This window comes from Osmia lignaria, unplaced genomic scaffold (genome assembly GCF_051020975.1).
Source record: "Osmia lignaria lignaria isolate PbOS001 unplaced genomic scaffold, iyOsmLign1 scaffold0005, whole genome shotgun sequence".
NCBI classification, from domain to species: Eukaryota; Metazoa; Arthropoda; class Insecta; order Hymenoptera; family Megachilidae; genus Osmia; species Osmia lignaria.
The window spans coordinates 22,726,678-22,798,766 of NW_027478162.1; positions in this window are offsets into that span (position 1 = coordinate 22,726,678).

Here is a 72,089-nt window from a genome sequence, read left to right on the forward strand (position 1 = left end):
ATAGCTCGCTTCGTTTCCGAGATATTTGCAGATTTATCTCAAGGGAAGGGGCCTGACGGACATATTTCGAGATATTTCTTCTTCTTGTTGTTCTTCTTCTGCACAGCTAAGCTGGAAGTGGCATTTGCAGCGCGCAATAGTGCAGAGTTATCTCAAAGAAAGGGGCCACGGTGTTTCTGTATCTCTATTATGTTGGTGCGGCTTCGGAACTTTTAAATATCTTGATATATCTCGAGAACTACGCATCTGATCAAAAAATATCGTAGAACATAAAAGGTAGGAAACCTAATTTTCTACAAAAAAGGTCGCTTAACATTTTGCCGTAGCTCGCTTCGTTTCCGAGATATTTGCAGATTTATCTCAAGGGAAGGGGCCTGGCGGACATATTTCGAAATATTTCTTATTCTTGTTGTTCTTCTTCTGCACAGCTAAGCTGGAAGTGGCATTTGCAGCTCGCAATAGTGCAGAGTTATCTCAAAGAAAGGGGCCATGTTGTTTCTGTACCTCTATTATGTTGGTGCAGCTTCGGAGCTTTTAAATATCTTGATATATCTCGAGAACTACGCATCTGATCAAAAAATATCATAGAACATAAAAAGTAGGAAACTTAATTCTCTACAAAAAAGGTCTCTTAACGCTTTGCAATAGCTCGCTTCGTTTCCGAGATATTTGCAGATTTATCTCAAGGGAAGGGTCCTGACGGACATATTTCGAGATATTTCTTCTTCTTGTTGTTCTTCTTCTGCACAGCTAAACTGGAAGTGGCATTTCCAGCTCGCAATAGTGCAGAGTTATCCCAAAGAAAGGGGCCACGGTGTTTCCGTATCTCTATTATGTTGGTGCGGCTTCGGAACTTTTAAATATCTCGATATATCTCGAGAACTACGCATCTGATCAAAAAATATCGTAGAACATAAAAAGTAGGAAACTTAATTCTCTACAAATAAGGTCTCTTAACATTTTGCCATAGCTCGCTTGGTTTCCGAGATAGTTGCAGATTTATCTCAAGGGAAGGGGCCTGACGGACATATTTCCAGATATTTCTTCTTCTTGTTGTTCTTCTTCTGCACAGCTAAGCTGGAAGTGGCATTTGCAGCTCGCAATAGTGCAGAGTTATCTCAAAGAAAGGGGCCACGGTGTTTCTGTATCTCTATTATGTTGGTGCGGCTTCGGAACTTTTAAATATCTTGATATATCTCGAGAACTACGCATCTGATCAAAAAATATCATAGAACATAAAAAGTAGGAAACCTAATTTTCTACAAAAAAGGTCGCTTAACATTTTGCCGTAGCTCGCTTCGTTTCCGAGATATTTGCAGATTTATCTCAAGGGAAGGGGCCTGACGGACATATTTCGAGATATTTCTTCTTCTTGTTGTTCTTCTTCTGCACAGCTAAGCTGGAAGTGGCATTTGCAGCTCGCAGTAGTGCAGAGTTATCTCAAAGAAAGGGGCCACGGTGTTTCTGTATCTCTATTATGTTGGTGCGGCTTCGGAACTTTTAAATATCTTGATATATCTCGAGAACTACGCATCTGATCAAAAAATATCATAGAACATAAAAAGTAGGAAACCTAATTTTCTACAAAAAAGGTCTCTTAACATTTTGCCGTAGCTCGCTTCGTTTCCGAGATATTTGCAGATTTATCTCAAGGGAAGGGGCCTGACGGACATATTTCGAGATATTTCTTATTCTTGTTGTTCTTCTTCTGCACAGCTAAGCTGGAAGTGGCATTTGCAGCTCGCAATAGTGCAGAGTTATCTCAAAGAAAGGGGCCACGGTGTTTCTGTATCTCTATTATGTTGGTGCGGCTTCGGAACTTTTAAATATCTTGATATATCTCGAGAACTACGCGTCTGATCAAAAAATATCATAGAACATAAAAAGTGGGAAACTTAATTCTCTACAAAAAGGGTCTCTTAACATTTTGCCATAGCTCGCTTCGTTTCCGAGATATTTGCAGATTTATCTCAAGGGAAGGGGCCTGACGGACATATTTCGAGATATTTCTTCTTCTTGTTGTTCTTCTTCTGCACAGCTAAGCTGGAAGTGGCATTTCCGGCTCGCACTAGTGCACAGTTACCTCAAAGAAAGGGGCCACGGTGTTTCTGTATCTCTATTATGTTGGTGCGGCTTCGGAACTTTTAAATATCTTGATATATCTCTAGAACTACGCATCTGATCAAAAAATATCATAGAAGATAAAAAGTAGGAAACTTAATTCTCTACAAAAAAGGTCTCTCAACATTTTCCCATAGCTCGCTTCGTTTCCGAGATATTTGCAGATTTATCTCAAGGGAAGGGGCCTGACGGACATATTTCGAGATATTTCTTCTTCTCGTTGTTCTTCTTCTGCACAGCTAAGCTGTAAGTGGCATTTGCGGCTCGCGCTAGTACAGAGTTATCTCAAAGAAAGGGGCCACGGTGTTTCTGTATCTCTATTATGTTGGTGCGGCTTCGGAACTTTTAAATATCTTGATATATCTCGAGAACTACGCATCTGATCAAAAAATATCATAGAACATAAAAAGTAGGAAACTTAATTCTCTACAAAAAAGATCTCTTAACATTTTGCCATAGCTCGCTTCGTTTCCGAGATATTTGCAGATTTATCTCAAGGGAACGGGCCTGACGGACATATTTCGAGATATTTCTTCTTCTCGTTGTTCTTCTTCTGCACAGCTAAGCTGTAAGTGGCATTTGCGGCTCGCGCTAGTGCAGAGTTATCTCAAAGAAAGGGGCCACGGTGTTTCTGTATCTCTATTATGTTGGTGCGGCTTCGGAACTTTTAAATATCTTGATATATCTCGAGAACTACGCATCTGATCAAAAAATATCATAGAACATAAAAAGTAGGAAACTTAATTCTCTACAAAAAAGATCTCTCAACATTTTGCCATAGCTCGCTTCGTTTCCGAGATATTTGCAGATTTATCTCAAGGGAAGGGGCCTGACGGACATATTTCGAGATATTTCTTCTTCTCGTTGTTCTTCTTCTGCACAGCTAAGCTGTAAGTGGCATTTGCGGCTCGCGCTAGTGCAGAGTTATCTCAAAGAAAGGGGCCACGGTGTTTCTGTATCTCTATTATGTTGGTGCGGCTTCGGAACTTTTAAATATCTTGATATATCTCGAGAACTACGCATCTGATCAAAAAATATGATAGAACATAAAAAGTAGGAAACTTAATTCTCTACAAAAAGGGTCTCTTAACATTTTGCCATAGCTCGCTTCGTTTCCGAGATACTTGCAGATTTATCTCAAGGGAAGGGGCCTGACGGACATATTTCGAGATATTTCTTCTTCTTGTTGTTCTTCTTCTGCACAGCTAAGCTGGAAGTGGCATTTCCGGCTCGCACTAGTGCACAGTTATCTCAAAGAAAGGGGCCACGGTGTTTCTGTATCTCTATTATGTTGGTGCGGCTTCGGAAGTTTTAAATATCTTGATATATCTCTAGAACTACGCATCTGATCAAAAAATATCATAGAAGATAAAAAGTAGGAAACTTAATTCTCTACAAAAAAGGTCTCTCAACATTTTCCCATAGCTGGCATCGTTTCCGAGATATTTGCAGATTTATCTCAAGGGAAGGGGCCTGACGGATATATTCCGAGATATTTCTTCTTCTTGTTGTTCCTCTTCTGCACAGCTAAGCTGGAAGTGGCATTTGCAGCTCGCAATAGTGCAGAGTTATCTCAAAGAAAGGGGCCACGGTGTTTCTGTATCTCTATTATGTTGGTGCGGCTTCGGAACTTTTAAATATCTTGATATATCTCGAGAACTACGCATCCGATCAAAATATATCATACAACATAAAAAGTAGGAAACTTAATTCTCTACAAAAAAGGTCTCTTAACATTTTGCCATAGCTCGCTTCATTTCCGAGATATTTGCAGATTTATCTCGAGGGAAGGGGCCTGACGGACATATTTCGAGATATTTCTTCTTCTTGTTGTTCTTCTTCTGCACAGCTAAGCTGGAAGCGGCATTTGCGGCTCGCACTAGTGCAGAGTTATATCAAAGAAAGGGGCCACGGTGTTTCTGTATCTCTATTATGTTGGTGCGGCTTCGGATCTTTTAAATATCTCGATATATCTCGAAAACTACGCATCTGATCAAAAAATATCATAGAACATAAATTGTAGGAAACATAATTCTCTACAAAAAAGGTCTCTTAACATTTTGCCATAGCTCGCTTCGTTTCCGAGAGATTTGCAGATATATCTCAAGGGAAGGGGCCTGACGGACATATTTCGAGATATTTGTTCTTCTTGTTGTTCTTCTTCTGCACAGCTAAGCTGGAAGTGGCATTTGCAGCTCGCAATAGTGCAGAGTTATCTCAAAGAAAGGGGCCACGGTGTTTCTGTATCTCTATTATGTTGGTGCGGCTTCGGAACTTTTAAATATCTTGATATATCTCGAGAACTACGCGTCTGATCAAAAAATATCATAGAACATAAAAAGTGGGAAACTTAATTCTCTACAAAAAGGGTCTCTTAACATTTTGCCATAGCTCGCTTCGTTTCCGAGATATTTGCAGATGTATCTCAAGGGAAGGGGCCTGACGGACATATTTCGAGATATTTCTTCTTCTTGTTGTTCTTCTTCTGCACAGCTAAGCTGGAAGTGGCATTTCCGGCTCGCACTAGTGCACAGTTATCTCAAAGAAAGGGGCCACGGTGTTTCTGTATCTCTATTATGTTGGTGCGGCTTCGGAACTTTTAAATATCTTGATATATCTCTAGAACTACGCATCTGATCAAAAAATATCATAGAAGATAAAAAGTAGGAAACTTAATTCTCTACAAAAAAGGTCTCTCAACATTTTCCCATAGCTGGCATCGTTTCCGAGATATTTGCAGATTTATCTCAAGGGAAGGGGCCTGACGGACATATTCCGAGATATTTCTTCTTCTTGTTGTTCCTCTTCTGCACAGCTAAGCTGGAAGTGGCATTTGCAGCTCGCAATAGTGCAGAGTTATCTCAAAGAAAGGGGCCACGGTGTTTCTGTATCTCTATTATGTCTGTGCGGCTTCGGAACTTTTAAATATCTTGATATATCTCGAGAACTACGCATCTGATCAAAAAATATCATAGAACATAAATTGTAGGAAACTTAATTCTCTACAAAAAAGGTCTCTTAACATTTTGCCATAGCTCGCTTCGTTTCCGAGATATTTGCAGATTTATCTCAAGGGAAGGGGCCTGACGGACATATTTCGAGATATTTCTTCTTCTCGTTGTTCTTCTTCTGCACAGCTAAGCTGTAAGTGGCATCTGCGGCTCGCGCTAGTACAGAGTTATCTCAAAGAAAGGGGCCACGGTGTTTCTGTATCTCTATTATGTCTGTGCGGCTTCGGAACTTTTAAATATCTTGATATATCTCGAGAACTACGCATCTGATCAAAAAATATCATAGAACATAAATTGTAGGAAACTTAATTCTCTACAAAAAAGGTCTCTTAACATTCTGCCATAGCTCGCTTCGTTTCCGAGATATTTGCAGATTTATCTCAAGGGAAGGGGCCTGACGGACATATTTCGAGATATTTCTTCTTCTCGTTGTTCTTCTTCTGCACAGCTAAGCTATAAGTGGCATTTGCGGCTCGCGCTAGTACAGAGTTATCTCAAAGAAAGGGGCCACGGTGTTTCTGTATCTCTATTATGTTGGTGCGGCTTCGGAACTTTTAAATATCTTGATATATCTCGAGAACTACGCATCTGATCAAAAAATATCATAGAACATAAAAAGTAGGAAACTTAATTCTCTACAAAAAAGATCTCTTAACATTTTGCCATAGCTCGCTTCGTTTCCGAGCTATTTGCAGATTTATCTCAAGGGAACGGGCCTGACGGACATATTTCGAGATATTTCTTCTTCTCGTTGTTCTTCTTCTGCACAGCTAAGCTGTAAGTGGCATTTGCGGCTCGCGCTAGTGCAGAGTTATCTCAAAGAAAGGGGCCACGGTGTTTCTGTATCTCTATTATGTTGGTGCGGCTTCGGAACTTTTAAATATCTTGATATATCTCGAGAACTACGCATCTGATCAAAAAATATCATAGAACATAAAAAGTAGGAAACTTAATTCTCTACAAAAAAGATCTCTTAACATTTTGCCATAGCTCGCTTCGTTTCCGAGATATTTGCAGATTTATCTCAAGGGAAGGGGCCTGACGGACATATTTCGAGATATTTCTTCTTCTCGTTGTTCTTCTTCTGCACAGCTAAGCTGTAAGTGGCATTTGCGGCTCGCGCTAGTGCAGAGTTATCTCAAAGAAAGGGGCCACGGTGTTTCTGTATCTCTATTATGTTGGTGCGGCTTCGGAACTTTTAAATATCTTGATATATCTCGAGAACTACGCATCTGATCAAAAAATATGATAGAACATAAAAAGTAGGAAACTTAATTCTCTACAAAAAGGGTCTCTCAACATTTTGCCATAGCTCGCTTCGTTTCCGAGATATTTGCAGATTTATCTCAAGGGAAGGGGCCTGACGGACATATTTCGAGATATTTCTTCTTCTTGTTGTTCTTCTTCTGCACAGCTAAGCTGGAAGTGGCATTTCCGGCTCGCACTAGTGCACAGTTATCTCAAAGAAAGGGGCCACGGTGTTTCTGTATCTCTATTATGTTGGTGCGGCTTCGGAACTTTTAAATATCTTGATATATCTCTAGAACTACGCATCTGATCAAAAAATATCATAGAAGATAAAAAGTAGGAAACTTAATTCTCTACAAAAAAGGTCTCTCAACATTTTCCCATAGCTGGCATCGTTTCCGAGATATTTGCAGATTTATCTCAAGGGAAGGGGCCTGACGGATATATTCCGAGATATTTCTTCTTCTTGTTGTTCCTCTTCTGCACAGCTAAGCTGGAAGTGGCATTTGCAGCTCGCAATAGTGCAGAGTTATCTCAAAGAAAGGGGCCACGGTGTTTCTGTATCTCTATTATGTTGGTGCGGCTTCGGAACTTTTAAATATCTTGATATATCTCGAGAACTACGCATCTGATCAAAAAATATCATAGAACATAAAAAGTAGGAAACTTAATTCTCTACAAAAAAGATCTCTTAACATTTTGCCATAGCTCGCTTCGTTTCCGAGATATTTGCAGATTTATCTCAAGGGAACGGGCCTGACGGACATATTTCGAGATATTTCTTCTTCTCGTTGTTCTTCTTCTGCACAGCTAAGCTGTAAGTGGCATTTGCGGCTCGCGCTAGTGCAGAGTTATCTCAAAGAACGGGGCCACGGTGTTTCTGTATCTCTATTATGTTGGTGCGGCTTCGGAACCTTTAAATATCTTGATATATCTCGAGAACTACGCATCTGATCAAAAAATATCATAGAACATAAAAAGTAGGAAACTTAATTCTCTACAAAAAAGGTCTCTTAACATTTTGCCATAGCTCGCTTCGTTTCCGAGATATTTGCAGATTTATCTCAAGGAAAGGGGCCTAACGGACATATTTCGAGATATTTCTTCTTCTTGTTGTTCTTCTTCTGCACAGCTAAACTGGAAGTGGCATTTCCAGCTCGCAATAGTGCAGAGTTATCTCAAAGAAAGGAGCCACGGTGTTTCTGTATCTCTATTATGTTGGTGCGGCTTCGGAACTTTTAAATATCTTGATATATCTCGAGAACTACGCATCTGATCAAAAAATATCATAGAACATAAAATGTAGGAAACTTAATTCTCTACAAAAAAGGTCTCTTAACATTTTGCCGTAGCTCGCTTCGTTTCCGAGAGATTTGTAGATATATCTCAAGGGAAGGGGCCTGACGGACATATTTCGAGATATTTGTTCTTCTTGTTGTTCCTCTTCTGCACAGCTAAGCTGGAAGTGGCATTTGCAGCTCGCAATAGTGCAGAGTTATCTCAAAGAAAGGGGCCACGGTGTTTCTGTATCTCTATTATGTTGGTGCGGCTTCGGAACTTCTAAATATCTTGATATATCTCGAGAACTACGCGTCTGATCAAAAAATATCATAGAACATAAAAAGTGGGAAACTTAATTCTCTACAAAAAGGGTCTCTTAACATTTTGCCATAGCTCGCTTCGTTTCCGAGATATTTGCAGATGTATCTCAAGGGAAGGGGCCTGACGGACATATTTCGAGATATTTCTTCTTCTTGTTGTTCTTCTTCTGCACAGCTAAGCTGGAAGTGGCATTTGCAGCTCGCAATAGTGCAGAGTTATCTCAAAGAAAGGGGCCACGGTGTTTCTGTATCTCTATTATGTTGGTGCGGCTTCGGAACTTTTAAATATCTTGATATATCTCGAGAACTACGCATCCGATCAAAATATATCATACAACATAAAAAGTAGGAAACTTAATTCTCTACAAAAAAGGTCTCTTAACATTTTGCCATAGCTCGCTTCATTTCCGAGATATTTGCAGATTTATCTCGAGGGAAGGGGCCTGACGGACATATTTCGAGATATTTGTTCTTCTTGTTGTCCTTCTTCTGCACAGCTAAGCTGGAAGTGGCATTTGCAGCTCGCAATAGTGCAGAGCTATCTCAAAGAAAGGGGCCACGGTGTTTCTGTATCTCTATTATGTTGGTGCGGCTTCGGAACTTCTAAATATCTTGATATATCTCGAGAACTACGCGTCTGATCAAAAAATATCATAGAACATAAAAAGTGGGAAACTTAATTCTCTACAAAAAGGGTCTCTTAACATTTTGCCATAGCTCGCTTCGTTTCCGAGATATTTGCAGATGTATCTCAAGGGAAGGGGCTTGACGGACATATTTCGAGATATTTCTTCTTCTTGTTGTTCTTCTTCTGCACAGCTAAGCTGGAAGTGGCATTTCCGGCTCGCACTAGTGCACAGTTATCTCAAAGAAAGGGGCCACGGTGTTTCTGTATCTCTATTATGTTGGTGCGGCTTCGGAACTTTTAAATATCTTGATATATCTCTAGAACTACGCATCTGATCAAAAAATATCATAGAAGATAAAAAGTAGGAAACTTAATTCTCTACAAAAAAGGTCTCTCAACATTTTCCCATAGCTGGCATCGTTTCCGAGATATTTGCAGATTTATCTCAAGGGAAGGGGCCTGACGGACATATTCCGAGATATTTCTTCTTCTTGTTGTTCCTCTTCTGCACAGCTAAGCTGGAAGTGGCATTTGCAGCTCGCAATAGTGCAGAGTTATCTCAAAGAAAGGGGCCACGGTGTTTCTGTATCTCTATTATGTCTGTGCGGCTTCGGAACTTTTAAATATCTTGATATATCTCGAGAACTACGCATCTGATCAAAAAATATCATAGAACATAAATTGTAGGAAACTTAATTCTCTACAAAAAAGGTCTCTTAACATTTTGCCATAGCTCGCTTCGTTTCCGAGATATTTGCAGATTTATCTCAAGGGAAGGGGCCTGACGGACATATTTCGAGATATTTCTTCTTCTCGTTGTTCTTCTTCTGCACAGCTAAGCTGTAAGTGGCATTTGCGGCTCGCGCTAGTGCAGAGTTATCTCAAAGAAAGGGGCCACGGTGTTTCTGTATCTCTATTATGTTGGTGCGGCTTCGGAACTTTTAAATATCTTGATATATCTCGAGAACTACGCACCTGATCAAAAAATATCATAGAACATAAAAAGTAGGAAACTTAATTCTCTACAAAAAAGATCTCTTAACATTTTGCCATAGCTCGCTTCGTTTCCGAGATATTTGCAGATTTATCTCAAGGGAAGGGGCCTGACGGACATATTTCGAGATATTTCTTCTTCTTGTTGTTCTTCTTCTGCACAGCTAAGCTGGAAGTGGCATTTGCAGCTCGCAATAGTGCAGAGTTATCTCAAAGAAAGGGGCCACGGTGTTTCTGTATCTCTATTATGTTGGTGCGGCTTCGGAACTTTTAAATATCTTGATATATCTCGAGAACTACGCATCCGATCAAAATATATCATACAACATAAAAAGTACGAAACTTAATTCTCTACAAAAAAGGTCTCTTAACATTTTGCCATAGCTCGCTTCATTTCCGAGATATTTGCAGATTTATCTCGAGGGAAGGGGCCTGACGGACATATTTCGAGATATTTCTTCTTCTTGTTGTTCTTCTTCTGCACAGCTAAGCTGGAAGCGGCATTTGCGGCTCGCACTAGTGCAGAGTTATATCAAAGAAAGGGGCCACGGTGTTTCTGTATCTCTATTATGTTGGTGCGGCTTCGGATCTTTTAAATATCTCGATATATCTCGAAAACTACGCATCTGATCAAAAAATATCATAGAACATAAATTGTAGGAAACATAATTCTCTACAAAAAACGTCTCTTAACATTTTGCCATAGCTCGCTTCGTTTCCGAGAGATTTGTAGATATATCTCAAGGGAAGGGGCCTGACGGACATATTTCGAGATATTTGTTCTTCTTGTTGTTCTTCTTCTGCACAGCTAAGCTGGAAGTGGCATTTGCAGCTCGCAATAGTGCAGAGTTATCTCAAAGAAAGGGGCCACGGTGTTTCTGTATCTCTATTATGTTGGTGCGGCTTCGGAACTTCTAAATATCTTGATATATCTCGAGAACTACGCGTCTGATCAAAAAATATCATAGAACATAAAAAGTGGGAAACTTAATTCTCTACAAAAAGGGTCTCTTAACATTTTGCCATAGCTCGCTTCGTTTCCGAGATATTTGCAGATGTATCTCAAGGGAAGGGGCCTGACGGACATATTTCGAGATATTTCTTCTTCTTGTTGTTCTTCTTCTGCACAGCTAAGCTGGAAGTGGCATTTGCAGCTCGCAATAGTGCAGAGTTATCTCAAAGAAAGGGGCCACGGTGTTTCTGTATCTCTATTATGTTGGTGCGGCTTCGGAACTTTTAAATATCTTGATATATCTCGAGAACTACGCATCTGATCAAAAAATATCATAGAACATAAATTGTAGGAAACTTAATTCTCTACAAAAAAGGTCTCTTAACATTTTGCCATAGCTCGCTTCGTTTCCGAGATATTTGCAGATTTATCTCAAGGGAAGGGGCCTGACGGACATATTTCGAGATATTTCTTCTTCTCGTTGTTCTTCTTCTGCACAGCTAAGCTGTAAGTGGCATTTGCGGCTCGCGCTAGTGCAGAGTTATCTCAAAGAAAGGGGCCACGGTGTTTCTGTATCTCTATTATGTTGGTGCGGCTTCGGAACTTTTAAATATCTTGATATATCTCGAGAACTACGCACCTGATCAAAAAATATCATAGAACATAAAAAGTAGGAAACTTAATTCTCTACAAAAAAGATCTCTTAACATTTTGCCATAGCTCGCTTCGTTTCCGAGATATTTGCAGATTTATCTCAAGGGAAGGGGCCTGACGGACATATTTCGAGATATTTCTTCTTCTTGTTGTTCTTCTTCTGCACAGCTAAGCTGGAAGTGGCATTTGCAGCTCGCAATAGTGCAGAGTTATCTCAAAGAAAGGGGCCACGGTGTTTCTGTATCTCTATTATGTTGGTGCGGCTTCGGAACTTTTAAATATCTTGATATATCTCGAGAACTACGCATCCGATCAAAATATATCATACAACATAAAAAGTACGAAACTTAATGCTCTACAAAAAAGGTCTCTTAACATTTTGCCATAGCTCGCTTCATTTCCGAGATATTTGCAGATTTATCTCGAGGGAAGGGGCCTGACGGACATATTTCGAGATATTTCTTCTTCTTGTTGTTCTTCTTCTGCACAGCTAAGCTGGAAGCGGCATTTGCGGCTCGCACTAGTGCAGAGTTATATCAAAGAAAGGGGCCACGGTGTTTCTGTATCTCTATTATGTTGGTGCGGTTTCGGATCTTTTAAATATCTCGATATATCTCGAAAACTACGCATCTGATCAAAAAATATCATAGAACATAAATTGTAGGAAACATAATTCTCTACAAAAAAGGTCTCTTAACATTTTGCCATAGCTCGCTTCGTTTCCGAGAGATTTGTAGATATATCTCAAGGGAAGGGGCCTGACGGACATATTTCGAGATATTTGTTCTTCTTGTTGTTCTTCTTCTGCACAGCTAAGCTGGAAGTGGCATTTGCAGCTCGCAATAGTGCAGAGTTATCTCAAAGAAAGGGGCCACGGTGTTTCTGTATCTCTATTATGTTGGTGCGGCTTCGGAACTTCTAAATATCTTGATATATCTCGAGAACTACGCGTCTGATCAAAAAATATCATAGAACATAAAAAGTGGGAAACTTAATTCTCTACAAAAAGGGTCTCTTAACATTTTGCCATAGCTCGCTTCGTTTCCGAGATATTTGCAGATGTATCTCAAGGGAAGGGGCCTGACGGACATATTTCGAGATATTTCTTCTTCTTGTTGTTCTTCTTCTGCACAGCTAAGCTGGAAGTGGCATTTGCAGCTCGCAATAGTGCAGAGTTATCTCAAAGAAAGGGGCCACGGTGTTTCTGTATCTCTATTATGTTGGTGCGGCTTCGGAACTTTTAAATATCTTGATATATCTCGAGAACTACGCATCCGATCAAAATATATCATACAACATAAAAAGTAGGAAACTTAATTCTCTACAAAAAAGGTCTCTTAACATTTTGCCATAGCTCGCTTCATTTCCGAGATATTTGCAGATTTATCTCGAGGGAAGGGGCCTGACGGACATATTTCGAGATATTTGTTCTTCTTGTTGTTCTTCTTCTGCACAGCTAAGCTGGAAGTGGCATTTGCAGCTCGCAATAGTGCAGAGTTATCTCAAAGAAAGGGGCCACGGTGTTTCTGTATCTCTATTATGTTGGTGCGGCTTCGGAACTTCTAAATATCTTGATATATCTCGAGAACTACGCGTCTGATCAAAAAATATCATAGAACATAAAAAGTGGGAAACTTAATTCTCTACAAAAAGGGTCTCTTAACATTTTGCCATAGCTCGCTTCGTTTCCGAGATATTTGCAGATGTATCTCAAGGGAAGGGGCCTGACGGACATATTTCGAGATATTTCTTCTTCTTGTTGTTCTTCTTCTGCACAGCTAAGCTGGAAGTGGCATTTCCGGCTCGCACTAGTGCACAGTTATCTCAAAGAAAGGGGCCACGGTGTTTCTGTATCTCTATTATGTTGGTGCGGCTTCGGAACTTTTAAATATCTTGATATATCTCTAGAACTACGCATCTGATCAAAAAATATCATAGAAGATAAAAAGTAGGAAACTTAATTCTCTACAAAAAAGGTCTCTCAACATTTTCCCATAGCTGGCATCGTTTCCGAGATATTTGCAGATTTATCTCAAGGGAAGGGGCCTGACGGACATATTCCGAGATATTTCTTCTTCTTGTTGTTCCTCTTCTGCACAGCTAAGCTGGAAGTGGCATTTGCAGCTCGCAATAGTGCAGAGTTATCTCAAAGAAAGGGGCCACGGTGTTTCTGTATCTCTATTATGTCTGTGCGGCTTCGGAACTTTTAAATATCTTGATATATCTCGAGAACTACGCATCTGATCAAAAAATATCATAGAACATAAATTGTAGGAAACTTAATTCTCTACAAAAAAGGTCTCTTAACATTTTGCCATAGCTCGCTTCGTTTCCGAGATATTTGCAGATTTATCTCAAGGGAAGGGGCCTGACGGACATATTTCGAGATATTTCTTCTTCTCGTTGTTCTTCTTCTGCACAGCTAAGCTGTAAGTGGCATTTGCGCCTCGCGCTAGTGCAGAGTTATCTCAAAGAAAGGGGCCACGGTGTTTCTGTATCTCTATTATGTTGGTGCGGCTTCGGAACTTTTAAATATCTTGATATATCTCGAGAACTACGCACCTGATCAAAAAATATCATAGAACATAAAAAGTAGGAAACTTAATTCTCTACAAAAAAGATCTCTTAACATTTTGCCATAGCTCGCTTCGTTTCCGAGATATTTGCAGATTTATCTCAAGGGAAGGGGCCTGACGGACATATTTCGAGATATTTCTTCTTCTTGTTGTTCTTCTTCTGCACAGCTAAGCTGGAGGTGGCATTTGCAGCTCGCAATAGTGCAGAGTTATCTCAAAGAAAGGGGCCACGGTGTTTCTGTATCTCTATTATGTTGGTGCGGCTTCGGAACTTTTAAATATCTTGATATATCTCGAGAACTACGCATCCGATCAAAATATATCATACAACATAAAAAGTACGAAACTTAATTCTCTACAAAAAAGGTCTCTTAACATTTTGCCATAGCTCGCTTCATTTCCGAGATATTTGCAGATTTATCTCGAGGGAAGGGGCCTGACGGACATATTTCGAGATATTTCTTCTTCTTGTTGTTCTTCTTCTGCACAGCTAAGCTGGAAGCGGCATTTGCGGCTCGCACTAGTGCAGAGTTATATCAAAGAAAGGGGCCACGGTGTTTCTGTATCTCTATTATGTTGGTGCGGCTTCGGATCTTTTAAATATCTCGATATATCTCGAAAACTACGCATCTGATCAAAAAATATCATAGAACATAAATTGTAGGAAACATAATTCTCTACAAAAAAGGTCTCTTAACATTTTGCCATAGCTCGCTTCGTTTCCGAGAGATTTGTAGATATATCTCAAGGGAAGGGGCCTGACGGACATATTTCGAGATATTTGTTCTTCTTGTTGTTCTTCTTCTGCACAGCTAAGCTGGAAGTGGCATTTGCAGCTCGCAATAGTGCAGAGTTATCTCAAAGAAAGGGGCCACGGTGTTTCTGTATCTCTATTATGTTGGTGCGGCTTCGGAACTTCTAAATATCTTGATATATCTCGAGAACTACGCGTCTGATCAAAAAATATCATAGAACATAAAAAGTGGGAAACTTAATTCTCTACAAAAAGGGTCTCTTAACATTTTGCCATAGCTCGCTTCGTTTCCGAGATATTTGCAGATGTATCTCAAGGGAAGGGGCCTGACGGACATATTTCGAGATATTTCTTCTTCTTGTTGTTCTTCTTCTGCACAGCTAAGCTGGAAGTGGCATTTCCGGCTCGCACTAGTGCACAGTTATCTCAAAGAAAGGGGCCACGGTGTTTCTGTATCTCTATTATGTCTGTGCGGCTTCGGAACTTTTAAATATCTTGATATATCTCGAGAACTACGCATCTGATCAAAAAATATCATAGAACATAAATTGTAGGAAACTTAATTCTCTACAAAAAAGGTCTCTTAACATTTTGCCATAGCTCGCTTCGTTTCCGAGATATTTGCAGATTTATCTCAAGGGAAGGGGCCTGACGGACATATTTCGAGATATTTCTTCTTCTCGTTGTTCTTCTTCTGCACAGCTAAGCTGTAAGTGGCATTTGCGGCTCGCGCTAGTGCAGAGTTATCTCAAAGAAAGGGGCCACGGTGTTTCTGTATCTCTATTATGTTGGTGCGGCTTCGGAACTTTTAAATATCTTGATATATCTCGAGAACTACGCACCTGATCAAAAAATATCATAGAACATAAAAAGTAGGAAACTTAATTCTCTACAAAAAAGATCTCTTAACATTTTGCCATAGCTCGCTTCGTTTCCGAGATATTTGCAGATTTATCTCAAGGGAAGGGGCCTGACGGACATATTTCGAGATATTTCTTCTTCTTGTTGTTCTTCTTCTGCACAGCTAAGCTGGAAGTGGCATTTGCAGCTCGCAATAGTGCAGAGTTATCTCAAAGAAAGGGGCCACGGTGTTTCTGTATCTCTATTATGTTGGTGCGGCTTCGGAACTTTTAAATATCTTGATATATCTCGAGAACTACGCATCCGATCAAAATATATCATACAACATAAAAAGTACGAAACTTAATTCTCTACAAAAAAGGTCTCTTAACATTTTGCCATAGCTCGCTTCATTTCCGAGATATTTGCAGATTTATCTCGAGGGAAGGGGCCTGACGGACATATTTCGAGATATTTCTTCTTCTTGTTGTTCTTCTTCTGCACAGCTAAGCTGGAAGCGGCATTTGCGGCTCGCACTAGTGCAGAGTTATATCAAAGAAAGGGGCCACGGTGTTTCTGTATCTCTATTATGTTGGTGCGGCTTCGGATCTTTTAAATATCTCGATATATCTCGAAAACTACGCATCTGATCAAAAAATATCATAGAACATAAATTGTAGGAAACATAATTCTCTACAAAAAAGGTCTCTTAACATTTTGCCATAGCTCGCTTCGTTTCCGAGAGATTTGTAGATATATCTCAAGGGAAGGGGCCTGACGGACATATTTCGAGATATTTGTTCTTCTTGTTGTTCTTCTTCTGCACAGCTAAGCTGGAAGTGGCATTTGCAGCTCGCAATAGTGCAGAGTTATCTCAAAGAAAGGGGCCACGGTGTTTCTGTATCTCTATTATGTTGGTGCGGCTTCGGAACTTCTAAATATCTTGATATATCTCGAGAACTACGCGTCTGATCAAAAAATATCATAGAACATAAAAAGTGGGAAACTTAATTCTCTACAAAAAGGGTCTCTTAACATTTTGCCATAGCTCGCTTCGTTTCCGAGATATTTGCAGATGTATCTCAAGGGAAGGGGCCTGACGGACATATTTCGAGATATTTCTTCTTCTTGTTGTTCTTCTTCTGCACAGCTAAGCTGGAAGTGGCATTTCCGGCTCGCACTAGTGCACAGTTATCTCAAAGAAAGGGGCCACGGTGTTTCTGTATCTCTATTATGTTGGTGCGGCTTCGGAACTTTTAAATATCTTGATATATCTCTAGAACTACGCATCTGATCAAAAAATATCATAGAAGATAAAAAGTAGGAAACTTAATTCTCTACAAAAAAGGTCTCTCAACATTTTCCCATAGCTGGCATCGTTTCCGAGATATTTGCAGATTTATCTCAAGGGAAGGGGCCTGACGGACATATTCCGAGATATTTCTTCTTCTTGTTGTTCCTCTTCTGCACAGCTAAGCTGGAAGTGGCATTTGCAGCTCGCAATAGTGCAGAGTTATCTCAAAGAAAGGGGCCACGGTGTTTCTGTATCTCTATTATGTCTGTGCGGCTTCGGAACTTCTAAATATCTTGATATATCTCGAGAACTACGCGTCTGATCAAAAAATATCATAGAACATAAAAAGTGGGAAACTTAATTCTCTACAAAAAGGGTCTCTTAACATTTTGCCATAGCTCGCTTCGTTTCCGAGATATTTGCAGATGTATCTCAAGGGAAGGGGCCTGACGGACATATTTCGAGATATTTCTTCTTCTTGTTGTTCTTCTTCTGCACAGCTAAGCTGGAAGTGGCATTTCCGGCTCGCACTAGTGCACAGTTATCTCAAAGAAAGGGGCCACGGTGTTTCTGTATCTCTATTATGTTGGTGCGGCTTCGGAACTTTTAAATATCTTGATATATCTCTAGAACTACGCATCTGATCAAAAAATATCATAGAAGATAAAAAGTAGGAAACTTAATTCTCTACAAAAAAGGTCTCTCAACATTTTCCCATAGCTGGCATCGTTTCCGAGATATTTGCAGATTTATCTCAAGGGAAGGGGCCTGACGGACATATTCCGAGATATTTCTTCTTCTTGTTGTTCCTCTTCTGCACAGCTAAGCTGGAAGTGGCATTTGCAGCTCGCAATAGTGCAGAGTTATCTCAAAGAAAGGGGCCACGGTGTTTCTGTATCTCTATTATGTCTGTGCGGCTTCGGAACTTTTAAATATCTTGATATATCTCGAGAACTACGCATCTGATCAAAAAATATCATAGAACATAAATTGTAGGAAACTTAATTCTCTACAAAAAAGGTCTCTTAACATTTTGCCATAGCTCGCTTCGTTTCCGAGATATTTGCAGATTTATCTCAAGGGAAGGGGCCTGACGGACATATTTCGAGATATTTCTTCTTCTCGTTGTTCTTCTTCTGCACAGCTAAGCTGTAAGTGGCATTTGCGGCTCGCGCTAGTACAGAGTTATCTCAAAGAAAGGGGCCACGGTGTTTCTGTATCTCTATTATGTTGGTGCGGCTTCGGAACTTTTAAATATCTTGATATATCTCGAGAACTACGCATCTGATCAAAAAATATCATAGAACATAAAAAGTAGGAAACTTAATTCTCTACAAAAAAGATCTCTTAACATTTTGCCATAGCTCGCTTCGTTTCCGAGATATTTGCAGATTTATCTCAAGGGAACGGGCCTGACGGACATATTTCGAGATATTTCTTCTTCTCGTTGTTCTTCTTCTGCACAGCTAAGCTGTAAGTGGCATTTGCGGCTCGCGCTAGTGCAGAGTTATCTCAAAGAAAGGGGCCACGGTGTTTCTGTATCTCTATTATGTTGGTGCGGCTTCGGAACTTTTAAATATCTTGATATATCTCGAGAACTACGCATCTGATCAAAAAATATCATAGAACATAAAAAGTAGGAAACTTAATTCTCTACAAAAAAGATCTCTCAACATTTTGCCATAGCTCGCTTCGTTTCCGAGATATTTGCAGATTTATCTCAAGGGAAGGGGCCTGACGGACATATTTCGAGATATTTCTTCTTCTTGTTGTTCTTCTTCTGCACAGCTAAGCTGGAAGTGGCATTTCCGGCTCGCACTAGTGCACAGTTATCTCAAAGAAAGGGGCCACGGTGTTTCTGTATCTCTATTATGTTGGTGCGGCTTCGGAACTTTTAAATATCTTGATATATCTCTAGAACTACGCATCTGATCAAAAAATATCATAGAAGATAAAAAGTAGGAAACTTAATTCTCTACAAAAAAGGTCTCTCAACATTTTCCCATAGCTGGCATCGTTTCCGAGATATTTGCAGATTTATCTCAAGGGAAGGGGCCTGACGGATATATTCCGAGATATTTCTTCTTCTTGTTGTTCCTCTTCTGCACAGCTAAGCTGGAAGTGGCATTTGCAGCTCGCAATAGTGCAGAGTTATCTCAAAGAAAGGGGCCACGGTGTTTCTGTATCTCTATTATGTTGGTGCGGCTTCGGAACTTTTAAATATCTTGATATATCTCGAGAACTACGCATCTGATCAAAAAATATCATAGAACATGAAAAGTAGGAAACTTAATTCTCTACAAAAAAGGTCTCTTAACATTTTGCCAATACCTCTCTCCGTTTCCGAGATATTTGCAGATTCAGCTCAAAGGAACTGGCCTGACGGACATATTTCGAGATATTTCTTCTTCTTGTTGGTCTTCCTCTGCACAGCTAAGCTGGAAGTGGCATTTGCAGCTCGCAATAGTGCAGAGTTATCTCAAAGAAAGGGGCCACGGTGTTTCTGTATCTCTATTATGTTGGTGGGGCTTCGGAACTTTTAAATATCTTGATATATCTCGAGAACTACGCATCTGATCAAAAAATATCATAGAACATAAAAAGTAGGAAACTTAATTCTCTACAAAAAAGATCTCTTAACATTTTGCCATAGCTCGCTTCGTTTCCGAGATATTTGCAGATTTATCTCAAGGGAAGGGGCCTGACGGACATATTTCGAGATATTTCTTCTTCTCGTTGTTCTTCTTCTGCACAGCTAAGCTGTAAGTGGCATTTGCGGCTCGCGCTAGTGCAGAGTTATCTCAAAGAAAGGGGCCACGGTGTTTCTGTATCTCTATTATGTTGGTGCGGCTTCGGAACTTTTAAATATCTTGATATATCTCGAGAACTACGCATCTGATCAAAAAATATGATAGAACATAAAAAGTAGGAAACTTAATTCTCTACAAAAAAGATCTCTTAACATTTTGCCATAGCTCGCTTCGTTTCCGAGATATTTGCAGATTTATCTCAAGGGAAGGGGCCTGACGGACATATTTCGAGATACTTCTTCTTCTTGTTGTTCTTCTTCTGCACAGCTAAGCTGGAAGTAGCATTTGCAGCTCGCAATAGTGCATAGATATCTCAAAGAAAGGGGCCACGGTGTTTCTGTATCTCTATTATGTTGGTGCGGCTTCGGAACTTTTAAGTATCTCGATATATCTCGAAAACTACGCTTCTGATCAAAAAATATCATAGAACATAAATTGTAGGAAACATAATTCTCTACAAAAAACGTCTCTTAACATTTTGCCATAGCTCGCTTCGTTTCCGAGATATTTGCAGATTCAGCTCAAAGGAACTGGCCTGACGGACATATTTCGAGATATTTCTTCTTCTTGTTGTTCTTCCTCTGCACAGCTAAGCTGGAAGTGGCATTTGCAGCTCGCAATAGTGCAGAGTTATCTCAAAGAAAGGGGCCACGGTGTTTCTGTATCTCTATTATGTTGGTGGGGCTTCGGAACTTTTAAATATCTTGATATATCTCGAGAACTACGCATCTGATCAAAAAATATCATAGAACATAAAAAGTAGGACACTTAATTCTCTACAAAAAAGGTCGCTTAACATTTTGCCATAGCTCGCTTCGTTTCCGAGATATTTGCATATTTATCTCAAGGGAAGGGGCCTGACGGACATATTTCGAGATATTTCTTCTTCTTGTTGTTCTTCTTCTGCACAGCTAAGCTGGAAGTGGCATTTGCAGCTCGCAATAGTGCAGAGTTATCTCAAAGAAAAGGGCCACGGTGTTTCTGTATCTCTATTATGTTGGTGCGGCTTCGGAACTTTTAAATATCTTGATATATCTCGAGAACTACGCATCTGATCAAAAAATATCATGGAACATGAAAAGTAGGAAACTTAATTCTCTACAAAAAAGGTCTCTTAACATTTTGCCAATACCTCTCTCCGTTTCCGAGATATTTGCAGATTCAGCTCAAAGGAACTGGCCTGACGGACATATTTCGAGATATTTCTTCTTCTTGTTGTTCTTCCTCTGCACAGCTAAGCTGGAAGTGGCATTTGCAGCTCGCAATAGTGCAGAGTTATCTCAAAGAAAGGGGCCACGGTGTTTCTGTATCTCTATTATGTTGGTGCGGCTTCGGAACTTTTAAATATCTTGATATATCTCGAGAACTACGCATCTGATCAAAAAATATCATAGAACATAAAAAGTAGGAAACTTAATTCTCTACAAAAAAGGTCGCTTAACATTTTGCCAATACCTCTCTCCGTTTCCGAGATATTTGCAGATTTATCTCAAGGGAAGGGGCCTAACGGACATATTTCGAGATATTTCTTCTTCTTGTTGTTCTTCTTCTGCACAGCTAAACTGGAAGTGGCATTTCCAGCTCGCAATAGTGCAGAGTTATCTCAAAGAAAGGAGCCACGGTGTTTCTGTATCTCTATTATGTTGGTGCGGCTTCGGAACTTTTAAATATCTTGATATATCTCGAGAACTACGCATCTGATCAAAAAATATCATAGAACATAAAATGTAGGAAACTTAATTCTCTACAAAGAAGGTCTCTTAACATTTTGCCATAGCTCGCTTCGTTTCCGAGATATTTGCAGATTTATCTCAAGGGAAGGGGCCTGACGGACATATTTCGAGATATTTCTTCTTCTCGTTGTTCTTCTTCTGCACAGCTAAGCTGTAAGTGGCATTTGCGGCTCGCGCTAGTGCAGAGTTATCTCAAAGAAAGGGGCCACGGTGTTTCTGTATCTCTATTATGTTGGTGCGGCTTCGGAACTTTTAAATATCTTGATATATCTCGAGAACTACGCATCTGATCAAAAAATATCATAGAACATAAAAAGTAGGAAACTTAATTCTCTACAAAAAAGGTCTCTTAACATTTTGCCATAGCTCTCTTCGTTTCCGAGATATTTGCAGATATATCTCAAGGGAAGGGGCCTGACGGACATATTTCGAGATATTTCTTCTTCTTGTTGTTCTTCTTCTGCACAGCTAAGCTGGAAGTGGCATTTACAGCTCGCAATAGTGCAGAGTTATCTCAAAGAAAGGGGCCACGGTTTTTCTGTATCTCTATTATGTTGGTGCGGCTTCGGAACTTTTAAATATCTTGATATATCTCGAGAACTACGCATCAGATAAAAAAATATCATAGAACATAAAAAGTAGGAAACTTAATTCTCTACAAAAAAGGTCTCTTAACATTTTGCCATAGCCCTCTTCGTTTCCGAGATATTTGCAGATTTATCTCAAGGGAAGGGGCCTGACGGACATTAATCGAGATATTTCTTCTTCTTGATGTTCTTCTTCGGCACAGCTAAGCTGGAAGTGGCATTTGCAGCTCGCAATAGTGCAGAGTTATCTCAAAGAAAGGGGCCACGGTGTTTCTGTATCTCTATTATGTTGGTTCGGCTTCGGAACTTTTAAATATCTTGATATATCTCGAGAACTACGCATCTGATCAAAGAATATCATAGAACATAAATTGTAGGAAACATAATTCTCTACAAAAAAGGTCTCTTAACATTTTGCCATAGCTCGCTTCGTTTCCGAGATATTTGCAGATATATCTCAAGGGAAGGGGCCTGACGGACATATTTCGAGATATTTCTTCTTCTTGTTGTTCTTCTTCTGCACAGCTAAGCTGGAAGTGGCATTTACAGCTCGCAATAGTGCAGGTTATCTCAAAGAGAGGGGCCACGGTGTTTCTGTATCTCTATTATGTTGGTGCGGCTTCGGAACTTTTAAATATCTTGATATATCTCGAGAACTACGCATCTGATCAAAAAATATCATAGAAGATAAAACGTAGGAAACTTAATTCTTTACAAAAAAGGTCTTTTAACATTTTGCCATAGCTCGCTTCGTTTCCGAGATATTTGCAGATTTATCTCAAGGGAAGGGGCCTGACGGACATATTTCGAGATATTTCTTCTTCTTGTTGTTCTTCTTCTGCACAGCTAAGCTGGAAGTGGCATTTGCGGCTCGCACTAGTGCAGAGTTATCTCAAAGAAAGGGGCCACGGTGTTTCTGTATCTCTATTATGTTGGTGCGGCTTCGGAACTTTTAAATATCTCGATATATCTCGAAAACTACGCTTCTGATCAAAAAATATCATAGAACATAAATTGTAGGAAACATAATTCTCTACAAAAAACGTCTCTTAACATTTTGCCATAGCTCGCTTCGTTTCCGAGATATTTGCCGATTCAGCTCAAAGGAACTGGCCTGACGGACATATTTCGAGATATTTCTTCTTCTTGTTGTTCTTCCTCTGCACAGCTAAGCTGGAAGTGGCATTTGCGGCTCGCACTAGTGCAGAGTTATCTCAAAGAAAGGGGCCACGGTGTTTCTGTATCCCTATTATGTTGGTGCGGCTTCTGAACTTTTAAATATCTCGATATATCTCGAAAACTACGCTTCTGACCAAAAAATATCATAGAACATAAATTGTAGGAAACATAATTCTCTACAAAAAACGTCTCTTAACATTTTGCCATCGCTCGCTTCGTTTCCGAGATATTTGCAGATTCAGCTCAAAGGAACTGGTCTGACGGACATATTTCGAGATATTTCTTCTTCTTGTTGTTCTTCCTCTGCACAGCTAAGCTGGAAGTGGCATTTGCGGCTCGCACTAGTGCAGAGCTATCTCAAAGAAAGGGGCCACGGTGTTTCTGTATCCCTATTATGTTGGTGCGGCTTCGGAACTTTTAAATATCTCGATATATCTCGAAAACTACGCTTCTGATCAAAAAATATCATAGAACATAAATTGTAGAAAACATAATTCTCTACAAAAAAGGTCTCTTAACATTTTGCCATAGCTCGCTTCGTTTCCGAGATATTTGCAGATATATCTCAAGGGAAGGGGCCTGACGGACATATTTCGAGATATTTCTTCTTCTTGTTGTTCTTCTTCTGCACAGCTAAGCTGGAAGTGGCATTTACAGCTCGCAATAGTGCAGAGTTATCTCAAAGAAAGGGGCCACGGTGTTTCTGTATCTCTATTATGTTGGTGCGGCTTCGGAACTTTTAAATATCTTGATATATCTCGAGAACTACGCATCAGATAAAAAAATATCATAGAACATAAAAAGTAGGAAACTTAATTCTCTACAAAAAAGGTCTCTCAACATTTTGCCATAGCCCTCTTCGTTTCCGAGATATTTGCAGATTTATCTCAAGGGAAGGGGCCTGACGGACATTAATCGAGATATTTCTTCTTCTTGATGTTCTTCTTCGGCACAGCTAAGCTGGAAGTGGCATTTGCAGCTCGCAATAGTGCAGAGTTATCTCAAAGAAAGGGGCCACGGTGTTTCTGTATCTCTATTATGTTGGTGCGGCTTCGGAACTTTTAAATATCTTGATATATCTCGAGAACTACGCATCTGATCAAAGAATATCATAGAACATAAATTGTAGGAAACATAATTCTCTACAAAAAAGGTCTCTTAACATTTTGCCATAGCTCGCTTCGTTTCCGAGATATTTGCAGATATATCTCAAGGGAAGGGGCCTGACGGACATATTTCGAGATATTTCTTCTTCTTGTTGTTCTTCTTCTGCACAGCTAAGCTGGAAGTGGCATTTACAGCTCGCAATAGTGCAGAGTTATCTCAAAGAAAGGGGCCACGGTGTTTCTGTATCTCTATTATATTGGTGCGGCTTCGGAACTTTTAAATATCTTGATATATCTCGAGAACTACGCATCTGATCAAAAAATATCATAGAACATAAAAAGTAGGAAACTTAATTCTCTACAAAAAAGGTCTCTTAACATTTTGCCATAGCTCGCTTCGTTTCCGAGATATTTGCAGATTTATCTCAAGGGAAGGGGCCTAACGGACATATTTCGAGATATTTCTTCTTCTTGTTGTTCTTCTTCTGCACAGCTAAGCTGGAAGTGGCATTTACAGCTCGCAATAGTGCAGAGTTATCTCAAAGAAAGGGGCCACGGTGTTTCTGTATCTCTATTATGTTGGTGCGGCTTCGGAACTTTTAAATATCTTGATATATCTCGAGAGCTACGCGTCTGATCAAAAAATATCATAGAACATAAAAAGTAGGAAACATAATTCTCTACAAAAAAGGTCTCTTAACATTTTGCCATAGCTCGCTCCGTTTCCGAGATATTTGCAGATTTATCTCAAGGGAAGGGGCCTGACAGACATATTTCGAGATATTTCTTCTTCTTGTTGTTCTTCTTCTGCACAGCTAAGCTGGAAGTGGCATTTGCGGCTCGCACTAGTGCAGAGTTATCTCAAAGAAAGGGGCCACGGTTTTTCTGTATCTCTATTATGTTGGTGCGGCTTCGGAACTTTTAAATATCTTGATATATCTCGAGAACTACGCATCTGATCAAAAAATATCATAGAACATAAAAAGTAGGAAACTTAATTCTCTACAAAAAAGGTCTCTCAACATTTTGCCATAGCTCGCTTCGTTTCCGAGATATTTGCAGATTTATCTCAAGGGAAGGGGCCTAACGGACATATTTCGAGATATTTCTTCTTCTTGTTGTTCTTCTTCTGCACAGCTAAACTGGAAGTGGCATTTCCAGCTCGCAATAGTGCGGGGTTATCTCAAAGAAAGGAGCCACGGTGTTTCTGTATCTCTATTATGTTGGTGCGGCTTCGGAACTTTTAAATATCTCGATATATCTCGAAAACTACGCTTCTGATCAAAAAATATCATAGAACATATATTGTAGGAAACATAATTCTCTACAAAAAATGTCTCTTAACATTTTGCGATAGCTCGCTTCGTTTCCGAGATATTTGCAGATTCAGCTCAAAGGAACGGGCCTGACGGACATATTTCGAGATACTTCTTTTTCTTGTTGTTCTTCCTCTGCACAGCTAAGCTGGAAGTGGCATTTGCAGCTCGCAATAGTGCAGAGTTATCTCAAAGAAAGGGGCCACGGTGTTTCTGTATCTCTATTATGTTGGTGCGGCTTCGGAACTTTTAAATATCTTGATATATCTCGAGAACTACGCATCTGATCAAAAAATATCATAGAACATAAAAAGTAGGAAACTTAATTCTCTACAAAAAAGGTCTCTTAACATTTTGCCATAGCTCGCTTCGTTTCCGAGATATTTGCAGATTTATCTCAAGGGAAGGGGCCTAACGGACATATTTCGAGATATTTCTTCTTCTTGTTGTTCTTCTTCTGCACAGCTAAGCTGGAAGTGGCATTTGCGGCTCGCACTAGTGCAGAGTTATCTCAAAGAAAGGGGGCCACGGTGTTTCTGTATCTCTATTATGTTGGTGCGGCTTCGGAACTTTTAAATATCTCGATATATCTCGAAAACTACGCTTCTGATCAAAAAATATCATAGAACATATATTGTAGGAAACATAATTCTCTACAAAAAATGTCTCTTAACATTTTGCGATAGCTCGCTTCGTTTCCGAGATATTTGCAGATTCAGCTCAAAGGAACGGGCCTGACGGACATATTTCGAGATACTTCTTTTTCTTGTTGTTCTTCCTCTGCACAGCTAAGCTGGAAGTGGCATTTGCAGCTCGCAATAGTGCAGAGTTATCTCAAAGAAAGGGGCCACGGTGTTTCTGTATCTCTATTATGTTGGTGCGGCTTCGGAACTTTTAAATATCTTGATATATCTCGAGAACTACGCATCTGATCAAAAAATATCATAGAACATAAAAAGTAGGAAACTTAATTCTCTACAAAAAAGGTCTCTTAACATTTTGCCATAGCTCGCTTCGTTTCCGAGATATTTGCAGATTTATCTCAAGGGAAGGGGCCTAACGGACATATTTCGAGAAGTTTCTTCTTCTTGTTGTTCTTCTTCTGCACCGCTAAGCTGGAAGTGGCATTTGCGGCTCGCACTAGTGCACAGTTATCTCAAAGAAAGGGGCCACGGTGTTTCTGTATCTCTATTATGTTGGTGCGGCTTCGGAACTTTTAAATATCTCGATATATCTCGAAAACTACGCTTCTGATCAAAAAATATCATAGAACATATATTGTAGGAAACATAATTCTCTACAAAAAATGTCTCTTAACATTTTGCGATAGCTCGCTTCGTTTCCGAGATATTTGCAGATTCAGCTCAAAGGAACGGGCCTGACGGACATATTTCGAGATACTTCTTTTTCTTGTTGTTCTTCCTCTGCACAGCTAAGCTGGAAGTGGCATTTGCAGCTCGCAATAGTGCAGAGTTATCTCAAAGAAAGGGGCCACGGTGTTTCTGTATCTCTATTATGTTGGTGCGGCTTCGGAACTTTTAAATATCTTGATATATCTCGAGAACTACGCATCTGATCAAAAAATATCATAGAACATAAAAAGTAGGAAACTTAATTCTCTACAAAAAAGGTCTCTTAACATTTTGCCATAGCTCGCTTCGTTTCCGAGATATTTGCAGATTTATCTCAAGGGAAGGGGCCTAACGGACATATTTCGAGAAGTTTCTTCTTCTTGTTGTTCTTCTTCTGCACCGCTAAGCTGGAAGTGGCATTTGCGGCTCGCACTAGTGCACAGTTATCTCAAAGAAAGGGGCCACGGTGTTTCTGTATCTCTAATATGTTGGTGCGGCTTCGGAACTTTTAAGTATCTCGATATATCTCGAATACTACGCTTCTGATCAAAAAATATCATAGAACATAAATTGTAGGAAACATAATTCTCGACAAAAAACGTCTCTCAACATTTTGCCATAGCTCGCTTCGTTTCCGAGATATTTGCAGATTCAGCTCAAAGGAACTGGCCTGACGGACATATTTCGAGATATTTCTTCTTCTTGTTGTTCTTCCTCTGCACAGCTAAGCTGGAAGTGGCATTTGCAGCTCGCAATAGTGCAGAGTTATCTCAAAGAAAGGGGCCACGGTGTTTCTGTATCTATTATGTTGGTGCGGCTTCGGAACTTTTAAATATCTTGATATATCTCGAGAACTACGCATCTGATCAAAAAATATCATACAACATAAAAAGTAGGAAACTTAATTCTCTACAAAAAAGGTCTCTTAACATTTTGCCATAGCTCGCTTCGTTTCCGAGATATTTGCAGATATATCTCAAGGGCAGGGGCCTGACGGACATATTTCGAGATATTTCTTCTTCTTGTTGTTCTTCTTCTGCACAGCTAAGCTGGAAGTGGCATTTACAGCTCGCAATAGTGCAGAGTTATCTCAAAGAAAGGGGCCACGGTGTTTCTGTATCTCTATTATGTTGGTGCGGCTTCGGAACTTTTAAATATCTTGATATATCTCGAGAACTGCGCATCTGATCAAAAAATATCATAGAACATAAAAAGTAGGAAACTTAATTCTCTACAAAAAAGGTCTCTTAACATTTTGCCATAGCTCGCTTCGTTTCCGAGATATTTGCAGATTTATCTCAAGGGAAGGGGCCTGACGGACATATTTCGAGATATTTCTTCTTCTTGTTGTTCTTCTTCTGCACAGCTAAGCTGGAAGTGGCATTTGCGGCTCGCACTAGTGCACAGTTATCTCAAAGAAAGGGGCCACGGTGTTTCTGTATCTCTATTATGTTGGTGCGGCTTCGGAACTTTTAAATATCTCGATATATCTCGAAAACTACGCTTCTGATCAAAAAATATCATAGAACATAAAAAGTAGGAAACTTAATTCTCTACAAAAAAGGTCTCTTAACATTTTGCCATAGCTCGCTTCGTTTCCGAGATATTTGGTGATTTATCTCAAGGGAAGGGGCCTAACGGACATATTTCGAGATATTTCTTCTTCTTGTTGTTCTTCTTCTGCACAGCTAAACTCGAAGTGGCATTTCCAGCTCGCAATAGTGCAGAGTTATCTCAAAGAAAGGGGCCACGGTGTTTCTGTATCTCTATTATGTTGGTGCGGCTTCGGAACTTTTAAATATCTTGATATATCTCGAGAACTACGCATCTGATCAAAAAATATCATAGAACATAAAAAGTAGGAAACTTAATTCTCTACAAAAAAGGTCTCTTAACATTTTGCCATAGCTCGCTCCGTTTCCGAGATATTTGCAGATTTATCTCAAGGGAAGGGGCCTGACGGACATATTTCGAGATATTTCTTCTTCTTGTTGTTCTTCTTCTGCACAGCTAAGCTGGAAGTGGCATTTGCGGCTCGCACTAGTGCAGAGTTATCTCAAAGAAAGGGGCCACGGTTTTTCTGTATCTCTATTATGTTGGTGCGGCTTCGGAACTTTTAAATATCTTGATATATCTCGAGAACTACGCATCTGATCAAAAAATATCATAGAACATAAAAAGTAGGAAACTTAATTCTCTACAAAAAAGGTCTCTCAACATTTTGCCATAGCTCGCTTCGTTTCCGAGATATTTGCAGATTTATCTCAAGGGAAGGGGCCTAACGGACATATTTCGAGATATTTCTTCTTCTTGTTGTTCTTCTTCTGCACAGCTAAACTGGAAGTGGCATTTCCAGCTCGCAATAGTGCGGGGTTATCTCAAAGAAAGGAGCCACGGTGTTTCTGTATCTCTATTATGTTGGTGCGGCTTCGGAACTTTTAAATATCTCGATATATCTCGAAAACTACGCTTCTGATCAAAAAATATCATAGAACATAAATTGTAGGAAACATAATTCTCTACAAAAAACGTCTCTTAACATTTTGCCATAGCTCGCTTCGTTTCCGAGATATTTGCGGATTCAGCTCAAAGGAACTGGCCTGACGGACATATTTCGAGATATTTCTTCTTCTTGTTGTTCTTCCTCTGCACAGCTAAGCTGGAAGTGGCATTTGCAGCTCGCAATAGTGCAGAGTTATCTCAAAGAAAGGGGCCACGGTGTTTCTGTATCTATTATGTTGGTGCGGCTTCGGAACTTTTAAATATCTTGATATATCTCGAGAACTACGCATCTGATCAAAAAATATCATACAACATAAAAAGTAGGAAACTTAATTCTCTACAAAAAAGGTCTCTTAACATTTTGCCATAGCTCGCTTCGTTTCCGAGATATTTGCAGATTTATCTCAAGGGAAGGGGCCTGACGGACATATTTCGAGATATTTCTTCTTCTTGTTGTTCTTCTTCTGCACAGCTAAGCTGGAAGTGGCATTTGCGGCTCGCACTAGTGCAGAGTTATCTCAAAGAAAGGGGCCACGGTGTTTCTGTATCTCTATTATGTTGGTGCGGCTTCGGAACTTTTAAATATCTCGATATATCTCGAAAACTACGCTTCTGATCAAAAAATATCATAGAACATATATTGTAGGAAACATAATTCTCTACAAAAAATGTCTCTTAACATTTTGCGATAGCTCGCTTCGTTTCCGAGATATTTGCAGATTCAGCTCAAAGGAACGGGCCTGACGGACATATTTCGAGATACTTCTTTTTCTTGTTGTTCTTCCTCTGCACAGCTAAGCTGGAAGTGGCATTTGCAGCTCGCAATAGTGCAGAGTTATCTCAAAGAAAGGGGCCACGGTGTTTCTGTATCTCTATTATGTTGGTGCGGCTTCGGAACTTTTAAATATCTTGATATATCTCGAGAACTACGCATCTGATCAAAAAATATCATAGAACATAAAAAGTAGGAAACTTAATTCTCTACAAAAAAGGTCTCTTAACATTTTGCCATAGCTCGCTTCGTTTCCGAGATATTTGCAGATTTATCTCAAGGGAAGGGGCCTAACGGACATATTTCGAGAAGTTTCTTCTTCTTGTTGTTCTTCTTCTGCACCGCTAAGCTGGAAGTGGCATTTGCGGCTCGCACTAGTGCACAGTTATCTCAAAGAAAGGGGCCACGGTGTTTCTGTATCTCTAATATGTTGGTGCGGCTTCGGAACTTTTAAGTATCTCGATATATCTCGAATACTACGCTTCTGATCAAAAAATATCATAGAACATAAATTGTAGGAAACATAATTCTCGACAAAAAACGTCTCTCAACATTTTGCCATAGCTCGCTTCGTTTCCGAGATATTTGCAGATTCAGCTCAAAGGAACTGGCCTGACGGACATATTTCGAGATATTTCTTCTTCTTGTTGTTCTTCCTCTGCACAGCTAAGCTGGAAGTGGCATTTGCAGCTCGCAATAGTGCAGAGTTATCTCAAAGAAAGGGGCCACGGTGTTTCTGTATCTATTATGTTGGTGCGGCTTCGGAACTTTTAAATATCTTGATATATCTCGAGAACTACGCATCTGATCAAAAAATATCATACAACATAAAAAGTAGGAAACTTAATTCTCTACAAAAAAGGTCTCTTAACATTTTGCCATAGCTCGCTTCGTTTCCGAGATATTTGCAGATATATCTCAAGGGCAGGGGCCTGACGGACATATTTCGAGATATTTCTTCTTCTTGTTGTTCTTCTTCTGCACAGCTAAGCTGGAAGTGGCATTTACAGCTCGCAATAGTGCAGAGTTATCTCAAAGAAAGGGGCCACGGTGTTTCTGTATCTCTATTATGTTGGTGCGGCTTCGGAACTTTTAAATATCTTGATATATCTCGAGAACTGCGCATCTGATCAAAAAATATCATAGAACATAAAAAGTAGGAAACTTAATTCTCTACAAAAAAGGTCTCTTAACATTTTGCCATAGCTCGCTTCGTTTCCGAGATATTTGCAGATTTATCTCAAGGGAAGGGGCCTGACGGACATATTTCGAGATATTTCTTCTTCTTGTTGTTCTTCTTCTGCACAGCTAAGCTGGAAGTGGCATTTGCGGCTCGCACTAGTGCACAGTTATCTCAAAGAAAGGGGCCACGGTGTTTCTGTATCTCTATTATGTTGGTGCGGCTTCGGAACTTTTAAATATCTCGATATATCTCGAAAACTACGCTTCTGATCAAAAAATATCATAGAACATAAAAAGTAGGAAACTTAATTCTCTACAAAAAAGGTCTCTTAACATTTTGCCATAGCTCGCTTCGTTTCCGAGATATTTGGTGATTTATCTCAAGGGAAGGGGCCTAACGGACATATTTCGAGATATTTCTTCTTCTTGTTGTTCTTCTTCTGCACAGCTAAACTGGAAGTGGCATTTCCAGCTCGCAATAGTGCAGAGTTATCTCAAAGAAAGGGGCCACGGTGTTTCTGTATCTCTATTATGTTGGTGCGGCTTCGGAACTTTTAAATATCTTGATATATCTCGAGAACTACGCATCTGATCAAAAAATATCATAGAACATAAAAAGTAGGAAACTTAATTCTCTACAAAAAAGGTCTCTTAACATTTTGCCATAGCTCGCTTGGTTTCCGAGATATTTGCAGATATATCTCAAGGGCAGGGGCCTGACGGACATATTTCGAGATATTTCTTCTTCTTGTTGTTCTTCTTCTGCACAGCTAAGCTGGAAGTGGCATTTACAGCTCGCAATAGTGCAGAGTTATCTCAAAGAAAGGGGCCACGGTGTTTCTGTATCTCTATTATGTTGGTGCGGTTTCGGAACTTTTAAATATCTTGATATATCTCGAGAGCTACGCGTCTGATCAAAAAATATCATAGAACATAAAAAGTAGGAAACATAATTCTCTACAAAAAAGGTCTCTTAACATTTTGCCATAGCTCGCTCCGTTTCCGAGATATTTGCAGATTTATCTCAAGGGAAGGGGCCTGACAGACATATTTCGAGATATTTCTTCTTCTTGTTGTTCTTCTTCTGCACAGCTAAGCTGGAAGTGGCATTTGCGGCTCGCACTAGTGCAGAGTTATCTCAAAGAAAGGGGCCACGGTTTTTCTGTATCTCTATTATGTTGGTGCGGCTTCGGAACTTTTAAATATCTTGATATATCTCGAGAACTACGCATCTGATCAAAAAATATCATAGAACATAAAAAGTAGGAAACTTAATTCTCTACAAAAAAGGTCTCTCAACATTTTGCCATAGCTCGCTTCGTTTCCGAGATATTTGCAGATTTATCTCAAGGGAAGGGGCCTAACGGACATATTTCGAGATATTTCTTCTTCTTGTTGTTCTTCTTCTGCACAGCTAAACTGGAAGTGGCATTTCCAGCTCGCAATAGTGCGGGGTTATCTCAAAGAAAGGAGCCACGGTGTTTCTGTATCTCTATTATGTTGGTGCGGCTTCGGAACTTTTAAATATCTCGATATATCTCGAAAACTACGCTTCTGATCAAAAAATATCATAGAACATATATTGTAGGAAACATAATTCTCTACAAAAAATGTCTCTTAACATTTTGCGATAGCTCGCTTCGTTTCCGAGATATTTGCAGATTCAGCTCAAAGGAACGGGCCTGACGGACATATTTCGAGATACTTCTTTTTCTTGTTGTTCTTCCTCTGCACAGCTAAGCTGGAAGTGGCATTTGCAGCTCGCAATAGTGCAGAGTTATCTCAAAGAAAGGGGCCACGGTGTTTCTGTATCTCTATTATGTTGGTGCGGCTTCGGAACTTTTAAATATCTTGATATATCTCGAGAACTACGCATCTGATCAAAAAATATCATAGAACATAAAAAGTAGGAAACTTAATTCTCTACAAAAAAGGTCTCTTAACATTTTGCCATAGCTCGCTTCGTTTCCGAGATATTTGCAGATTTATCTCAAGGGAAGGGGCCTAACGGACATATTTCGAGATATTTCTTCTTCTTGTTGTTCTTCTTCTGCACAGCTAAGCTGGAAGTGGCATTTGCGGCTCGCACTAGTGCAGAGTTATCTCAAAGAAAGGGGGCCACGGTGTTTCTGTATCTCTATTATGTTGGTGCGGCTTCGGAACTTTTAAATATCTCGATATATCTCGAAAACTACGCTTCTGATCAAAAAATATCATAGAACATATATTGTAGGAAACATAATTCTCTACAAAAAATGTCTCTTAACATTTTGCGATAGCTCGCTTCGTTTCCGAGATATTTGCAGATTCAGCTCAAAGGAACGGGCCTGACGGACATATTTCGAGATACTTCTTTTTCTTGTTGTTCTTCCTCTGCACAGCTAAGCTGGAAGTGGCATTTGCAGCTCGCAATAGTGCAGAGTTATCTCAAAGAAAGGGGCCACGGTGTTTCTGTATCTCTATTATGTTGGTGCGGCTTCGGAACTTTTAAATATCTTGATATATCTCGAGAACTACGCATCTGATCAAAAAATATCATAGAACATAAAAAGTAGGAAACTTAATTCTCTACAAAAAAGGTCTCTTAACATTTTGCCATAGCTCGCTTCGTTTCCGAGATATTTGCAGATTTATCTCAAGGGAAGGGGCCTAACGGACATATTTCGAGAAGTTTCTTCTTCTTGTTGTTCTTCTTCTGCACCGCTAAGCTGGAAGTGGCATTTGCGGCTCGCACTAGTGCACAGTTATCTCAAAGAAAGGGGCCACGGTGTTTCTGTATCTCTAATATGTTGGTGCGGCTTCGGAACTTTTAAGTATCTCGATATATCTCGAATACTACGCTTCTGATCAAAAAATATCATAGAACATAAATTGTAGGAAACATAATTCTCGACAAAAAACGTCTCTCAACATTTTGCCATAGCTCGCTTCGTTTCCGAGATATTTGCAGATTCAGCTCAAAGGAACTGGCCTGACGGACATATTTCGAGATATTTCTTCTTCTTGTTGTTCTTCCTCTGCACAGCTAAGCTGGAAGTGGCATTTGCAGCTCGCAATAGTGCAGAGTTATCTCAAAGAAAGGGGCCACGGTGTTTCTGTATCTATTATGTTGGTGCGGCTTCGGAACTTTTAAATATCTTGATATATCTCGAGAACTACGCATCTGATCAAAAAATATCATACAACATAAAAAGTAGGAAACTTAATTCTCTACAAAAAAGGTCTCTTAACATTTTGCCATAGCTCGCTTCGTTTCCGAGATATTTGCAGATATATCTCAAGGGCAGGGGCCTGACGGACATATTTCGAGATATTTCTTCTTCTTGTTGTTCTTCTTCTGCACAGCTAAGCTGGAAGTGGCATTTACAGCTCGCAATAGTGCAGAGTTATCTCAAAGAAAGGGGCCACGGTGTTTCTGTATCTCTATTATGTTGGTGCGGCTTCGGAACTTTTAAATATCTTGATATATCTCGAGAACTGCGCATCTGATCAAAAAATATCATAGAACATAAAAAGTAGGAAACTTAATTCTCTACAAAAAAGGTCTCTTAACATTTTGCCATAGCTCGCTTCGTTTCCGAGATATTTGCAGATTTATCTCAAGGGAAGGGGCCTGACGGACATATTTCGAGATATTTCTTCTTCTTGTTGTTCTTCTTCTGCACAGCTAAGCTGGAAGTGGCATTTGCGGCTCGCACTAGTGCACAGTTATCTCAAAGAAAGGGGCCACGGTGTTTCTGTATCTCTATTATGTTGGTGCGGCTTCGGAACTTTTAAATATCTCGATATATCTCGAAAACTACGCTTCTGATCAAAAAATATCATAGAACATAAAAAGTAGGAAACTTAATTCTCTACAAAAAAGGTCTCTTAACATTTTGCCATAGCTCGCTTCGTTTCCGAGATATTTGGTGATTTATCTCAAGGGAAGGGGCCTAACGGACATATTTCGAGATATTTCTTCTTCTTGTTGTTCTTCTTCTGCACAGCTAAACTCGAAGTGGCATTTCCAGCTCGCAATAGTGCAGAGTTATCTCAAAGAAAGGGGCCACGGTGTTTCTGTATCTCTATTATGTTGGTGCGGCTTCGGAACTTTTAAATATCTTGATATATCTCGAGAACTACGCATCTGATCAAAAAATATCATAGAACATAAAAAGTAGGAAACTTAATTCTCTACAAAAAAGGTCTCTTAACATTTTGCCATAGCTCGCTCCGTTTCCGAGATATTTGCAGATTTATCTCAAGGGAAGGGGCCTGACGGACATATTTCGAGATATTTCTTCTTCTTGTTGTTCTTCTTCTGCACAGCTAAGCTGGAAGTGGCATTTGCGGCTCGCACTAGTGCAGAGTTATCTCAAAGAAAGGGGCCACGGTTTTTCTGTATCTCTATTATGTTGGTGCGGCTTCGGAACTTTTAAATATCTTGATATATCTCGAGAACTACGCATCTGATCAAAAAATATCATAGAACATAAAAAGTAGGAAACTTAATTCTCTACAAAAAAGGTCTCTCAACATTTTGCCATAGCTCGCTTCGTTTCCGAGATATTTGCAGATTTATCTCAAGGGAAGGGGCCTAACGGACATATTTCGAGATATTTCTTCTTCTTGTTGTTCTTCTTCTGCACAGCTAAACTGGAAGTGGCATTTCCAGCTCGCAATAGTGCGGGGTTATCTCAAAGAAAGGAGCCACGGTGTTTCTGTATCTCTATTATGTTGGTGCGGCTTCGGAACTTTTAAATATCTCGATATATCTCGAAAACTACGCTTCTGATCAAAAAATATCATAGAACATAAATTGTAGGAAACATAATTCTCTACAAAAAACGTCTCTTAACATTTTGCCATAGCTCGCTTCGTTTCCGAGATATTTGCGGATTCAGCTCAAAGGAACTGGCCTGACGGACATATTTCGAGATATTTCTTCTTCTTGTTGTTCTTCCTCTGCACAGCTAAGCTGGAAGTGGCATTTGCAGCTCGCAATAGTGCAGAGTTATCTCAAAGAAAGGGGCCACGGTGTTTCTGTATCTATTATGTTGGTGCGGCTTCGGAACTTTTAAATATCTTGATATATCTCGAGAACTACGCATCTGATCAAAAAATATCATACAACATAAAAAGTAGGAAACTTAATTCTCTACAAAAAAGGTCTCTTAACATTTTGCCATAGCTCGCTTCGTTTCCGAGATATTTGCAGATTTATCTCAAGGGAAGGGGCCTGACGGACATATTTCGAGATATTTCTTCTTCTTGTTGTTCTTCTTCTGCACAGCTAAGCTGGAAGTGGCATTTGCGGCTCGCACTAGTGCAGAGTTATCTCAAAGAAAGGGGCCACGGTGTTTCTGTATCTCTATTATGTTGGTGCGGCTTCGGAACTTTTAAATATCTCGATATATCTCGAAAACTACGCTTCTGATCAAAAAATATCATAGAACATATATTGTAGGAAACATAATTCTCTACAAAAAATGTCTCTTAACATTTTGCGATAGCTCGCTTCGTTTCCGAGATATTTGCAGATTCAGCTCAAAGGAACGGGCCTGACGGACATATTTCGAGATACTTCTTTTTCTTGTTGTTCTTCCTCTGCACAGCTAAGCTGGAAGTGGCATTTGCAGCTCGCAATAGTGCAGAGTTATCTCAAAGAAAGGGGCCACGGTGTTTCTGTATCTCTATTATGTTGGTGCGGCTTCGGAACTTTTAAATATCTTGATATATCTCGAGAACTACGCATCTGATCAAAAAATATCATAGAACATAAAAAGTAGGAAACTTAATTCTCTACAAAAAAGGTCTCTTAACATTTTGCCATAGCTCGCTTCGTTTCCGAGATATTTGCAGATTTATCTCAAGGGAAGGGGCCTAACGGACATATTTCGAGAAGTTTCTTCTTCTTGTTGTTCTTCTTCTGCACCGCTAAGCTGGAAGTGGCATTTGCGGCTCGCACTAGTGCACAGTTATCTCAAAGAAAGGGGCCACGGTGTTTCTGTATCTCTATTATGTTGGTGCGGCTTCGGAACTTTTAAATATCTCGATATATCTCGAAAACTACGCTTCTGATCAAAAAATATCATAGAACATATATTGTAGGAAACATAATTCTCTACAAAAAATGTCTCTTAACATTTTGCGATAGCTCGCTTCGTTTCCGAGATATTTGCAGATTCAGCTCAAAGGAACGGGCCTGACGGACATATTTCGAGATACTTCTTTTTCTTGTTGTTCTTCCTCTGCACAGCTAAGCTGGAAGTGGCATTTGCAGCTCGCAATAGTGCAGAGTTATCTCAAAGAAAGGGGCCACGGTGTTTCTGTATCTCTATTATGTTGGTGCGGCTTCGGAACTTTTAAATATCTTGATATATCTCGAGAACTACGCATCTGATCAAAAAATATCATAGAACATAAAAAGTAGGAAACTTAATTCTCTACAAAAAAGGTCTCTTAACATTTTGCCATAGCTCGCTTCGTTTCCGAGATATTTGCAGATTTATCTCAAGGGAAGGGGCCTAACGGACATATTTCGAGAAGTTTCTTCTTCTTGTTGTTCTTCTTCTGCACCGCTAAGCTGGAAGTGGCATTTGCGGCTCGCACTAGTGCACAGTTATCTCAAAGAAAGGGGCCACGGTGTTTCTGTATCTCTAATATGTTGGTGCGGCTTCGGAACTTTTAAGTATCTCGATATATCTCGAATACTACGCTTCTGATCAAAAAATATCATAGAACATAAATTGTAGGAAACATAATTCTCGACAAAAAACGTCTCTCAACATTTTGCCATAGCTCGCTTCGTTTCCGAGATATTTGCAGATTCAGCTCAAAGGAACTGGCCTGACGGACATATTTCGAGATATTTCTTCTTCTTGTTGTTCTTCCTCTGCACAGCTAAGCTGGAAGTGGCATTTGCAGCTCGCAATAGTGCAGAGTTATCTCAAAGAAAGGGGCCACGGTGTTTCTGTATCTATTATGTTGGTGCGGCTTCGGAACTTTTAAATATCTTGATATATCTCGAGAACTACGCATCTGATCAAAAAATATCATACAACATAAAAAGTAGGAAACTTAATTCTCTACAAAAAAGGTCTCTTAACATTTTGCCATAGCTCGCTTCGTTTCCGAGATATTTGCAGATATATCTCAAGGGCAGGGGCCTGACGGACATATTTCGAGATATTTCTTCTTCTTGTTGTTCTTCTTCTGCACAGCTAAGCTGGAAGTGGCATTTACAGCTCGCAATAGTGCAGAGTTATCTCAAAGAAAGGGGCCACGGTGTTTCTGTATCTCTATTATGTTGGTGCGGCTTCGGAACTTTTAAATATCTTGATATATCTCGAGAACTGCGCATCTGATCAAAAAATATCATAGAACATAAAAAGTAGGAAACTTAATTCTCTACAAAAAAGGTCTCTTAACATTTTGCCATAGCTCGCTTCGTTTCCGAGATATTTGCAGATTTATCTCAAGGGAAGGGGCCTGACGGACATATTTCGAGATATTTCTTCTTCTTGTTGTTCTTCTTCTGCACAGCTAAGCTGGAAGTGGCATTTGCGGCTCGCACTAGTGCACAGTTATCTCAAAGAAAGGGGCCACGGTGTTTCTGTATCTCTATTATGTTGGTGCGGCTTCGGAACTTTTAAATATCTCGATATATCTCGAAAACTACGCTTCTGATCAAAAAATATCATAGAACATAAAAAGTAGGAAACTTAATTCTCTACAAAAAAGGTCTCTTAACATTTTGCCATAGCTCGCTTCGTTTCCGAGATATTTGGTGATTTATCTCAAGGGAAGGGGCCTAACGGACATATTTCGAGATATTTCTTCTTCTTGTTGTTCTTCTTCTGCACAGCTAAACTGGAAGTGGCATTTCCAGCTCGCAATAGTGCAGAGTTATCTCAAAGAAAGGGGCCACGGTGTTTCTGTATCTCTATTATGTTGGTGCGGCTTCGGAACTTTTAAATATCTTGATATATCTCGAGAACTACGCATCTGATCAAAAAATATCATAGAACATAAAAAGTAGGAAACTTAATTCTCTACAAAAAAGGTCTCTTAACATTTTGCCATAGCTCGCTTGGTTTCCGAGATATTTGCAGATATATCTCAAGGGCAGGGGCCTGACGGACATATTTCGAGATATTTCTTCTTCTTGTTGTTCTTCTTCTGCACAGCTAAGCTGGAAGTGGCATTTACAGCTCGCAATAGTGCAGAGTTATCTCAAAGAAAGGGGCCACGGTGTTTCTGTATCTCTATTATGTTGGTGCGGTTTCGGAACTTTTAAATATCTTGATATATCTCGAGAACTACGCATCTGATCAAAAAATATCATAGAACATAAAAAGTAGGAAACTTAATTCTCTACAAAAAAGGTCTCTTAACATTTTGCCATAGCTCGCTTCGTTTCCGAGATATTTGGTGATTTATCTCAAGGGAAGGGGCCTAACGGACATATTTCGAGATATTTCTTCTTCTTGTTGTTCTTCTTCTGCACAGCTAAACTGGAAGTGGCATTTCCAGCTCGCAATAGTGCAGAGTTATCTCAAAGAAAGGGGCCACGGTGTTTCTGTATCTCTATTATGTTGGTGCGGCTTCGGAACTTTTAAATATCTTGATATATCTCGAGAACTACGCATCTGATCAAAAAATATCATAGAACATAAAAAGTAGGAAACTTAATTCTCTACAAAAAAGGTCTCTTAACATTTTGCCATAGCTCGCTTGGTTTCCGAGATATTTGCAGATATATCTCAAGGGCAGGGGCCTGACGGACATATTTCGAGATATTTCTTCTTCTTGTTGTTCTTCTTCTGCACAGCTAAGCTGGAAGTGGCATTTACAGCTCGCAATAGTGCAGAGTTATCTCAAAGAAAGGGGCCACGGTGTTTCTGTATCTCTATTATGTTGGTGCGGTTTCGGAACTTTTAAATATCTTGATATATCTCGAGAACTACGCATCTGATCAAAAAATATCATAGAACATAAAAAGTAGGAAACTTAATTCTCTACAAATAAGGTCTCTTAACATTTTGCCATAGCTCGCTTCGTTTCCGAGATATTTGCAGATTTATCTCAAGGGAAGGGGCCTGACGGACATATTTCGAGATATTTCTTCTTCTTGTTGTTCTTCTTCTGCACAGCTAAGCTGGAAGTGGCATTTACAGCTCGCAATAGTGCAGAGTTATCTCAAAGAAAGGGGCCACGGCGTTTCTGTATCTCTATTATGTTGGTGCGGTTTCGGAACTTTTAAATATCTTGATATATCTCGAGAACTACGCATCTGATCAAAAAATATCATAGAACATAAAAAGTAGGAAACTTAATTCTCTACAAAAAAGGTCTCTTAACATTTTGCCATAGCTCGCTTCGTTTCCGAGATATTTGCAGATTTATCTCAAGGGAAGGGGCCTGACGGACATATTTCGAGAAGTTTCTTCTTCTTGTTGTTCTTCTTCTGCACAGCTAAGCTGGAAGTGGCATTTGCGGCTCGCACTAGTGCACAGTTATCTCAAAGAAAGGGGCCACGGTGTTTCTGTATCTCTAATATGTTAGTGCGGCTTCGGAACTTTTAAGTATCTCGATATATCTCGAAAACTACGCTTCTGATCAAAAAATATCATAGAACATAAATTGTAGGAAACATAATTCTCTACAAAAAACGTCTCTTAACATTTTGCCATAGCTCGCTTCGTTTCCGAGATATTTGCAGATTCAGCTCAAAGGAACTGGCCTGACGGACATATTTCGAGATATTTCTTCTTCTTGTTGTTCTTCCTCTGCACAGCTAAGCTGGAAGTGGCATTTGCGGCTCGCACTAGTGCGGAGTTATCCCAAAGAAAGGGGCCACGGTGTTTCTGTATCTCTATTATGTTGGTGCGGCTTCGGAACTTTTAAATATCTTGATATATCTCTAGAACTACGCATCTGATCAAAAAATATCATAGAAGATAAAAAGTAGGAAACTTAATTCTCTACAAAAAAGGTCTCTCAACATTTTCCCATAGCTGGCATCGTTTCCGAGATATTTGCAGATTTATCTCAAGGGAAGGGGCCTGACGGATATATTCCGAGATATTTCTTCTTCTTGTTGTTCCTCTTCTGCACAGCTAAGCTGGAAGTGGCATTTGCAGCTCGCAATAGTGCAGAGTTATCTCAAAGAAAGGGGCCACGGTGTTTCTGTATCTCTATTATGTTGGTGCGGCTTCGGAACTTTTAAATATCTTGATATATCTCGAGAACTACGCATCTGATCAAAAAATATCATAGAACATAAAAAGTAGGAAACTTAATTCTCTACAAAAAAGATCTCTTAACATTTTGCCATTGCTCGCTTCGTTTCCGAGATATTTGCAGATTTATCTCAAGGGAACGGGCCTGACGGACATATTTCGAGATATTTCTTCTTCTCGTTGTTCTTCTTCTGCACAGCTAAGCTGTAAGTGGCATTTGCGGCTCGCGCTAGTGCAGAGTTATCTCAAAGAACGGGGCCACGGTGTTTCTGTATCTCTATTATGTTGGTGCGGCTTCGGAACTTTTAAATATCTTGATATATCTCGAGAACTACGCATCTGATCAAAAAATATCATAGAACATAAAAAGTAGGAAACTTAATTCTCTACAAAAAAGGTCTCTTAACATTTTGCCATAGCTCGCTTCGTTTCCGAGATATTTGCAGATTTATCTCAAGGAAAGGGGCCTAACGGACATATTTCGAGATATTTCTTCTTCTTGTTGTTCTTCTTCTGCACAGCTAAACTGGAAGTGGCATTTCCAGCTCGCAATAGTGCAGAGTTATCTCAAAGAAAGGAGCCACGGTGTTTCTGTATCTCTATTATGTTGGTGCGGCTTCGGAACTTTTAAATATCTTGATATATCTCGAGAACTACGCATCTGATCAAAAAATATCATAGAACATAAAATGTAGGAAACTTAATTCTCTACAAAAAAGGTCTCTTAACATTTTGCCATAGCTCGCTTCGTTTCCGAGATATTTGCAGATTTATCTCAAGGGAAGGGGCCTGACGGACATATTTCGAGATATTTCTTCTTCTCGTTGTTCTTCTTCTGCACAGCTAAGCTGTAAGTGGCATTTGCGGCTCGCGCTAGTGCAGAGTTATTTCAAAGAAAGGGGCCACGGTGTTTCTGTATCTCTATTATGTTGGTGCGGCTTCGGAACTTTTAAATATCTTGATATATCTCGAGAACTACGCATCTGATCAAAAAATATCATAGAACATAAAATGTAGGAAACTTAATTCTCTACAAAAAAGGTCTCTTAACATTTTGTCATAGCTCGCTTCGTTTCCGAGATATTTGCAGATTTATCTCAAGGGAAGGGGCCTGACGGACATATTTCGAGATATTTCTTCCTCTCGTTGTTCTTCTTCTGCACAGCTAAGCTGTAAGTGGCATTTGCGGCTCGCGCTAGTGCAGAGTTATCTCAAAGAAAGGGGCCACGGTGTTTCTGTATCTCTATTATGTTGGTGCGGCTTCGGAACTTTTAAATATCTTGATATATCTCGAGAACTACGCATCTGATCAAAAAATATCATAGAAGATAAAAAGTAGGAAACTTAATTCTCTACAAAAAAGGTCTCTGAACATTTCGCCATAGCTCGCTTCGTTTCCGAGATATTTGCAGATTTATCTCAAGGGAAGGGGCCTGTCGGACATATTTCGAGATATTTCTTCTTCTTGTTGTTCTTCTTCTGCACAGCTAAGCTGGAAGTGGCATTTGCGGCTCGCACTAGTGCAGAGTTATCTCAAAGAAAGGGGCCACGGTGTTTCTGTTTCTCTATTATGTTGGTGCGGCTTCGGAACTTTTAAATATCTCGATATATCTCGAAAACTACGCTTCTGATCAAAAAATATCATAGAGCATAAATTGTAGGAAACATAATTCTCTACAAAAAACGTCTCTTAACATTTTGCCATAGCTCGCTTCGTTTCCGAGATATTTGCAGATTCAGCTCAAAGGAACGGGCCTGACGGACATATTTCGAGATACTTCTTTTTCTTGTTGTTCTTCCTCTGCACAGCTAAGCTGGAAGTGGCATTTGCAGCTCGTAATAGTGCAGAGTTATCTCAAAGAAAGGGGCCACGGTGTTTCTGTATCTCTATTATGTTGGTGCGGCTTCGGAACTTTTAAATATCTCGATATATCTCGAAAACTACGCTTCTGATCAAAAAATATCATAGAACATAAAAAGTAGGAAACTTAATTCTCTACAAAAAAGGTCTCTTAACATTTTGCCATAGCTCGCTTCGTTTCCGAGATATTTGCAGATATATCTCAAGGGAAGGGGCCTCACGGACATATTTCGAGATATTTCTTCTTCTTGTTGTTCTTCCTCTGCACAGCTAAGCTGGAAGTGGCATTTGCAGCTCGCAATAGTGCAGAGTTATCTCAAAGAAAGGGGCCACGGTGTTTCTGTATCTATTATGTTGGTGCGGCTTCGGAACTTTTAAATATCTTGATATATCTCGAGAACTACGCATCTGATCAAAAAATATCATCGAACATAAAAAGTAGGAAACTTAATTCTCTACAAAAAAGGTCTCTTAACATTTTGCCATAGCTCGCTTCGTTTCCGAGATATTTGCAGATTTATCTCAAGGGAAGGGGCCTGACGGACATATTTCGAGATATTTCTTCTTCTTGTTGTTCTTCTTCTGCACAGCTAAGCTGGAAGTGGCATTTGCGGCTCGCACTAGTGCAGAGTTATCTCAAAGAAAGGGGCCACGGTGTTTCTGTTTCTCTATTATGTTGGTGCGGCTTCGTAACTTTTAAATATCTAGATATATCTCGAAAACTACGCTTCTGATCAAAAAATATCATAGAACATAAATTGTAGGAAACATAATTCTCTACAAAAAAGGTCTCTTAACATTTTGCCATAGCTCGCTTGGTTTCCGAGATATTTGCAGATATATCTCAAGGGAAGGGGCCTCACGGACATATTTCGAGATATTTCTTCTTCTTGTTGTTCTTCTTCTGCACAGCTAAGCTGGAAGTGGCATTTGCAGCTCGCAATAGTGCAGAGATATCTCAAAGAAAGGGGCCACGGTGTTTCTGTATCTCTATTATGTTGGTGCGGCTTCGGAACTTTTAAATATCTTGATATATCTCGAGAACTACGCGTCTGATCAAAAAATATCATAGAACATAAAAAGTAGGAAACATAATTCTCTACAAAAAAGGTCTCTTAACATTTTGCCATAGCTCGCGTCGTTTCCGAGATATTTGCAGATTTATCTCAAGGGAAGGGGCCTGACGGACATATTTCGAGACATTTCTTCTTCTTGTTGTTCTTCTTCTGCACAGCTAAGCTGGAAGTGGCATTTGCGGCTCGCACTAGTGCAGAGTTATCTCAAAGAAAGGGGCCACGGTGTTTCTGTATCTGTATTATGTTGGTGCGGCTTCGGAACTTTTAAATATCTTGATATATCTCGAGAACTACGCATCTGATCAAAAAATATCATAGAACATAAAAAGTAGGAAACTTAATTCTTTACAAAAAAGGTCTCTTAACATTTTGCCATAGCTCGCTTCGTTTCCGAGATATTTGCAGATTTATCTCAAGGGAAGGGGCCTGACGGACATATTTCGAGATATTTCTTCTTCTTGTTGTTCTTCTTCTGCACAGCTAAGCTGGAAGTGGCATTTGCGGCTCGCACTAGTGCAGAGTTATCTCAAAGAAAGGGGCCACGGTGTTTCTGTATCTGTATTATGTTGGTGCGGCTTCGGAACTTTTAAATATCTTGATATATCTCGAGAACTACGCGTCTGATCAAAAAATATCATAGAACATAAAAAGTAGGAAACGTAATTCTCTACAAAAAAGGTCCCTTAACATTTTGCCATAGCTCGCTTCGTTTCGGAGATATTTGCAGATTTATCTCAAGGGAAGGGGCCTGACGGACATATTTCGAGATATTTCTTCTTCTTGTTGTTCTTCTTCTGCACAGCTAAGCTGGAAGTGGCATTTGCGGCTCGCACTAGTGCACAGTTATCTCAAAGAAAGGGGCCACGGTGTTTCTGTATCTCTAATATGTTGGTGCGGCTTCGGAACTTTTAAGTATTTCGATATATCTCGAAAACTACGCTTCTGATCAAAAAATATCATAGAACATAAATTGTAGGAAACATAATTCTCTACAAAAAACGTCTCTTAACATTTTGCCATAGCTCGCTTCGTTTCCGAGATATTTGCAGATTCAGCTCAAAGGAACTGGCCTGACGGACATATTTCGAGATATTTCTTCTTCTTGTTGTTCTTCCTCTGCACAGCTAAGCTGGAAGTGGCATTTGCAGCTCGCAATAGTGCAGAGTTATCTCAAAGAAAGGGGCCACGGTGTTTCTGTATCTCTATTATGTTGGTGCGGCTTCGGAACTTTTAAATATCTTGATATATCTCGAGAACTACGCATCTGATCAAAAAATATCATAGAACATAAAAAGTAGGAAACTTAATTCTCTACAAAAAAGGTCTCTTAACATTTTGCCATAGCTCGCTTGGTTTCCGAGATATTTGCAGATTTATCTCAAGGAAAGGGGCCTGACGGACATATTTCGAGATATTTCTTCTTCTTGTTGTTCTTCTTCTGCACAGCTAAGCTGGAAGTGGCATTTGCGGCTCGCACTATTGCAGAGTTATCTCAAAGAAAGGGGCCACGGTGTTTCTGTATCTCTATTATGTTGGTGCGGCTTCGTAACTTTTAAATATCTCGATATATCTCGAAAACTACGCTTCTGATCAAAAAATATCATAGAACATAAATTGTAGGAAACATAATTCTCTACAAAAAAGGTCTCTTAACATTTTGCCATAGCTCGCTTGGTTTCCGAGATATTTGCAGATATATCTCAAGGGCAGGGGCCTGACGGACATATTTCGAGATATTTCTTCCTCTTGTTGTTCTTCTTCTGCACAGCTAAGCTGGAAGTGGCATTTACAGCTCGCAATAGTGCAGAGTTATCTCAAAGAAAGGGGCCACGGCGTTTCTGTATCTCTATTATGTTGGTGCGGTTTCGGAACTTTTAAATATCTTGATATATCTCGAGAACTACGCATCTGATCAAAAAATATCATAGAACATAAAAAGTAGGAAACTTAATTCTCTACAAAAAAGGTCTCTTAACATTTTGCCATAGCTCGCTTTGTTTCCGAGATATTTGCAGATTTATCTCAAGGGAAGGGGCCTGACGGACATATTTCGAGATATTTCTTCTTCTTGTTGTTCTTCTTCTGCACAGCTGAGCTGGAAGTGGCATTTGCAGGTCGCAATAGTGCAGAGTTATCTCAAAGAAAGGGGCCACGGTGTTTCTGTATCTCTATTATGTTGGTGCCGCTTCGGAACTTTTAAATATCTCGATATATCTCGAAAACTACGCTTCTGATCAAAAAATATCATAGAACATAAATTGTAGGAAACATAATTCTTTACAAAAAAGGTCTCTTAACATTTTGCCATAGCTCGCTTCGTTTCCGAGATATTTGCAGATTTATCTCAAGGGAAGGGGCCTGACGGACATATTTCGAGATATTTCTTCTTCTTGTTGTTCTTCTTCTGCACAGCTAAGCTGGAAGTGGCATTTGCGGCTCGCACTAGTGCAGAGTTATCTCAAAGAAAGGGGCCACGGTGTTTCTGTATCTCTATTATGTTGGTGCGGCTTCGGAACTTTTAAATATCTCGATATATCTCGAAAACTACGCTTCTGATCAAAAAATATCATAGAACATAAATTGTAGGAAACATAATTCTCTACAAAAAACGTATCTTAACATTTTGCCATAGCTCGCTTCGTTTCCGAGATATTTGCAGATTCAGCTCAAAGGAACGGGCCTGACGGACATATTTCGAGAAATTTCTTCTTCTTGTTGTTCTTCTTCTGCGCAGCTAAGCTGGAAGTGGCATTTGCAGCTCGCAATAGTGCAGAGATATCTCAAAGAAAGGGGCCACGGTGTTTCTGTATCTCTATTATGCTGGTGCGGCTTCGGAACTTTTAAATATCTTGATATATCTCGAGAACTACGCATCTGATCAGAAAATATCATAGAAGATAAAAAGTAGGAAACTTAATTCTCTACAAAAAAGGTCTCTTAACATTTTGCCATAGCTCGCTTCGTTTCCGAGATATTTGCAGATTTATCTCAAGGTAAGGGGCCTGACGGACATATTTCGAGATATATCTTCTTCTTGTTGTTCTTCTTCTGCACAGCTAAACTGGACGTGGCATTTCCAGCTCGCAATAGTGCAGAGTTATCTCAAAGAAAGGGGCCACGGTGTTTCTGTATCTCTATTATGTTGGTGCGGCTTCGGAACTTTTAAATATCTTGATATATCTCGAGAACTACGCATCTGATCAAAAAATATCATGGAACATAAAAAGTAGAAAACTTAATTCTCTACAGAAAAGGTCTCTTAACATTTTGCCATAGCTCGCTTCGTTTCCGAGATATTTGCAGATTTATCTCAAGGGAAGGGGCCTGACGGACATATTTCGAGATATATCTTCTTCTTGTTGTTCTTCTTCTGCACAGCTAAACTGGACGTGGCATTTCCAGCTCGCAATAGTGCAGAGTTATCTCAAAGAAAGGGGCCACGGTGTTTCTGTATCTCTATTATGTTGGTGCGGCTTCGGAACTTTTAAATATCTTGATATATCTCGAGAACTACGCATCTGATCAAAAAATATCATAGAACATAAAACGTAGGAAACTTAATTCTCTACAAAAAAGGTCTCTTAACATTTTGCCATAGCTCGCTTCGTTTCCGAGATATTTGCAGATTTATCTCAAGGGAAGGGGCCTAACGGACATATTTCGAGATATTTCTTCTTCTTGTTGTTCTTCTTCTGCACAGCTAAACTGGAAGTGGCATTTCCAGGTCGCAATAGTGCAGAGTTATCTCAAAGAAAGGAGCCACGGTGTTTCTGTATCTCTATTATGTTGGTGCGGCTTCGGAACTTTTAAATATCTTGATATATCTCGAGAACTACGCGTCTGATCAAAAAATATCATAGAACATAAAAAGTAGGAAACATAATTCTCTACAAAAAAGGTCTCTTAACATTTTGCCATAGCTCGCTTCGTTTCCGAGATATTTGCAGATTTATCTCAAGGGAAGGGGCCTGACGGACATATTTCGAGATATTTCTTCTTCTTGTTGTTCCTCTTCTGCACAGCTAAGCTGGAAGTGGCATTTGCAGCTAGCAATTGTGCAGAGTTATCTCAAAGAGAGGGGCCACGGTGTTTCTGTATCTCTATTATGTTGGTGCGGCTTCGGAACTTTTAAATATCTTGATATATCTCGAGAACTACGCATCTGATCAGAAAATATCATAGAAGATAAAAAGTAGGAAACTTAATTCTCTACAAAAAAGGTCTCTTAACATTTTGCCATAGCTCGCTTCGTTTCCGAGATATTTGCAGATTTATCTCAAGGTAAGGGGCCTGACGGACATATTTCGAGATATTTCTTCTTCTTGTTGTTCTTCTTCTGCACAGCTAAGCTGGAAGTGGCATTTGCAGCTCGCAATAGTGCATAGCTATCTGAAAGAAAGGGGCCACGGTGTTTCTGTATCTCTATTATGTTGGTGCGGCTTCGGAACTTTTAAATATCTTGATATATCTCGAGAGCTACGCATCTCATCAAAAAATATCATAGAACATAAAAAGTAGGAAACTTAATTCGCTACAAAAAAGGTCTCTTAACATTTTGCCATAGCTCGCTTCGTTTCCGAGATATTTGCAGATTTATCTCAAGGGAAGGGGCCTAACGGACATATTTCGAGATATTTCTTCTTCTTGTTGTTCTTCTTCTGCACAGCTAAACTGGAAGTGGCATTTCCAGGTCGCAATAGTGCAGAGTTATCTCAACGAAAGGAGCCACGGTGTTTCTGTATCTCTATTATGTTGGTGCGGCTTCGGAACTTTTAAATAACTTGATATATCTCGAGAACTACGCGTCTGATCAAAAAATATCATAGAACATAAAAAGTAGGAATCTTAATTCTCTACAAAAAAGGTCTCTTATCATTTTGCCATAGCTCTCTTCGTTTCCGAGATATTTGCAGATTTATCTCAAGGGAAGGGGCCTGACGGACATATTTCGAGATATTTCTTCTTCTTGTTGTTCTTCTTCTGCACAGCTAAGCTGGAAGTGGCATTTGCAGCTCGCAATAGTGCAGAGTTATCTCAAAGAAAGGGGCCACTGTGTTTCTGTATCTCTATTATGTTGGTGCGGCTTCGGAACTTTTAAATATCTTGATATATCTCGAGAACTACGCATCTGATCAAAAAATATCATAGAACATAAAAAGTAGGAAACTTAATTCTCTACAAAAAAGGTCTCTTAACATTTTGCCATAGCTCGCTTCGTTTCCGAGATATTTGCATATTTATCTCAAGGGAAGGGGCCTGACGGACATATTTCGAGATATTTCTTCTTCTTGTTGTTCTTCTTCTGCACAGCTAAGCTGGAAGTGGCATTTGCGGCTCGCACTAGTGCAGAGTTATCTCAAAGAAAGGGGCCACGGTGTTTCTGTATCTCTATTATGTTGGTGCGGCTTCGGAACTTATAAATATCTCGATATATCTCGAAAACTACGCTTCTGATCAAAAAATATCATACAACATAAATTGTAGGAAACATAATTCTCTACAAAAAAGGTCTCTTAACATTTTGCCATAGCTCGCTTCGTTTCCGAGATATTTGCAGATTCAGCTCAAAGGAACTGGCCTGACGGACATATTTCGAGATATTTCTTCTTCTTGTTGTTCCTCCTCTGCACAGCTAAGCTGGAAGTGGCATTTGCAGCTCGCAATAGTGCAGAGTTATCTTAAAGAAAGGGGCCACGGTGTTTCTGTATCTCTATTATGTTGGTGCGGCTTCGGAACTTTTAAATATCTTGATATATCTCGAGAACTACGCATCTGATCAAAAAATGTCATAGAACATAAAAAGTAGGAAACTTAATTCTCTACAAAAAAGGTCTCTTAACATTTTGCCATAGCTCGCTTCGTTTCCGAGATATTTGCATATTTATCTCAAGGGAAGGGGCCTGACGGACATATTTCGAGATATTTCTTCTTCTTGTTGTTCTTCTTCTGCACAGCTAAGCTGGAAGTGGCATATGCGGCTCGCACTAGTGCAGAGTTATCTCAAAGAAAGGGGCCACGGTGTTTCCGTATCTCTATTATGTTGGTGCGGCTTCGGAACTTTTAAATATCTCGATATATCTCGAAAACTACGCTTCTGATCAAAAAATATCATAGAACATAAAAAGTAGGAAACTTAATTCTCTACAAAAAAGGTCTCTTAACATTTTGCCATAGCTCGCTTCGTTTCCGAGATATTTGCAGATTTATCTCAAGGGAAGGGGCCTAACGGACATATTTCGAGATATTTCTTCTTCTTGTTGTTCTTCTTCTGCACAGCTAAACTGGAAGTGGCATTTCCAGCTCGCAATAGTGCAGAGTTATCTCAAAGAAAGGGGCCACGATGTTTCTGTATCTCTATTATGTTGGTGCGGTTTCGGAACTTTTAAATATCTTGATATATCTCGAGAACTACGCATCTGATCCAAAAATATGATAGAACATAAAAAGTAGGAAACTTAATTCTCTACAAAAAAGGTCTCTTAACATTTTGCCATAGCTCGCTTCGTTTCCGAGATATTTGCAGATTTATATCAAGGGAAGGGGCCTGACGGACGTATTTCGAGATATTTCTTCTTCTTGTTGTTCTTCTTCTGCACAGCTGAGCTGGAAGTGGCATTTGCAGGTCGCAATAGTGCAGAGTTATCTCAAAGAAAGGGGCCACGGTGTTTCTGTATCTCTATTATGTTGGTGCCGCTTCGGAACTTTTAAATATCTCGATATATCTCGAAAACTACGCTTCTGCTCAAAAAATATCATAGAACGTAAATTGTAGGAAACATTATTCTCTACAAAAAAGGTCTCTTAACATTTTGCCATAGCTCGCTTCGTTTCCGAGATATTTGTAGATTCATCTCAAGGGAAGGGGTCTGACGGACATATTTCGAGATATTTCTTCTTCTTGTTGTTCTTCTTCTGCACAGCTAAGCTCGAAGCGGCATTTGCAGCTCGCAATAGTGCAGAGTTATCTCAAAGAAAGAGGCCACGGTGTTTCTGTACCTCTATTATGTTGGTGCAGCTTCGGAACTTTTAAATATCTTGATATATCTCGAGAACTACGCATCTGATCAAAAAATATCATCGAACATAAAAAGTAGGAAACTTAATTCTCTACAAGAAAGGTCTCTAAACATTTTGCCATAGCTCGCTTCGTTTCCGAGATATTTGCAGATTTATCTCAAGGGAAGGGGCCTGACGGACATATTTCGAGATATTTCTTCTTCTTGTTGTTCTTCTTCTGCACAGCTAAGCTGGAAGTGGCATTTGTAGCTCGCAATAGTGCAGAGTTATCTCAAAGAGAGGGGCCACGGTGTTTCTGTATCTCTATTATGTTGGTGCGGCTTCGGAACTTTTAAATATCTTGATATATCTCGAGAACTACGCATCTGATCAAAAAATATCATAGAAGATAAAAAGTAGGAAACTTAATTCTCTACAAAAAAGGTCTCTTAACATTTCGCCATAGCTCGCGTCGTTTCCGAGATATTTGCAGATATATCTCAAGGGAAGGGGTCTGACGGACATATTTCGAGATATTTCTTCTTCTTGTTGTTCTTCTTCTGCACAGCTAAGCTGGAAGTGGCATTTGCGGCTCGCACTGGTGCACAGTTATCTCAAAGAAAGGGGCCACGGTGTTTCTGTATCTCTATTATGTTGGTGCGTCTTCGGAACTTTTAAATATCTCGATATATCTCGAAAACTACGCTTCTGATCAAAAAATATCATAGAACATAAAAAGTAGGAAACATAATTCTCTACAAAAACGGTCTCTTAACATTTTGCCATAGCTCGCTTCGTTTCCGAGATATTTGCAGATATATCTCAAGGGAAGGGGCCTGACGGACATATTTCGAGATATTTCTTCTTCTTGTTGTTCTTCTTCTGCACAGCTAAGCTGGAAGTGGCATTTGCGGCTCGCACTGGTGCACAGTTATCTCAAAGAAAGGGGCCACGGTGTTTCTGTATCTCTATTATGTTGGTGCGTCTTCGGAACTTTTAAGTATCTCGATATATCTCGAAAACTACGCTTCTGATCAAAAAATATCATACAACATAAATTGTAGGAAACATAATTCTCTACAAAAAACGTCTCTTAACATTTTGCCATAGCTCGCTTCGTTTCCGAGATATTTGCAGATTTATCTCAAGGGAAGTGGCCTGACGGACATATTTCGAGATATTTCTTCTTCTTGTTGTTCTTCTTCTGCACAGCTAAGCGGGAAGTGGCATTTGCGGCTCGCACTAGTGCAGAGTTATCTCAAAGAAAGGGGCCACGGTGTTTCTGTATCCCTATTATGTTGGTGCGGCTTCGGAACTTTTAAATATCTCGATATATCTCGAAAACTACGCTTCTCATCAAAAAATATCATAGAACATAAATTGTAGGAAACATAATTCTCTACAAAAAACGTCTCTTAACATTTTGCCATAGCTCGCTTCGTTTCCGAGATATTTGCAGATATATCTCAAGGGAAGGGGCCTGACGGACATATTTCGAGATATTTCTTCTTCTTGTTGTTCTTCTTCTGCACAGCTAAGCTGGAAGTGGCATTTACAGCTCGCAATAGTGCAGAGTTATCTCAAAGAAAGGGGCCACGGTGTTTCTGTATCTCTATTATGTTGGTGCGGCTTCGGAACTTTTAAATATCTTGATATATCTCGAGAACTACGCCTCTGATCGAAAAATATCATAGAACATAAAAAGTAGGAAACTTAATTCTCTACAAAAAAGGTCTCTTAACATTTTGCCATAGCTCGCTTCGTTTCCGAGATATTTGCAGATTTATCTCAAGGTAAGGGGCCTGACGGACATATTTCGAGATATTTCTTCTTCTTGTTGTTCTTCTTCTGCACAGCTAAGCTGGAAGTGGCATTTGCAGCTCGCAATAGTGCAGAGTTATCTCAAAGAAAGGGGCCACGGTGTTTCTGTATCTCTATTATGTTGGTGCGGCTTCGGAACTTTTAAATATCTTGATATATCTCGAGAACTACGCGTCTGATCAAAAAATATCATAGAACATAAAAAGTAGGAAACATAATTCTCTACAAAAAAGGTCTCCTAACATTTTGCCATAGCTCGCTTCGTTTCCGAGATATTTGCAGATTTATCTCAAGGGAAGGGGCCTGACGGACATATTTCGAGAAATTTCTTCTTCTTGTTGTTCTTCTTCTGCGCAGCTAAGCTGGAAGTGGCATTTGCAGCTCGCAATAGTGCAGAGATATCTCAAAGAAAGGGGCCACGGTGTTTCTGTATCTCTATTATGCTGGTGCGGCTTCGGAACTTTTAAATATCTTGATATATCTCGAGAACTACGCATCTGATCCAAAAATATCATAGAACATAAATAGTAGGAAACTTAATTCTCTACAAAAAAGGTCTCTCAACATTTTGCCATAGCTCGCTTCGTTTCCGAGATATTTGCAGATTTATCTCAAGGGAAGGGGCCTAACGGACATATTTGCAGATATTTCTTCTTCTTGTTGTTCTTCTTCTGCACAGCTAAGCTGGAAGTGGCATTTGCGGCTCGCACTAGTGCAGAGTTATCTCAAAGAAAGGGGCCACGGTGTTTCTGTATCTCTATTATGTTGGTGCAGCTTCAGAACTTTTAAATATCTTGATGTATCTCGAGAACTACGCATCTGATCAAAAAATATCATGGAACATAAAAAGTAGAAAACTTAATTCTCTACAGAAAAGGTCTCTTAACATTTTGCCATAGCTCGCTTCGTTTCCGAGATATTTGCAGATTTATCTCAAGGGAAGGGGCCTGACGGACATATTTCGAGATATATCTTCTTCTTGTTGTTCTTCTTCTGCACAGCTAAACTGGACGTGGCATTTCCAGCTCGCAATAGTGCAGAGTTATCTCAAAGAAAGGGGCCACGGTGTTTCTGTATCTCTATTATGTTGGTGCGGCTTCGGAACTTTTAAATATCTTGATATATCTCGAGAACTACGCATCTGATCAAAAAATATCATAGAACATAAAACGTAGGAAACTTAATTCTCTACAAAAAAGGTCTCTTAACATTTTGCCATAGCTCGCTTCGTTTCCGAGATATTTGCAGATTTATCTCAAGGGAAGGGGCCTGACGGACATATTTCGAGATATTTCTTCTTCTTGTTGTTCCTCTTCTGCACAGCTAAGCTGGAAGTGGCATTTGCAGCTAGCAATTGTGCAGAGTTATCTCAAAGAGAGGGGCCACGGTATTTCTGTATCTCTATTATGTTGGTGCGGCTTCGGAACTTTTAAATATCTTGATATATCTCGAGAACTACGCATCTGATCAGAAAATATCATAGAAGATAAAAAGTAGGAAACTTAATTCTCTACAAAAAAGGTCTCTTAACATTTTGCCATAGCTCGCTTCGTTTCCGAGATATTTGCAGATTTATCTCAAGGTAAGGGGCCTGACGGACATATTTCGAGATATTTCTTCTTCTTGTTGTTCTTCTTCTGCACAGCTAAGCTGGAAGTGGCATTTGCAGCTCGCAATAGTGCATAGCTATCTGAAAGAAAGGGGCCACGGTGTTTCTGTATCTCTATTATGTTGGTGCGGCTTCGGAACTTTTAAATATCTTGATATATCTCGAGAGCTACGCATCTCATCAAAAAATATCATAGAACATAAAAAGTAGGAAACTTAATTCGCTACAAAAAAGGTCTCTTAACATTTTGCCATAGCTCGCTTCGTTTCCGAGATATTTGCAGATTTATCTCAAGGGAAGGGGCCTAACGGACATATTTCGTGATATTTCTTCTTCTTGTTGTTCTTCTTCTGCACAGCTAAGCTGGAAGTGGCATTTGCAGCTCGCAATAGTGCAGAGTTATCTCAAAGAAAGGGGCCACGGTGTTTCTGTATCTCTATTATGTTGGTGCGGCTTCTTAACTTTTAAATATCTTGATATATCTCGAGAACTACGCATCTGATCAAAAAATTTCATAGAACATAAAAAGTAGGAAACTTGATTCTCTACAAAAAAGGTCTCTTATCATTTTGCCATAGCTCTCTTCGTTTCCGAGATATTTGCAGATTTATCTCAAGGGAAGGGGCCTGACGGACATATTTCGAGATATTTCTTCTTCTTGTTGTTCTTCTTCTGCACAGCTAAGCTGGAAGTGGCATTTGCAGCTCGCAATAGTGCAGAGTTATCTCAAAGAAAGGGGCCACGGTGTTTCTGTATCTCTATTATGTTGGTGCGGCTTCGGAACTTTTAAATATCTTGATATATCTCGAGAACTACGCGTCTGATCAAAAAATATCATAGAACATAAAAAGCAGGAAACTTAATTCTCTACAAAAAAGTCTGTTAACATTTTGCCATAGCTCGCTTCGTTTCCGAGATATTTGCAGATTTATCTCAAGGGAAGGGGCCTAACGGACATATTTCGAGATATTTCTTCTTCTTGTTGTTCCTCTTCTGCACAGCTAAGCTGGAAGTGGCATTTGCAGCTCGCAATTGTGCAGAGTTATCTCAAAGAGAGGGGCCACGGTGTTTCTGTATCTCTATTATGTTGGTGCGGCTTCGGAACTTTTAAATATCTTGATATATCTCGAGAACTACGCATCTGATCAGAAAATATCATAGAAGATAAAAAGTAGGAGACTTAATTCTCTACAAAAATGGTCTCTTAACATTTTGCCATAGCTCGCTTCGTTTCCGAGATATTTGCAGATTTATCTCAAGGTAAGGGGCCTGACGGACATATTTCGAGATATTTCTTCTTCTTGTTGTTCTTCTTCTGCACAGCTAAGCTGGAAGTGGCATTTGCAGCTCGCAATAGTGCATAGCTATCTGAAAGAAAGGGGCCACGGTGTTTCTGTATCTCTATTATGTTGGTGCGGCTTCGGAACTTTTAAATATCTTGATATATCTCGAGAACTACGCATCTGATCAGAAAATATCATAGAAGATAAAAAGTAGGAAACTTAATTCTCTACAAAAAAGGTCTCTTAACATTTTGCCATAGCTCGCTTCGTTTCCGAGATATTTGCAGATTTATCTCAAGGTAAGGGGCCTGACGGACATATTTCGAGATATTTCTTCTTCTTGTTGTTCTTCTTCTGCACAGCTAAGCTGGAAGTGGCATTTGCAGCTCGCAATAGTGCATAGCTATCTGAAAGAAAGGGGCCACGGTGTTTCTGTATCTCTATTATGTTGGTGCGGCTTCGGAACTTTTAAATATCTTGATATATCTCGAGAGCTACGCATCTCATCAAAAAATATCATAGAACATAAAAAGTAGGAAACTTAATTCGCTACAAAAAAGGTCTCTTAACATTTTGCCATAGCTCGCTTCGTTTCCGAGATATTTGCAGATTTATCTCAAGGGAAGGGGCCTAACGGACATATTTCGTGATATTTCTTCTTCTTGTTGTTCTTCTTCTGCACAGCTAAGCTGGAAGTGGCATTTGCAGCTCGCAATAGTGCAGAGTTATCTCAAAGAAAGGGGCCACGGTGTTTCTGTATCTCTATTATGTTGGTGCGGCTTCTTAACTTTTAAATATCTTGATATATCTCGAGAACTACGCATCTGATCAAAAAATTTCATAGAACATAAAAAGTAGGAAACTTGATTCTCTACAAAAAAGGTCTCTTATCATTTTGCCATAGCTCTCTTCGTTTCCGAGATATTTGCAGATTTATCTCAAGGGAAGGGGCCTGACGGACATATTTCGAGATATTTCTTCTTCTTGTTGTTCTTCTTCTGCACAGCTAAGCTGGAAGTGGCATTTGCAGCTCGCAATAGTGCAGAGTTATCTCAAAGAAAGGGGCCACGGTGTTTCTGTATCTCTATTATGTTGGTGCGGCTTCGGAACTTTTAAATATCTTGATATATCTCGAGAACTACGCGTCTGATCAAAAAATATCATAGAACATAAAAAGCAGGAAACTTAATTCTCTACAAAAAAGTCTGTTAACATTTTGCCATAGCTCGCTTCGTTTCCGAGATATTTGCAGATTTATCTCAAGGGAAGGGGCCTGACGGACATATTTCGAGATATTTCTTCTTCTTGTTGTTCCTCTTCTGCACAGCTAAGCTGGAAGTGGCATTTGCAGCTCGCAATTGTGCAGAGTTATCTCAAAGAGAGGGGCCACGGTGTTTCTGTATCTCTATTATGTTGGTGCGGCTTCGGAACTTTTAAATATCTTGATATATCTCGAGAACTACGCATCTGATCAGAAAATATCATAGAAGATAAAAAGTAGGAGACTTAATTCTCTACAAAAATGGTCTCTTAACATTTTGCCATAGCTCGCTTCGTTTCCGAGATATTTGCAGATTTATCTCAAGGTAAGGGGCCTGACGGACATATTTCGAGATATTTCTTCTTCTTGTTGTTCTTCTTCTGCACAGCTAAGCTGGAAGTGGCATTTGCAGCTCGCAATAGTGCATAGCTATCTGAAAGAAAGGGGCCACGGTGTTTCTGTATCTCTATTATGTTGGTGCGGCTTCGGAACTTTTAAATATCTTGATATATCTCGAGAACTACGCATCTGATCAAAAAATATCATAGAACATAAAAAGTAGGAAACTTAATTCGCTACAAAAAAGGTCTCTTAACATTTTGCCATAGCTCGCTTCGTTTCCGAGATATTTGCAGATTTATCTCAAGGGAAGGGGCCTAACGGACATATTTCGAGATATTTCTTCTTCTTGTTGTTCCTCTTCTGCACAGCTAAGCTGGAAGTGGCATTTGCAGCTCGCAATTGTGCAGAGTTATCTCAAAGAGAGGGGCCACGGTGTTTCTGTATCTCTATTATGTTGGTGCGGCTTCGGAACTTTTAAATATCTTGATATATCTCGAGAACTACGCATCTGATCAGAAAATATCATAGAAGATAAAAAGTAGGAGACTTAATTCTCTACAAAAATGGTCTCTTAACATTTTGCCATAGCTCGCTTCGTTTCCGAGATATTTGCAGATTTATCTCAAGGTAAGGGGCCTGACGGACATATTTCGAGATATTTCTTCTTCTTGTTGTCCTTCTTCTGCACAGCTAAGCTGGAAGTGGCATTTGCAGCTCGCAATAGTGCAGAGTTATCTCAAAGAAAGGGGCCACGGTGTTTCTGTATCTCTATTATGTTGGTGCGGCTTCGGAACTTTTAAATATCTTGATATATCTCGAGAACTACGCATCTGATCAGAAAATATCATAGAAGATAAAAAGTAGGAGACTTAATTCTCTACAAAAATGGTCTCTTAACATTTTGCCATAGCTCGCTTCGTTTCCGAGATATTTGCAGATTTATCTCAAGGTAAGGGGCCTGACGGACATATTTCGAGATATTTCTTCTTCTTGTTGTTCTTCTGCACAGCTAAGCTGGAAGTGGCATTTGCAGCTCGCAATAGTGCATAGCTATCTGAAAGAAAGGGGCCACGGTGTTTCTGTATCTCTATTATGTTGGTGCGGCTTCGGAACTTTTAAATATCTTGATATATCTCGAGAACTACGCATCTGATCAAAAAATATCATAGAACATAAAAAGTAGGAAACTTAATTCGCTACAAAAAAGGTCTCTTAACATTTTGCCATAGCTCGCTTCGTTTCCGAGATATTTGCAGATTTATCTCAAGGGAAGGGGCCTAACGGACATATTTCGAGATATTTCTTCTTCTTGTTGTTCCTCTTCTGCACAGCTAAGCTGGAAGTGGCATTTGCAGCTCGCAATTGTGCAGAGTTATCTCAAAGAGAGGGGCCACGGTGTTTCTGTATCTCTATTATGTTGGTGCGGCTTCGGAACTTTTAAATATCTTGATATATCTCGAGAACTACGCATCTGATCAGAAAATATCATAGAAGATAAAAAGTAGGAGACTTAATTCTCTACAAAAATGGTCTCTTAACATTTTGCCATAGCTCGCTTCGTTTCCGAGATATTTGCAGATTTATCTCAAGGTAAGGGGCCTGACGGACATATTTCGAGATATTTCTTCTTCTTGTTGTTCTTCTTCTGCACAGCTAAGCTGGAAGTGGCATTTGCAGCTCGCAATAGTGCATAGCTATCTGAAAGAAAGGGGCCACGGTGTTTCTGTATCTCTATTATGTTGGTGCGGCTTCGGAACTTTTAAATATCTTGATATATCTCGAGAACTACGCATCTGATCAAAAAATATCACAGAACATAAAAAGTAGGAAACTTAATTCGCTACAAAAAAGGTCTCTTAACATTTTGCCATAGCTCGCTTCGTTTCCGAGATATTTGCAGATTTATCTCAAGGGAAGGGGCCTAACGGACATATTTCGTGATATTTCTTCTTCTTGTTGTTCTTCTTCTGCACAGCTAAGCTGGAAGTGGCATTTGCAGCTCGCAATAGTGCAGAGTTATCTCAAAGAAAGGGGCCACGGTGTTTCTGTATCTCTATTATGTTGGTGCGGCTTCTTAACTTTTAAATATCTTGATATATCTCGAGAACTACGCATCTGATCAAAAAATTTCATAGAACATAAAAAGTAGGAAACTCAATTCTCTACAAAAAAGGTCTCTTAACATTTTGCAATAGCTCGCTTCGTTTCCGAGATATTTGCAGATTTATCTCAAGGTAAGGGGCCTGACGGACATATTTCGAGATATTTCTTCTTCTTGTTGTTCTTCTTCTGCACAGCTAAGCTGGAAGTGGCATTTGCAGCTCGCAATAGTGCATAGCTATCTGAAAGAAAGGGGCCACGGTGTTTCTGTATCTCTATTATGTTGGTGCGGCTTCGGAACTTTTAAATATCTTGATATATCTCGAGAACTACGCATCTGATCAAAAAATATCATAGAACATAAAAAGTAGGAAACTTAATTCGCTACAAAAAAGGTCTCTTAACATTTTGCCATAGCTCGCTTCGTTTCCGAGATATTTGCAGATTTATCTCAAGGGAAGGGGCCTAACGGACATATTTCGTGATATTTCTTCTTCTTGTTGTTCTTCTTCTGCACAGCTAAGCTGGAAGTGGCATTTGCAGCTCGCAATAGTGCAGAGTTATCTCAAAGAAAGGGGCCACGGTGTTTCTGTATCTCTATTATGTTGGTGCGGCTTCTTAACTTTTAAATATCTTGATATATCTCGAGAACTACGCATCTGATCAAAAAATTTCATAGAACATAAAAAGTAGGAAACTCAATTCTCTACAAAAAACGTCTCTTAACATTTTGCAATAGCTCGCTTCGTTTCCGAGATATTTGCAGATTTATCTCAAGGGAAGGGGCCTGACGGACATATTTCGAGATATTTCTTCTTCTTGTTGTTCTTCTTCTGCACAGCTAAGCTGGAAGTGGCATTTGCAGCTCGCAATAGTGCAGAGTTATCTCAAAGAAAGGAGCCACGGTGTTTCTGTATCTCTATTATGTTGGTGCGGCTTCGGAACTTTTAAATATCTTGATATATCTCGAGAACTACGCGTCTGATCAAAAAATATCATAGAACATAAAAAGTAGGAAACATAATTCTCTACAAAAAAGGTCTCTTAACATTTTGCCATAGCTCGCTTCGTTTCCGAGATATTTGCAGATTTATCTCAAGGGAAGGGGCCTGACGGACATATTTCGAGATATTTCTTCTTCTTGTTGTTCCTCTTCTGCACAGCTAAGCTGGAAGTGGCATTTGCAGCTCGCAATTGTGCAGAGTTATCTCAAAGAGAGGGGCCACGGTGTTTCTGTATCTCTATTATGTTGGTGCGGCTTCGGAACTTTTAAATATCTTGATATATCTCGAGAACTACGCATCTGATCAAAAAATATCATAGAACATAAAAAGTAGGAAACTTGATTCGCTACAAAAAAGGTCTCTTAACATTTTGCCATAGCTCGCTTCGTTTCCGAGATATTTGCAGATTTATCTCAAGGGAAGGGGCCTAACGGACATATTTCGTGATATTTCTTCTTCTTGTTGTTCTTCTTCTGCACAGCTAAGCTGGAAGTGGCATTTGCAGCTCGCAATAGTGCAGAGTTATCTCAAAGAAAGGGGCCACGGTGTTTCTGTATCTCTATTATGTTGGTGCGGCTTCTTAACTTTTAAATATCTTGATATATCTCGAGAACTACGCATCTGATCAAAAAATTTCATAGAACATAAAAAGTAGGAAACTCAATTCTCTACAAAAAAGGTCTCTTAACATTTTGCAATAGCTCGCTTCGTTTCCGAGATATTTGCAGATTTATCTCAAGGTAAGGGGCCTGACGGACATATTTCGAGATATTTCTTCTTCCTGTTGTTCTTCTTCTGCACAGCTAAGCTGGAAGTGGCATTTGCAGCTCGCAATAGTGCAGAGTTATCTCAAAGAAAGGAGCCACGGTGTTTCTGTATCTCTATTATGTTGGTGCGGTTTCGGAACTTTTAAATATCTTGATATATCTCGAGAACTACGCGTCTGATCAAAAAATATCATAGAACATAAAAAGTAGGAAACATAATTCTCTACAAAAAACGTCTCTTAACATTTTGCCATAGCTCGCTTCGTTTCCGAGATATTTGCAGATTCAGCTCAAAGGAACTGGCCTGACAGACATATTTCGAGATATTTCTTCTTCTTGTTGTTCTTCCTCTGCACAGCTAAGCTGGAAGTGGCATTTGCAGCTCGCAATAGTGCAGAGTTATCTCAAAGAAAGGGGCCACGGTGTTTCTGTATCTCTATTATGTTGGGGCGGCTTCGGAACTTTTAAATATCTTGATATATCTCGAGAACTACGCATCTGATCAAAAAATATCATAGAACATAAAAAGTAGGCAACTTAATTCTCTACAAAAAAGGTCTCTTATCATTTTGCCATAGCTCTCTTCGTTTCCGAGATATTTGCAGATTTATCTCAAGGGAAGGGGCCTGACGGACATATTTCGAGATATTTCTTCTTCTTGTTGTTCTTCTTCTGCACAGCTAAACTGGAAGTGGCATTTCCAGCTCGCAATAGTGCAGTGTTATCTCAAAGAGAGGGGCCACGGTGTTTCTGTATCTCTATTATGTTGGTGCGGCTTCGGAACTTTTAAATATCTTGATATATCTCGAGAACTACGCGTCTGATCAAAAAATATCATAGAACATAAAAAGTAGGAAACATAATCCTCTACAAAAAAGGTCTCTTAACATTTTGCCATAGCTCGCTTCGTTTCCGAGATATTTGCAGATTTATCTCAAGGGAAGGGGCCTAACGGACATATTTCGTGATATTTCTTCTTCTTGTTGTTCTTCTTCTGCACAGCTAAGCTGGAAGTGGCATTTGCAGCTCGCAATAGTGCAGTTATCTCAAAGAAAGGGGCCACGGTGTTTCTGTATCTCTATTATGTTGGTGCGGCTTCTTAACTTTTAAATATCTTGATATATCTTGAGAACTACGCATCTGATCAAAAAATTTCATAGAACATAAAAAGTAGGAAACTCAATTCTCTACAAAAAAGGTCTCTTAACATTTTGCAATAGCTCGCTTCGTTTCCGAGATATTTGCAGATTTATGTCAAGGGAAGGGGCCTGACGGACATATTTCGAGATATTTCTTCTTCTTGTTGTTCTTCTTCTGCACAGCTAAGCTGGAAGTGGCATTTGCGGCTCGCACTAGTGCAGAGTTATCTCAAAGAAAGGGGCCACGGTGTTTCTGTATCTCTATTATGTTGGTGCGGCTTCGGAACTTTTAAATATCTCGATATATCTCGAAAACTACGCTTCTGATCAAAAAATATCATAGAACATAAATTGTAGGAAACATAATTCTCTACAAAAAACGTCTCTTAACATTTTGCCATAGCTCGCTTCGTTTCCGAGATATTTGCAGATTCAGCTCAAAGGAACTGGCCTGACGGACATATTTCGAGATATTTCTTCTTCTTGTTGTTCTTCCTCTGCACAGCTAAGCTGGAAGTGGCATTTGCAGCTCGCAATAGTGCAGAGTTATCTCAAAGAAAGGGGCCACGGTGTTTCTGTATCTCTATTATGTTGGTGCGGCTTCGGAACTTTTAAATATCTTGATATATCTCGAGAACTACGCATCTGATCAGAAAATATCATAGAAGATAAAAAGTAGGAAACTTAATTCTCTACAAAAATGGTCTCTTAACATTTTGCCATAGCTCGCTTCGTTTCCGAGATATTTGCAGATTTATCTCAAGGTAAGGGGCCTGACGGACATATTTCGAGATATTTCTTCTTCTTGTTGTTCTTCTTCTGCACAGCTAAGCTGGAAGTGGCATTTGCAGCTCGCAATAGTGCATAGCTATCTGAAAGAAAGGGGCCACGGTGTTTCTGTATCTCTATTATGTTGGTGCGGCTTCTTAACTTTTAAATATCTTGATATATCTCGAGAACTACGCATCTGATCAAAAAATTTCATAGAACATAAAAAGTAGGAAACTCAATTCTCTACAAAAAAGGTCTCTTAACATTTTGCAATAGCTCGCTTCGTTTCCGAGATATTTGCAGATTTATCTCAAGGGAAGGGGCCTGACGGACATATTTCGAGATATTTCTTCTTCTTGTTGTTCTTCTTCTGCACAGCTAAGCTGGAAGTGGCATTTGCGGCTCGCACTAGTGCAGAGTTATCTCAAAGAAAGGGGCCACGGTGTTTCTGTATCTCTATTATGTTGGTGCGGCTTCGGATCTTTTAAATATCTCGATATATCTCGAAAACTACGCTTCTGATCAAAAAATATCATAGAACATAAATTGTAGGAAACATAATTCTCTACAAAAAACGTCTCTTAACATTTTGCCATAGCTCGCTTCGTTTCCGAGATATTTGCAGATTCAGCTCAAAGGAACTGGCCTGACGGACATATTTCGAGATATTTCTTCTTCTTGTTGTTCTTCCTCTGCACAGCTAAGCTGGAAGTGGCATTTGCAGCTCGCAATAGTGCAGAGTTATCTCAAAGAAAGGGGCCACGGTGTTTCTGTATCTCTATTATGTTGGGGCGGCTTCGGAACTTTTAAATATCTTGATATATCTCGAGAACTACGCATCTGACGAAAAAATATCATAGAACATAAAAAGTAGGCAACTTAATTCTCTACAAAAAAGGTATCTACACATTTTGCCATAGCTCTCTTCGTTTCCGAGATATTTGCAGATTTATCTCAAGGGAAGGGGCCTGACGGACATATTTCGAGATATTTCTTCTTCTTGTTGTTCTTCCTCTGCACAGCTAAGCTGGAAGTGGCATTTGCAGCTCGCAATAGTGCAGAGTTATCTCAAAGAAAGGGGCCACGGTGTTTCTGTATCTCTATTATGTTGGTGCGGCTTCGGAACTTTTAAATATCTTGATATATCTCGAGAACTACGCGTCTGATCAAAAAATATCATAGAACATAAAAAGTAGGAAACTTAATTCTCTACAAAAAAGTCTGTCAACATTTTGCCATAGCTCGCTTCGTTTCCGAGATATTTGCAGATTTATCTCAAGGGAAGGGGCCTGACGGACATATTTCGAGATATTTCTTCTTCTTGTTGTTCTTCTTCTGCACAGCTAAGCTGGAAGTGGCATTTGCGGCTCGCACTAGTGCAGAGTTATCTCAAAGAAAGGGGCCACGGTGTTTCTGTATCTCTATTATGTTGGTGCGGCTTCGGATCTTTTAAATATCTCGATATATCTCGAAAACTACGCTTCTGATCAAAAAATATCATAGAACATAAATTGTAGGAAACATAATTCTCTACAAAAAACGTCTCTTAACATTTTGCCATAGCTCGCTTCGTTTCCGAGATATTTGCAGATTCAGCTCAAAGGAACTGGCCTGACGGACATATTTCGAGATATTTCTTCTTCTTGTTGTTCTTCCTCTGCACAGCTAAGCTGGAAGTGGCATTTGCAGCTCGCAATAGTGCAGAGTTATCTCAAAGAAAGGGGCCACGGTGTTTCTGTATCTCTATTATGTTGGGGCGGCTTCGGAACTTTTAAATATCTTGATATATCTCGAGAACTACGCATCTGATCAAAAAATATCATAGAACATAAAAAGTAGGCAACTTAATTCTCTACAAAAAAGGTCTCTTATCATTTTGCCATAGCTCTCTTCGTTTCCGAGATATTTGCAGATTTATCTCAAGGGAAGGGGCCTAACGGACATATTTCGAGATATTTCTTCTTCTTGTTGTTCTTCTTCTGCACAGCCAAACTGGACGTGGCATTTGCAGCTCGCAATAGTGCAGAGTTACCTCAAAGAGAGGGGCCACGGTGTTTCTGTATCTCTATTATGTTGGTGCGGCTTCGGAACTTTTAAATATCTTGATATATCTCGAGAACTACGCATCTGATCAAAAAATATCATAGAACATAAATTGTAGGAAACATAATTGTCTACAAAAAAGGTCTCTTAACATTTTGCCATAGCTCGCTTCGTTTCCGAGATATTTGCAGATATATCTCAAGGGAAGGGGCCTGACGGACATATTTCGAGATATTTCTTCTTCTTGTTGTTCTTCTTCTGCACAGCTAAGCTGGAAGTGGCATTTACAGCTCGCAATAGTGCAGAGTTATCTCAAAGAAAGGGGCCACGGTGTTTCTGTATCTCTATTATGTTGGTGCGGCTTCGGAACTTTTAAATATCTTGATATATCTCGAGAACTACGCATCTGATCAAAAAATATCATAGAAGATAAAAAGTAGGAAACTTAATTCTCTACAAAAAAGGTCTCTTAACGTTTTGCAATAGCTCGCTTTGTTTCCGAGATATTTGCAGATTTATCTCAAGGGAAGGGTCCTGACGGACATATTTCGAGATATTTCTTCTTCTTGTTGTTCTTCTTCTGCACAGCTAAACTGGAAGTGGCATTTCCAGCTCGCAATAGTGCAGAGTTATCCCAAAGAAAGGGGCCACGGTGTTTCTGTATCTCTATTATGTTGGTGCGGCTTCGGAACTTTTAAATATCTCGATATATCTCGAAAACTACGCTTCTGATCAAAAAATATCATAGAACATAAATTGTAGGAAACATAATTCTCTACAAAAAAGGTCTCTTAACATTTTGCCATAGCTCGCTTCGTTTCCGAGATATTTGCAGATTTATCTCAAGGGAAGGGGCCTAACGGACATATTTCGAGATATTTCTTCTTCTTGTTGTTCTTCTTCTGCACAGCTAAACTGGACGTGGCATTTGCAGCTCGCAATAGTGCAGAGTTACCTCAAAGAGAGGGGCCACGGTGTTTCTGTATCTCTATTATGTTGGTGCGGCTTCGGAACTTTTAAATATCTTGATATATCTCGAGAACTACGCATCTGATCAAAAAATATCATAGAACATAAATTGTAGGAAACATAATTGTCTACAAAAAAGGTCTCTTAACATTTTGCCATAGCTCGCTTCGTTTCCGAGATATTTGCAGATATATCTCAAGGGAAGGGGCCTGACGGACATATTTCGAGATATTTCTTCTTCTTGTTGTTCTTCTTCTGCACAGCTAAGCTGGAAGTGGCATTTACAGCTCGCAATAGTGCAGAGTTATCTCAAAGAAAGGGGCCACGGTGTTTCTGTATCTCTATTATGTTGGTGCGGCTTCGGAACTTTTAAATATCTTGATATATCTCGAGAACTACGCATCTGATCAAAAAATATCATAGAAGATAAAAAGTAGGAAACTTAATTCTCTACAAAAAAGGTCTCTTAACATTTTCCCATAGCTGGCATCGTTTCCGAGATATTTGCAGATATATCTCAAGGGAAGGGGCCTGACGGACATATTCCGAGATATTTCTTCTTCTTGTTGTTCCTCTTCTGCACAGCTAAGCTGGAAGTGGCATTTGCAGCTCGCAATAGTGCAGAGTTATCTCAAAGAAAGAGGCCACGGTGTTCCTGCACCTCTATTATGTTGGTGCAGCTTCGGAACTTTTAAATATCTTGATATATCTCGAGAACTACGCATCTGATCAAAAAATATCATAGAACATAAATTGTAGGAAACATAATTCTCTACAAAAAAGGTCTCTTAACATTTTGCCATAGCTCGCTTCGTTTCCGAGATATTTGCAGATTTATCTCAAGGGAAGGGTCCTGATGGACATATTTCGAGATATTTCTTCTTCTTGTTGTTCTTCTTCTGCACAGCTAAACTGGAAGTGGCATTTCCAGCTCGCAATCGTGCAGAGTTATCTCAAAGAAAGGGGCCACGGTGTTTCTGTATCTCTATTATGTTGGTGCGGCTTCGGAACTTTTAAATATCTTGATATATCTCGAGAACTACGCCTCTGATCGAAAAATATCATAGAACATAAAAAGTAGGAAACTTAATTCTCTACAAAAAAGGTCTCTTAACGTTTTGCAATAGCTCGCTTTGTTTCCGAGATATTTGCAGATTTATCTCAAGGGAAGGGTCCTGACGGACATATTTCGAGATATTTCTTCTTCTTGTTGTTCTTCTTCTGCACAGCTAAACTGGAAGTGACATTTCCAGCTCGCAATAGTGCAGAGTTATCCCAAAGAAAGGGGCCACGGTGTTTTTGTATCTCTATTATGTTGGTGCGGCTTCGGAACTTTTAAATATATCGATATATCTCGAAAACTACGCTTCTGATCAAAAAATATCATAGAACATAAATTGTAGGAAACATAATTCTCTACAAAAAAGGTCTCTTAACAGTTTGCCATAGCTCGCTTCGTTTCCGAGATATTTGCAGATATATCTCAAGGGAAGGGGCCTGACGGACATATTTCGAGATATTTCTTCTTCTTGTTGTGCTTCTTCTGCACAGCTAAGCTGGAAGTGGCATTTACAGCTCGCAATAGTGCATAGTTGTCTGAAAGAAAGGGGCCACGGTGTTTCTGTATCTCTATTATGTTGGTGCGGCTTCGGAACTTTTAAATATCTTGATATATCTCGAGAACTACGCATCTGATCAAAAAATATCATAGAACCTAAATTGTAGGAAACATAATTCTCTACAAAAAAGGTCTCTTAACATTTTGCCATAGCTCGCTTCGTTTCCGAGATATTTGCAGATTTATCTCAAGGGAAGGGTCCTGATGGACATATTTCGAGATATTTCTTCTTCTTGTTGTTCTTCTTCTGCACAGCTAAACTGGAAGTGGCATTTCCAGCTCGCAATCGTGCAGAGTTATCTCAAAGAAAGGGGCCACGGTGTTTCTGTATCTCTATTATGTTGGTGCGGCTTCGGAACTTTTAAATATCTTGATATATCTCGAGAACTACGCCTCTGATCGAAAAATATCATAGAACATAAAAAGTAGGAAACTTAATTCTCTACAAAAAAGGTCTCTTAACATTTTGCCATAGCTCGCTTGGTTTCCGAGGTATTTGCAGATTTATCTCAAGGGAAGGGGCCTGACGGACATATTTCGAGATATTTCTTCTTCTTGTTGTTCTTCTTCTGCACAGCTAAACTGGAAGTGGCATTTCCAGCTCGCAGTAGTGCAGAGTTATCTCAAAGAAAGGGGCCACGGTGTTTCTGTATCTCTATTATGTTGGTGCAGCTTCGGAACTTTTAAATATCTCGATATATCTCGAAAACTACGCTTCTGATCAAAAAATATCATAGAACATAAAAAGTAGGAAACTTAATTCTCTACAAAAAAGTCTGTTAACATTTTGCCATAGCTCGCTTCGTTTCCGAGATATTTGCAGATTTATCTCAAGGGAAGGGGCCTAACGGACATATTCCGAGATATTTCTTCTTCTTGTTGTTCCTCTTCTGCACAGCTAAGCTGGAAGTGGCATTTGCAGCTCGCAATAGTGCAGAGTTATCTCAAAGAAAGAGGCCACGGTGTTTCTGCACCTCTATTATGTTGGTGCAGCTTCGGAACTTTTAAATATCTTGATATATCTCGAGAACTACGCATCTGATCAAAAAATATCGTAGAACATAAAAAGTAGGAAACTTAATTCTCTACAAAAAAGGTCTCTTAACAGTTTGCCATAGCTCGCTTCGTTTCCGAGATATTTGCAGATATATCTCAAGGGAAGGGGCCTGACGGACATATTTCGAGATATTTCTTCTTCTGGTTGTTCGTCTTCTGCACAGCTAAGCTGGAAGTGGCATTTCCAGCTCGCAGTAGTGCAGAGTTATCTCAAAGAAAGGGGCCACGGTGTTTCTGTATCTCTATTATGTTGGTGCAGCTTCGGAACTTTTAAATATCTCGATATATCTCGAAAACTACGCTTCTGATCAAAAAATATCATAGAACATAAAAAGTAGGAAACTTAATTCTCTACAAAAAAGTCTGTTAACATTTTGCCATAGCTCGCTTCGTTTCCGAGATATTTGCAGATTTATCTCAAGGGAAGGGGCCTAACGGACATATTCCGAGATATTTCTTCTTCTTGTTGTTCCTCTTCTGCACAGCTAAGCTGGAAGTGGCATTTGCAGCTCGCAATAGTGCAGAGTTATCTCAAAGAAAGAGGCCACGGTGTTTCTGCACCTCTATTATGTTGGTGCAGCTTCGGAACTTTTAAATATCTTGATATATCTCGAGAACTACGCATCTGATCAAAAAATATCGTAGAACATAAAAAGTAGGAAACTTAATTCTCTACAAAAAAGGTCTCTTAACAGTTTGCCATAGCTCGCTTCGTTTCCGAGATATTTGCAGATATATCTCAAGGGAAGGGGCCTGACGGACATATTTCGAGATATTTCTTCTTCTTGTTGTTCGTCTTCTGCACAGCTAAGCTGGAAGTGGCATTTCCAGCTCGCAATCGTGCAGAGTTATCTCAAAGAAAGGGGCCACGGTGTTTCTGTATCTCTATTATGTTGGTGCGTCTTCGGAACTTTTAAATATCTTGATATATCTCGAGAACTACGCCTCTGATCGAAAAATATCATAGAACATAAAAAGTAGGAAACTTAATTCTCTACAAAAAAGGTCTCTTAACATTTTGCCATAGCTCGCTTCGTTTCCGAGATATTTGCAGATTTATCTCAAGGGAAGGGTCCTGATGGACATATTTCGAGATGTTTCTTCTTCTTGTTGTTCTTCTTCTGCACAGCTAAACTGGAAGTGGCATTTGCAGCACGCAATTGTGCAGAGTTACCCCAAAGTAAGGGGCCACGGTGTTTCTGTATCTCTATTATGTTGGTGCGGCTTCGGAACTTTTAAATATCTCGATATATCTCGAAAACTACGCTTCTGATCAAAAAATATCATAGAACATAAATTGTAGGAAACATAATTCTCTACAAAAAAGGTCTCTTAACATTTTGCCATAGCTCGCTTCGTTTCCGAGATATTTGCAGATATATCTCAAGGGAAGGGTCCTGATGGACATATTTCGAGATGTTTCTTCTTCTTGTTGTTCTTCTTCTGCACAGCTAAACTGGAAGTGGCATTTGCAGCACGCAATTGTGCAGAGTTATCTCAAAGAGAGGGGCCACGGTGTTTCTGTATCTCTATTATGTTGGTGCGGCTTCGGAACTTTTAAATATCTTGATATATCTCGAGAACTACGAATCTGGTCAGAAAATATCATAGAAGATAAAAAGTAGGAAACTTAATTCTCTACAAAAAAGGTCTCTTAACATTTTGCCATAGCTCGCTTGGTTTCCGAGGTATTTGCAGATTTATCTCAAGGGAAGGGGCCTGACGGACATATTTCGAGATATTTCTTCTTCTTGTTGTTCTTCTTCTGCACAGCTAAGCTGGAAGTGGCATTTGCAGCTCGCAATAGTGCAGAGTTATCGCAAAGAAAGGGGCCACGGTGTTTCTGTATCTCTATTATGTTGGTGCGGCTTCGGAACTTTTAAATATCTTGATATATCTCGAGAACTACGCATCTGATCAAAAAATATCCTAGAACATAAAAAGTAGGAAACCTAATTTTCTACAAAAAAGGTCTCTTAACATTTTGCCGTAGCTCGCTTCGTTTCCGAGATATTTGCAGATTTATCTCAAGGGAAGGGGCCTGACGGACATATTTCGAAATATTTCTTATTCTTGTTGTTCTTCTTCTGCACAGCTAAGCTGGAAGTGGCATTTGCAGCTCGCAATAGTGCAGAGTTATCTCAAAGAAAGGGGCCACGGTGTTTCTGTACCTCTATTATGTTGGTGCAGCTTCGGAGCTTTTAAATATCTTGATATATCTCGAAAACTACGCTTCTGATCAAAAAATATCATAGAACATAAATTGTAGGAAACATAATTCTCTACGAAAAAGGTCTCTTAACATTTTGCCATAGCTCGCTTCGTTTCCGAGATATTTGCAGATTTATCTCAAGGGAAGGGTCCTGATGGACATATTTCGAGATATTTCTTCTTCTTGTTGTTCTTCTTCTGCACAGCTAAACTGGAAGTGGCATTTCCAGCTCGCAATCGTGCAGAGTAATCTCAAAGAAAGGGGCCACGGTGTTTCTGTATCTCTATTATGTTGGTGCGGCTTCGGAACTTTTAAATATCTTGATATATCTCGAGAACTACGCCTCTGATCGAAAAATATCATAGAACATAAAAAGTAGGAAACTGAATTCTCTACAAAAAAGGTCTCTTAACATTTTGCCATAGCTCGCTTCGTTTCCGAGATATTTGCAGATTTATCTCAAGGGAAGGGGCCGACGGACATATTTCGAGATATTTCTTCTTCTTGTTGTTCTTCTTCTGCACAGCTAAGCTCGAAGTGGCATTTGCAGCTCGCAATAGTGCAGAGTTATCTCAAAGAAAGGGGCCACGGTGTTTCTGTACCTCTATTATGTTGGTGCAGCTTCGGAGCTTTTAAATATCTTGATATATCTCGAGAACTACGCATCTGATCAAAAAATATCATAGAACATAAAAAGTAGTAAACTTAATTCTCTACAAAAAAG